At 43.6% G+C, this 72,089-nt stretch overlaps 1 protein-coding gene across 1 annotated transcript; it reads left to right on the plus strand.

Moving 5' to 3' along the window:
• The first annotated feature begins 2,157 nt into the window (after positions 1-2,157).
• On the plus strand, positions 2,158-36,823 carry LOC126291919 (uncharacterized). The gene is made up of 8 exons (XM_049985653.1): positions 2,158-2,266; positions 7,995-8,162; positions 11,433-11,711; positions 16,276-16,453; positions 23,261-23,420; positions 30,013-30,177; positions 31,524-31,663; positions 36,427-36,823. The coding sequence occupies exons 1-8, from the start codon at positions 2,212-2,214 to the stop codon at positions 36,638-36,640; spliced, it is 1,359 nt and encodes a 452-aa protein (XP_049841610.1). The 5' UTR covers positions 2,158-2,211; the 3' UTR covers positions 36,641-36,823.
• The last annotated feature ends 35,266 nt before the right edge of the window (positions 36,824-72,089 follow it).

Below are 72,089 nucleotides of genomic sequence, written 5' to 3' on the forward strand. Positions count from 1 at the left end.
TACGCATTAACACAATTTATTCACTTTGACGGAAAATGAATCCGCAATCTTCGGTAGGCATGCACGTCTGGTCCACCAGCTAAAATTTAGCGAGCATGGAGAACGTGGCCTGGGACTGAGGACAGATAGCGCTAGGTACGAATGTGAGTCGACCAGGGAGCGTGTGATACACACTGTTTCTGGGTAGCGCATTGGTTAACACAACTGCCTAGCAAGCAGGAGTTACTACGTTTGAGTGTGGCACACATTTTAATTCGTCGCCGCTAATCCCACATAAAAGTCCTGGTGCAGCTGGTATCATTAGTGTGTCCAAGGAATAGAAAAGCAACTGGAATCACTCAAGTGAGGAAAGTCCACTGGACCTGACGGGACACCAATTCGATTCTACACAGAGTACGCGAAAGAACTTGCCCCCCCCCCCCCCCTTCTTACAGCCGTGTACCGCAACTCTCTAGAGGAACGGTAGGTTCCCAAAGATTGGAAAAGAGCACAGGTAGTCACAGTCTTCAAGAAGGGTCGTCGAGCAGATGCGCAAAATTATAGACATATATCGTTGACGTCGATCGGTTGTAGAATTTTAGAACATTTTCTGCTCGAGTATCATGTCGTTTTTGGAAACCCCGAATCTACTCTGTAGGAGTCAACATGGATTCCGGAAACAGCGAACGTGTGAGACCCAACGCGCTTTATTTGCTCATGAGACCCAGAAAATATTAGATACAGACTCTCAGGTAGATGATATTTTCCTTGACTTCCGGAAGTCGTTCGATACAGTTCCGCACTGTTACCTGATAAACAAAGTAAGAGCCTACGGAATATCAGACCAGCTGTGTGGCTAGATTGAAGAGTTTTTAGAAAACAGGACACAGCATGTTGTTATGAATGGAGAGAAATCTACAGACTATAAAGTAACCTCTGGCGTGCCACAGGAGAACGTTATGGGACCATTGTTTTTTACAATATATATAAATAACCTAGTAGATAGTGTCGCAAGTTTCATGCGGCTTTTCGCGGATGTTGCTGTAGTATACAGAGAAGTTGCAGCATTAGAAAATTGTAACGAAATGCAGGAAGATCTGCAGCGGATAGGCACTTGGTGCAGGGAATGGCAACTGACCCTTAACATAGACAAATGTAATGTATTGCGAATACATAGAAAGAAGGATCCTTTATTGTATGATTATATGATATCGGAACAAACACTGGTAGCAGTTACTTCTGTAAAATATCTGGGAGTATGCGTGCGGAACGATTTGAAGTGGAATGATCATATAAAATTAATTGTTGGTAAAGCGGGTACCAAACTGAGATTCATTGGGAGAGTCCTTAGAAAATGTAGTCCATGAACAAAGGAGGTGGCTTATAAAACACTCGTTCGAGCTATACTTGAGTATTGCTCATCAGTGTGGGATCCGTACTGGGTCGGGTTGACAGAGGAGAAAGAGAAGATACTAAGAAGAGCGGCGCGTTTCGTCACAGGGTTATTTGGTAAACATGATAGCGTTACGGAGATGTTTAGCAAACTCAAGTGGCAGACTCTGCAAGAGAGGAGCTCTGCATCGCGGTGTAGCTTGCAGAAAAGTGTGGAGGGGCCAAGGAAGAGATGGGCACCGTAAAAGGCGACACCTGACGCCAGAAGTGCAGAACTAGGTAAAGAAATTTTTTGATGTGGCAACTAAAAATTTATGACTGACCCTTGCATAGGAGTGTTTTTAGCGGTATGGGATTTCGTTTTGCGAGATATCGTTGTTATCACCTATTATCACTTAGGAAAATACTCTTTCTGTTGTTTTTCTTTTAATTGAGGGCACCAGGGGGCCTAGCGTCGTAACTGTGCCACTGATCCGAACAAACAGAGTAACAGTTATTTGTCTTGTACACGAGATATTGACGACTGGAGGAGGGCATAATCGTACTATTTCTGGGCGCTCACAAGCGTGCCAGACAAACACAAAATGCACCTCCGTGTTCAGGGTCGCCAGTGCTGATTGGTTCCGCGGCTTCCTCGCAAACACAGCGCGTCTGCGAACAAGGGTTAGAGCTGTGTTGACGCTCGGAGGTGTGTCGGGCGATGCAAAAACAAGTGTGCCGCCGTGGAGCGCAGCTGCCACTGTGCAAACAGCAGCTGCAGGTTTTGTGAAGGGGCGTGGGTGGGGAGCGGACTATATGTAGGCGCCGCACCTCCGCCAGGACTGCCGCTGAAACACCAAGATGGCTCTCTGGAGGACTCTCGCTTGCTTACTGGTCGCCGTCGCAGCCTCTGACGGTCAGTGCTTCGCTTGCGAACTGCTCGCTAGCTGCCTCCTGATAGCTCTCTGTTGATTTTGATTTCAAAACACGGACATTTCGATCGTTTAGTAACTAGCAGAGCGGTCAAGAAATTTGTTACGCTCTCCTCCCCCTCCCCTCCCCCCCCCCCCTCCCCCGGCCACCCAAATGAATGACTAGAATTCTGTTGCATAATTTTTATTTTGCTTTTGTCGCCTTATCAGCAACGAGAATACATCAAAATTTTGCGACACTTTATACTCTCGTATAAACTCGGCAACAGAGAAAATACGTAACATGTCAGAGGGTTTCAACGAGCCGCAGCCATCTCCAGTGCATCTTCTACACTGCCGATATGCTTCAATCACGCGAACCTATTCGTTCAAAATGTTCAAATATGTGTGGATTCTTATGGGACTTAACTGCTAAGGTCATCAGTCCCTAAGCTTACACACTACTTAACCTATACTACCCTAAGAACAAACACACACACCCATGCCCGAGGGAGGCCTCCAACCTCCGCCGTCACCAGCCGCACAGTCCATGACTGCAGCGCCTGAGACCGCTTGGCAAATCCCTCGCGGCGAACCTATTCGTGTTCTACAGCACACCAATAATACAGGTAACCATTGACCTCAGTCCCACGCTCCAGAAACCTCACGTCTTTACCAATACACCTCCATGCGTTATCAGTGACCCCAAGAATGTATGAACTCCGTAAACGCACGCAGTTATTCTAAGACCGTTCACACCGATTCTTCTAAGTAAATTCTCATTGTCTTATCAAATAACCTACGTCACATAAATACGTTCACTGCCAAAGTAGCTGTCTCAACATTAAAATAGAAAATTAATGTCTAAATACGATTTTAGTGTTGAGAGAGGTGTAAACGCAAATGAAATCAACATGTTAAGCTACTTGATAAGATCTATATATGACACATACACACACACACACACACACACACAAAATACGGAACCGGTAATCGTAATTGTTTCAGGATAAATAATCAGTTACAACAGCCATCCAATTTTTCAACCCTTAGTCCGAATTTTGCACTCAGTTGACATTTTTTCCATTTGTCATACCACATAATTCTTCCTCATTAGTGTCATCAGAGGATATTGTCATTGACGTTATTTTGTCCTGAATATTAATCCAACTTCTGAGTCCTCCTTTAAACCTTGTGCACACTTTTTTCTTCTTCAAAATAATCTGGAGAATTTATAGAACACTTGATTTATAAATGCTGCTTTGTTGCGATTTGTGACGCAGTAAGGAAGACACACTTGCGATTCACATTCTTACTTAACAGCTGTTGTTTGCTATTGTTTGATCAAGCCACCACCGTAGCTATTAGGTTGACGTCGCTCATGCGCAATTAATAAAATCAGTCTCAGAGGTGTAGCCCACATCATGCAGTGTTCTTTTAGGTTGATTTCAGGCGCCTTGCACATCCTATGAAACTGTCTTCAGTTGTTTCCAAAAAAATGGCTCAAATGGCTCTGAGCAGTATGGGACTTAACATCTGAGGTCATCAGTCCCCTATAACTTGGAACTACTTAAACCTAACTAACTTAAGGACATCACACACATCCATGCCCGAGGCAAGATTCGAAACTGCGACCGTAGCCGTGACGCGTTTCCAGAATGAAGCAAATAGAACTGCTCGGCCACAACGGCCGGTACCTAAGTTTTGCTTCCATTGTTAAGAATAACTTCAGAACTGGCTTTCTGGTGCCTTTAGCTATACTTCACCTAAACTGAACTTTCTATAACACTTTCAGTTCCCTTTGTGTATGCTATTCTCGTCAGAAATTTTGAAGCATGAGGTGACAAACTGATTACAGTATCCTATAATTTTCCTGCTCTGCTGTATTCGCGGCTACCTCGATGTTTCAGGCTCAAAGATCCTACACACAGATTTGAATATTCTTCGGTTTTTGCTACTTTCTCCAATGACTTTAGAAGTCGTGTAAAAATGCTGTGGGAACCCTTATGTTCTCCTAATTGGCTCACATTTTTCTTGTGGCAAGCTAGCGGACAGTTTCTGCCCTAGAAAATATTTCACTACTCTATTTTTACCTATCCACTCTGCTTTTCGCGTCTAACCGTGGAATTCGTTTTGAAATCAGAATGTTGACACATTTACTTCTAAATTTACATAAAGTGTAAAACACCTCATTGCAAAAAGCTGCTGCTGTGTCTACATTAGTTGTCGCAAACGGTTTCAGTCACATGATTATCTTCAGTTGAGCTGTAGATACTTTTTCCAAAGTTGTTTCACAGAGGAAGACTGCACTTCAGTTCCTTCTATAATTCCTCACACAAACGAAAAAATGGCTGACATCGATATAAGTGTCCAACGAATAGAAAAGCAACTGGAATCACTCAACAGAGGAAAGTCCACTGAACCTGACGGGACACCAATTCGATTCTACACAGAGTACGCGAAAGAACTTGCCCCCCTTCTAACAGCCGTGTACCGCAACTCTCTAAAGGAACGGAAGGTTCCAAATGATTGGAAAAGAGCACATGTAGTCCCAGTCTTCAAAAAGGGTCGTCGAGCAGATGCGCAAAACTATAGACCTATATCTCTGACGTCGATCTGTTGTAGAATTTTAGAACATGTTTTTTGCTCGAGTATCATCTCGTTTTTGGAAACCCAGAATCTACTCTGTAGGAATCAACATGGATTCCAGAAACAGCAATCGTGTGAGACCCAACTCGCTTTATTTGTTCATGAAACCCAGAAAATATTAGATACAGACTCCCAGGTAGATGATATTTTCCTTGACTTCCGGAAGGCGTTCGATACAGTTCCGCACTGTTGCCTGATAAACAAAGTAAGAGCCTACGGAATATCAGACCAGCTGTGTGGCTGGTTTGAAGATTAGTAGATAGTGTCGCAAATTTCATGCGGCTTTTCGCGGATGTTGCTGTAGTATACAGAGAAGTTGCAGCATTACAAAATTGCAGCGAAATGCAGGAAGATCTGCAGCGGATAGGCACTTGGTGCATGGAGTGACAACCGACCCTTAACATAGACAAATGTAATGTATTGCGAATACATAGAAAGAAGGATCCTTTATTGTATGATTATATGGTATCGGAACAAACTCTGGTAGCAGTTACTTCTGTAAAATATCTGAGAGTATGCGTGCCGGACTATTTGAAGTGGAATTATCATATAAAATTAATTGTTGGTAAGCCGGGTATCAGGTTGAGATTAATTGGGAGAGTCCTTAGATAATGTAGTCCATCAACAAAGGAGGTGGCTTACAAAACACTCGTTCGACCTATACTTGAGTATTGCTCATCAGTGTGGGATCCGTACCAGATCGGGTTCACGGAGGAGATAGATAAGATCCAAAGAAAAGCAGCGCGTTTCGGCACAGGGTTTAGTTGATAACTGTGATAGCGTCACGGAGATGTTCAGCAAACTCAAGTGGCAGACTCTGCAAGAGAGGCGCTCTGCATCGCGGTGTAGCTTGCTGGCCAGGTTTAGAGAGGCATGGATGAGGTATCAAATATATTGCTTCCCCCTACTTATACCTCCCGAGGAGATCAGGAATGTAAAATTATAGAGATTCGAGCGCGCACGGAGGCTTTCAGGCATTCGTTCTTCCCGCGAACCATATGCGACTGGAACAGAAAAGTTAGGTAATGACAGTGGCACGTAAAGTGCCCTCCGCCACACACCGGATGGCGGCTTGCGGAGTATAAATGTAGATGTAGATGACCTACCTCACCCACCGCCCCCCCACACACACCCACACATTCAATCACACACGCACGCACACATAAAAACGCACAAGACAAGGAAATCTAGACAAGCAGGTTGGCATTATTGTTAACAAACACGCAGTTTTAAGTTTTACTTTAGAATCGAAGCTAACATGGCGAATCCCTTAGTCAGAAAATGTTTAATTCCTACTACTGCAATGTCACTTCTTGAAACCATCTGTGTCTTAAACAATACTGATAAAGAGTGAGGACATTAGTATTTGGCGGAATACAGTGACGTTTCTTTCAAATACGAAGCTTTGGAAGACTGAGCAAGCAAAATATTTATCTGTAAGTTTTTTAGATTTTTCTGTGTGCTCAACCTTTCCTTCCCACCATCATTTTTTTATCCTTTGCACTTGCTTCATCCCTTTTCTTTCCCAAACATTTTTGTACTCTCACCCATCCGTTGACGTATTTCTTGTGTTGGCCACAATATCTTCGCAGCTGCCTTTCTTAGACCTTTATTTGTCTCTCCAACTCCCGCAGTTAGCCTTTTTCTGAAAGACCATTACCGCTCTACGGATCTGCCTACTGTGTGACTCATTATCTTCTTAAGTAGGGGAACGTGTTTCTACATTCCTAAAGGCGGCAGTGTATCACTGGTTTGTTCCTCAAAATTTTCCTCAAGGTCGCTTAACTTCAGGGTCGTCGTCACAAGTTGTAATCGGCAACTGAAGATCAGGAAATGGTGCAATAGTAATCTGAGACAAAAAAAGTACAGAACGTTTTCGTAAATAAAAAGCTGACATTTGAACATTTACTGAATACTGATTGAAAGTAAATCCATTTGATGCTATTGATAAGACGTACTTAGACCACATAAAGATCGAAACGAAACTGAGAAGTGTGTGCAAACAAGTGATCCCACACTATAAAACATGAAGTCGATCACATGTGCCGGAAAGGTTATGGCCAGCTTTCTTTCTGGAACTTTAAAGAACTGCGGAGCAGGAGATTGGAAAGGCTATAGAAGTTTTCTGGATGTGTTTTTTTAAAAATGTACTCATACATGAGAGAAAACATATGTTGAAAAACGGAACAACGCAGTACCTTCAAAGGTTTCTTGAAAACCGCATAAATGAGAAATCTGAAGTAGGAACTAATGGTGGACGTACGTCATTTACCGAAGTCGTCAATAACTGTCTCCCGTTAAAAGTTGGGAGTGGTAATTGTTTTAAGGCTACTAAACAGTTCACAGCTGCTGTAGAGAGGTATAATAATAGGAATTAAAACTGCGACATAATGAAGGCGTGCAACTAACGTGAAATTGTCGCGAAGTGCTTTACATGCTTGGATACAAAAATCATTACAGTTTTAGCGCTACCGCTCAAAGCAGATAAGAGTTGAGCCATCTATACTGTATGCATAAGAAATCATTACGTGGCGTATATGAGAAGCAGATATCGCAATTCAAAGTAGGTTGTGAGAAGGTGTTGTTAAATCTAGTGTAAGAATAAGAAACGGCCAACAACGCTTTTCGGAAATCGGTAGCGGCAGGATGACGGTTGGCCAAGAGTGTACTTTAACGTACTGTGATATCGTTGCTCAAGTTCGTTGGGATCACATGACTGTCTTTCGAATTTACAAACGATGGGTTCGGAAGGACCATGCTTCGTGCCGTGCGCGATCTAAGGGCCCCATACGACTAGCGCCCGAGAGGAGAGACATATTTTTCGCTGGCGACGCATTCCTCCTCCTGTTCTGTTCACGCGTAACATGATTTCATGTATCACTCAGAGATCTTCATAAGAAATTAACAATGTTGACGAGATCTTTTGGCAAATCGAGTCGTAGAGGCTGACGACACCTATTCCTATAGCCCATCCATGCTCTTTGTGGACTTGATTGCATACCCCACTCATAGATGACATTCTGTCCAGTAGTAAAATTTAAGAGGAGAGTTTTTGTACGGCCGCCGTTGCCCCGACTGTTACAGGCGCGACGTACGACTATGCAGACGCCATCAAGAAGTCGATCCTGTTCTACCAGGCTCAGCGCTCTGGCAGGTTGTCCGGCATGGACCCCCTGGTGTCCTGGAGGAAGGACTCCTGCCTCACCGACCAGGGCTGGAACGGGGAAGACCTCACCCAGGGGTACTTTGACGGTGGGTCCTTTGCTCTGCACAACATCTTTCATCATGTTTTGTAGAATATAGGCTATTTTTATATTCAGCTTTGTCTGTTAATACTTTAATTGCAATGTACTTCGAAGTCTTTTGTCGGCTTCGTCTTTAGGGTTTAATGCACGGTTATTGAAATGAAAAACGCCCGCAAGTATTTCTTGTTGCCATACCATGGCTTTCAGTATTGTAGTGAATGTACAGAATAAGCTCTTCTATTGCACATGTGCGATAGTGCGTATGTGTGTGTGACTCAGTAAATGTTTAGTAATCCGGGTTGTGTTAGTATGGTAAAGCACCTTGTGTGTGTGTGTGTGTGTGTGTGTGTGTGTGTGTGTGTGCTTGTGCGAGTGCGTGTGCGTGTGCGTGTGCCTGTGCGTGTGCGTGTGTGTGTGTGTGTATGTGTGTGTGTGTGTGTGTGTGTGTGTGTGTGTGTGTGTAAGCATGGTAAAGCACCTTGGGACCAAGCTATGTAGCGATAGAACTATACAAAAATAACACACGCAGTATAAACTCCTGTATCAGAAAGAGATCATCGTAATAAACTACTGATCTCGAGTACTAACAGTCCATTTTTCAGAATCTTCTCTAGCTTTTATAGTACACTTGCTTACTTGTAATTTATGTAGGGAAATTGTTAAATGCCGGTTGGTGATATAAAGAACAGAATTTCCGAAAAAGCGGAATTTGTTAACATTTAATGTAAATTTTAGTGTTAGGAAGTTTTTTCGATGTATTTCTGTTAGTTTTGTAAGGAGGATGAATGTGGACGATACGCAATGCAGACAAGAAGAGAGTAGAAGATTTTGAAACATTTTTTTCTGAAACTTTTTGCTATAGAACAATACTAAGGATTAGATAGGTAGACGGAATAACGTACGACGAGGTACTGAATCGTCTGGAGAAGAAAAAAAATGATGGTACAACTTGACTAAAAGGAAGGATTGTTTTATGGTACACGCCCTAAGGCATCAAGAAATGATTAGTTTGATAATGGAGGGAAGTGTGCGGAGTTAAAATAGTAGAGGGAGACGAAGAGGTGAATTCAGTAAGCAGACTGAAATGAATGTAGCTTTCAGTAGATATTCGGAGATTGTTATGAATCATTCAGAAACCAAGACCACAACCGGTTTCAACAGTCTTTGGAGTCATCTTCAGGTCATAAACACCTTTTTGCTGTAAATCATGTTCATTTTAGATGGACCTCACGTACAAGGTGTCGGCGTAAAGTGAACATGTTTTGCCACAGAAAGATGTTTAAGATCTGAAGATGAGTATAAAGACTGTTGAAACCAGTTGCCTAAATTAAAAAAAAAATTGTTCAAATGGCTCTGAGCACTATGAGACTTAACATCTGAGCTCATTAGTCCCCTAGAACTTAGAACTACTTAAACCTAAGTAACCTAAGACCATCACACACATCCATGCCCGAGGCAGGTCACGCGGTTCCAGACTGAAACGCCTAGAACCGCTCGGCTACCATCGGCCGGCGTCTAAATTAAAGCAGTATTTTATGTGGTCTTGGCTTTTGAATGATTTTTGACAATTAAAACATCGCCTTTCAATGTTCTCAAAATGAGTAAATTCAAACATACTCTGTGATGAAGATGCTTGCGCGGGATATACTGGCTTAGGAAGCAGCAAAGCTTTTTATAGTTCCACAACTAGATACGACAGTAATGTCAGAGTCAGGTAGACTTTGATATGGCTTACATTTCATCTCCATATTTCGAAAATATTTTAGGTAACATTTCATGCTGAGAATGTATGTGGCAACGCTAAGTAGATGCATAACATACTTCAAAATTTTAGACGTGTAGTATAAACCATTTTAAAATGTGCAAAATATTGGCATAACTGCGGAATCTAAATGGCAGATCAGTAGAAGTTTTAGGAGTAATTATGATCTTCCAGCACCCTGGAATAGCTTTGGGTGACCAACTTCTCTTAACCATTACAACGAAACACCAGTCCAGAGCTGCAAAATTTGCTTTTTTTTCTTCTCGACGACTAGTTTCGCTGTATGCGCTGCACATGTTTGCTGCACATTTTTGACATGGTCTTCAGATAGTCACCATTTTTGACTATGTTAGGATGATCTGAAAATGGATTTCCGGCCGAAACTAGACATCAAGTGAACAAAAAAAGTGAAATTTGTAACTTTGGACTGATATTTCGTTGTGCGGTTTCAGAGTATTGTCTAGGTATACATTAAAATGTCTTTATGAAAGCAATGGAGCACAACCTGAAGGATGATTCTACATATAACCGTAAAATTAAAGAGGAAGTTGCAGATACGAAACTATACGAGATGTGTCTGATTAAATGATCTTACTGCTACAGTTAGTATTAATGAAGAACATTATACATATTCACTACACTGATGCACAAGAATTAGATCAGAATAGATATACTATGTAGGTGGGCTGACTTAGCAGGCTCCTTTACATTCGTTACTCTAAGTCAAACGTGAGCCTGAACTCTGGCAAAAGACATTGCCAAGTTGACGAGAGGTTTTTTCGGATTCATATATCAGCAGCTGACTCCTGAAATTTACTACAAAAATGAAATGAACTGCCTTGTGGGTACGGTCTCCAGTCGGATGGACTAGTCGACTGGTGCAATTGACGCCTCTTCGGCGAACTGTTTTTCAATAAGGAAGAAATGGTGACGAAAACAACATAACTCACAATCCCCAAGCAAAGAAGATCACCGACCCAACCGGGCACCGAACCTGGGCCGCCTGTATGGCACTCTCGCGTGCTGATCACACAACTATGGAGGCAAACATTTATGACAGACCAAATGACTATATTTATTTTGTAACGAGCTGTTGTCCCTGACGTAAAAATGTCTATCAAACAATCCCAATCAGCCTCTGAAGTGATGCCACTGTGACAGAATGTGATTAAATCCAGTTAACGTAGGTATTCCTATTGTCTACGTTGTATCCCTTTGTAAGATTCTGTAAAACCACATGCGTCCGTGCCATCTACTGCTCTGACTATGTCTCTCATACAAATAATAAAAGTCAACAGAAGTGTCTAATGCACTAAACACGTCAGAAATGACCTTTACCCAACGGTTTACTTTCAGGGCTTAAATCGTGCTTGTGCTAGAATAATGTTACTACGGCTCAAAAATATTTCCATTTAGGTACAACATAGGCTCTAAAGCTTAGCTGTATAACAGTAGAGAGTGAAACTGAAATGTGCTGCAGAAGTAGAGTGAGCTCTAAGAAGAGTTCCATTGCAGCTGGCGATTACGTGAAGTTCACCTTCCCGCTGTCTTTCGCGCTGACCATGCTGTCGTGGGGCGCCATCGAGTACGAGCAGGGCTACAATCAGGCTGGTGCAATGGACGGCGTGCGCGACACCATCAAGTGGGGCACCGACTGGCTGCTCAAGGCCCACACCGGCCCCAACGAGATCTACCTGCAGGTGGGCAACGGAACAGCCGACCACGCCTACTGGGGCCGCCCGGAGGACATCAACTTCCCCAGGCCGGCCTACCGCCTGGACACGGAGAGACCTGGTGAGTACCAAATCTCCTGGCCGAGTGGGGCCTCCTGGAGCACATCAGATCCCCTGGTCGGCCTAACAGCTAGACATGGAGAGACCTGGTGAGTAACAAATCAGCTGCCCAAGTGAGGAATCCTAGAGGACATAACTTCCCCTGGTCGGCCTAACAGGTCGACATGGGGAGACCTGGTGAGTACCAAATGTCCTGGCCGAGTGGGGCCTCCTAGAGGGCATAACTTCCCTGGTCGGCCTAACAGGTGGACATGGGTAGACCTGGTGAGTACCAAATCTACTGGCAAAGTGAGGAATCCTGGAGGACATAACTTCCCCTGGTTGGCCTAACAGCTGGACATGGAGAGACCTGGTGAGTAATAATCACCTGCCCGAGTGGGAACTCCAGGGGCACATCAACTTCCCCAGGCCAGTCTACTACCTGGATACGGAGGGACCCAGTGAGTTGCGTGTCATTCAAGTCCAGGACACGATTCTATTGTAAAATGTAAAAATTAGCGGCCATAATTACCGAACTCTGGAAATCTCGAACCTGTTCAGATATATAGGGCCATTTTTCCATGATCGGGCGAATTTCTTTTTTGAAACCCAAAGTTTTGTGCCCATTTGGGTAGTATATCCTCATGGGGCCTTGTTGTTTTTCCAAGGTCTGTTGGACATACTGTCTCGCTACTGACTAAAGCGAAGTTCTATTTCTGCAATTACCTAGTGTAGAGACGTGATGTCACATGTTTTGAAAATTACTATACAATTGGTCATTGTCGGTTGCTGTCGACCGCTATTGCTATCATACTATGGTGGAAGTCTGATATACAGTTCCAGTATCCAGATACGATTTAGAGTCACACCTTATTGCAATCGATTTATTGGAAAACAGAGACATCCCTATGGCCTCTGTGTTAGTCTTTTCCTGGTATCAGTTTGTGGCTGCCAGCACCTGAGTCTTATCAGGTTGAATCCTGTGGTTTCCTGCCTGATCTGTCTATTTCTCCCCTTCTACAGCGGAACCTGTGTTCGTCTTGTCGTTTTACCACTATTCTTTTAGCAATAACCATGAACACGACTCCAGAACTACACGGTTGTCTGTAAATTCCTAATGCTTACATGATCTTTCCATTCATCTGCAAGCATCCTTGACCGACTTTAAATATACCTGTATCATCCTGGTGCGTTTGTAAACTACAGCGATATGCCATATATATACAGGGATACAGGGTGAAGGGAAATTCGCGCACTCTGACTTGGCAACGCGATTCCTAACATACAGACAATACAAAAACATCAGTCACAAAATTTTGTCCTGCGCATATTTCTGAGAGTAAATGGACGTCAAAGACTGTCATTCTGTCAGCACTGCAATAACATGTACGATAACTACCTCTGTATGAGAGAAGTGCTGTGCAGTTGATGTGTTAGCATGCTGGAGACGAGGCAAATTTGTTTTTATTTGCTGAATGTAGCCTGCGTGGTACGGTACCTGGCGTCTTAATCGCCATACAGCGATTACAGTGTCTTCTACAAACGATTTGCATTAACATACTATGAAGACGGAAATGTAGCTAAAACCATTTTCATTGGTCAGTTTTTAAAGAAGCCTTTTGCACTTCATGGACGCGAATTGTTTCGCACTACGGTATCTGCTAGATTCCAAACCTGTTTCTTGTGTCCGCTGCCCCAGCAGTCCCATCTATTACTACGAACTGTTACTCTTGCCACGTTCAGGTGCACTACATTTAGTTATGATTGTACTATGTAAATGAGGGATACATGTGGCTTAGGTAATGGTGTTACTACAGTATTATTTCACAGAATGAGATTGGCAAATGAAAACAAATGCACTTAGACCCTGTATGTTAACCCGAAACGCTATCCACTACACCACCTGCACACCATTAGTCCTGTGTGCTGACAGAGATAGTTGCCGTATCTATGATTACAGTGTTGCCAGACTGTCAGTCTTTAACGTCTATTTACTGCCGGAGATATGCGCAGAACGAAATATTGAGAGACGCATTTTTGTATTGCTAGTGTGTGAGGAATCGCACTGCGAAGTCTGTGTGCGCGAATTTTTCTTGACCCTATAAAGACCAAACACAGAGGCATATATGTACATAGAGGGGTCCAAAAAAATGTATCCACTGTTCATAACTGGCAAACTAATTCACGAAGTTGTCTCATCTTTGGTAGTGTAATAGTTTGTAAATCCGGCAATAGCAACACAAGCGTTGTATTGCGTTGTTTTATTTTGTCAGATGACAGTCGCCAGATAGTCAATGTTTTGTTCTTAGTTGTACCTAGTTACTCGACTAAACATAGCAGGCCAGATAGTCAGTGTTTTGTTCTTAGTCGTACCTAGTTACTCGAGTAAACATGGCTGGCGAAAGACTTACATTCGATGAAAGGAAGTCAGTTTTGAAGTGGTATTTTAAGTAAGAAAACATTAATGAGGTTCAACGGCAATGGCGAAATGAGTATCAAACATTGCCACCGACACGTTTAACGATTCGTCGCATTCAACAATTCACTCGCTCACCACAGAAGTCTGTGAGACAGTGTTCCCGTGAAACTGGAGTGAGTCGCCCAAGTGTTCGGCGAATTTTGAAGACAGCAATGAACGAGGAGGACCCAGATCGTAGACTGGAGTACTGCGAGTGGTTTGCTAACATGGTGCGCAACGATGAAGAGTTTGCGGAGATGATTGTGTGGTCTGATGGGGCACAGTTCAAACTCAATGTTACAGAAAATCACCACAATTGCATCTACTGGGCCGCCGAAAATCCGAAAGTCCATTCTTCTTTGACGGCACAGTTACCGGTGAGGTGTACCTTCAGAAGTTTTAAACATCCAATTTACCTGCCGTCCGAGACTTGTATGGAGACACAAGAGTTTACTTTCAGCCAGATGGTGCGCCAGCCCACTACCAAAATCGTCATGGCATATGTCGACGAAAATCTACTAGGAAGATGGATAGGCCGTAGAGGTGCTGTGGAGTATCCAGCATGTTCCTCAGACCTAACTCGTTTGGAACTTTACCTGTGGGGAACACTAAAGGACGTCGTTTATCGACAAAAGCTACGCACATTGGATGAACTTCGAGAATCCGTCGTACGTTCAAGTCCAAATATCCAACTGAACACGTTGCAGTCAGTAGTTCGTTCTCCAGTTCGGCGGCATCGTTTTTGTGTGTATATTAATGGTGACCGTTTCGAACACCAATAATGGAATCTTTAAGATGGACTTTAAGTTATACTTTCACCAAAAATGAGACAAATCCGTCAATTAGTTTGCAAGTTATGGACTTATAAACAATGGATACATTTTTTAGACCCCTGTGTATATATAGTCAAGAAAAAGAAATATATTTATGACCCCTACACACCCATCAGGTTATGGGCTACCCGACTGCCCTATTTCGTGGCAGCCTTCAGGCACGTCCCGAGCGACTGCACTCGGCGATTACAGTGCCGGCTTGTTGTGATTTTCTAACCTTAGCTTCATAGAGTTTGTCCTGAAAGTTCCTCCTTGCTTTTGCACAGAAACAAAGAGGGTTTTCGTCGGCTGTTCTAGTAGTAACAAAGCCAAAAAAGCAGAGAAATCTGTGGAAAAAATTCCGACTAATGCAAGGAAAGAAGTATACCCAAGTTCAGCTAATTAAGCAACTAAGAGCCGGTGATTTTCGTAATTGTGTAAGAATGGATGAATAGTGCGTTTCGGAGCTGTTGAAATGAAATCTTCCTTAACGAAAAAGGAGTCATGAGAGAGGCTGTTACCTACATTGATTTCTCCCTCCTGGCAGACGTTAAGATATCAGATTCAGTGCTGTTGTAATTACAATGATTTGCGAAACATGCAATGTGATTTGTAGTACCTACAGAAATACATCATCGCAATCCAAAGTTAATTTACGTAGGATAAAGACATGTAAGTTTAAAAAACTCATTTAAATTCCAAGGAAGTCTGAACATGGCGGTTGCGCACATTACATAACAAATGCATCAGGTGCATAAGGCATGAACTATTTGGCCACTATTAGAACAGTAAAAAAGATTCACACTTTGCTTTTCTCATGTGAAATCTGGGAAGGTGCTATGGCGTGGTAAGAAACTGAAGAGCCGAATGTGATTTTAGTTCTGAACTTCTTATGAAGTTTGTGACATAAGCTGCTGACAGCGAGTTTTTCTTGAAACTAACAAATTTGTGGAAAATTGGCGCCCTTTTATGAAATTGTTGGATTACTTTAAATTCTAAGAAATTTAAAGCTTTTGTTGATTGTAGTCTTACGTGGAAACTAGTCTGGACAACATGTAGGTTTTCCATGTACTGCTTGTGCGTTATCTTAGCAAAATAAAAACAAAATCCGAACCTAAGTTGTTACTGAGTCAGTCTTAAATACTGTGGTATTTAATTTCGGTGAGAATGTTTATTGAAGGGGTGCCATCACACTGATTGGCTTAAAGAAGATAATTTTTTTTAAATTTTGCCGTTACTGGTCTCATGGTAGCCAACAGAGCGCTTGTACTTAAGAGGAGGAAGATGGCGCACACTTGGGATCGCTCTGTCCACAGGGTCGGACTGCGCTGGGGAGGCCGCCGCGGCGCTGGCGTCTGCGTCAATAGTGTTCAGCTCGGTGGACGCCAGCTACTCGGCTACTCTGCTCAACGCGGCCAAGGAGCTCATCGCGTTCGCCGACAACTACCGAGGACGCAGCGTCGACTCCGTGCCCGACACGGCTGAGTTCTACGCGTGAGTAGCCACTCAGAAATACTGGCAAGCGCCCTACTTTCTAAGACCACAAGGAAAGCTGTTGTGGTAAATAGCACTCGCCGCCACGCTACTTGCGGTGGCTTGCGGAGTATGCACGTACATGTTGAAACACATAACACCAGCGACATCGAAATAAGTGTCCAAGGAACAGAAAAGCAACTGGAATCACTAGACAGAGGAAAGTCCACTGGACCTGACGGGATACCAATTCGATTCTACACAGAGTACGCGAAAGAATTTGGCCCCCTTCTAACAGACGTGTACCGCAAGTCTAGTTGAATGGAGGGTTCCAGATGATTGGCAAAGAGCACAGGTAGTTCCAGTTTTCAAGAAGGGTCGTCGAGCAGATGCGCAAAACGATATATCTGACATCGATTTGTTGTAGAATTTTAGAACATATTTTTTGCTCATGTCATTTCTGGAAACTCAGAAACTACTCTGTAAGAATCAACATGGATTCCGGAAACAGCGATCGTGTGAGACCCAATTCGCTTTGTTTGTTCATGAGACCCAGAAAATATTAGATACAGGCTCCCAGGAAGATGATATTTTCCTTGACTTCCGGAAGGCGTTCGATACAGTTCCGCACTGTCGCCTGATAAAGTAAGACCCTACGGAATATCAGACCAGCTGTGTGGCAGGATTGAAGAGTTATTTTGCAAACAGAACACAGCATGTTGTTCTCAATGGAGAGACGTCTACAGGCGTTAAAGTAGCCTCTGGCGTGTCACAATGGAGTGTTATGGGACCATTGCTTTTCACAATATATATAAATGACCTGGCAGATAGTGTCGGAAGTTCCATGCGGCTTTTCGCGGATGATGCTGTAGTATACAGAGAAGTTGCAGCATTAGAAAATTGCAGCGAAATGCGGGAAGATCTGCAGCGGATAGGCACTTGGTGCAGGGAGTGGCAGCTGAATGCGAATACATCCTTTATTCTATGATTATATGGTACGTAACAAACACTGGTAGCAGTTACTTCTGTAAAATATCTGGGAGTATACGAACGGAACGATTTACAGTGGAATGATGATATAAAATTTATTGTTGGTAAGGCGGGTGCCAGGTTGAGAGTCATTGGGAGAGTCCTAAGAAAATGTAGTTCATCAACAAAGGAGGTGGCTTACAAGACACTCGTTCGATACATACTTGTGTATTGCTCATCAGTGTGGGATCAGTACCAGGCCGGGTTGACAGAAGAGATAGAGAAGATCCAAAGAAGAGCGGTGCGTTTCGGCACAGGTTATTTGGTAAGCGTTACGGAGATGTTTTTGCAAACTCAAGTGGCAGACTCTGCAAGAGAGGCGCTCTGCATCGCGGTGTAGCTTTCTGTTCAGGTTTCGAGATGGTGCGTTTCTGGATGAGGTATCAAATATATTGCTTCCCGCTACTTATAGCTCCCGAGGAGATCACGAATGTAAAATTAGAGAGATTCGAGCGGGCACGGAGGCTATCAGACAGTCGTTCTTCCCGTGAACCATTCGCGATTGGAACAGGAAAGGGAGGTAATGACAGTGGCACGTAAAGTGCCCTCCGCCACACACCGTTGGGTGTATAAATGTAGATGTAGATGCAGCATACCACTGTGAGACAACTTGAAGCAATATAGCTTGGGCGCACAAGGAGAGCAGGCTGTGCTCATAATTTAGGCCAGCGTGAAGCGTCTAGAGGTAGCTCGAACAACTTCCCTGTTTGCAGCGCTCAGTGGCAGTCACATAGCAGCACTTACCGCACGGGAAACACGACGCCTGCCTCTCGTCGAGTCCGCGGAAGAAGATCCCTGACAGCGTTGCAGTGTGGTAGGCGCGGCTGCTGCGTGCACCTACCGTAGTTTAACTCGTCACGTTACGCGATACTCGGCACATTGATACGGCAACTTCCCAGTGTTGTCACAGCTCTATACGCGGCTATTGTTTCCGCCTGCAGCCTTTTGTGTTTCACAGCCGAAAGCTAGCATAAGCCGCGACTGCCGTTAGGAATCTTCTTCTGCTGACTTCAGTGCAGCCAGACATAACTCTTTTTAAAAAAGAAAAAAAGAAATCACTTGTTCCCCACTAGAATGATGTGACTTTTGTAAATATTTATAAAATAATTTTATATACCGCAATCGGTTAGACATGCACTGTCCACTCACGTTAATGTGACCACTAGGCAAAAGCCTGAATAAACACCTGTCGCAGCATCAGATGTGCAGGAAGCGAGCCAGTGAGGTTGACATTCTGGAATGTACGAGTCGTGTTTTGTAAGTAAGTACCGTTTTGAAATTAAAGAAAGACGTGCTAAGATATGTCAATAATTTTATTTTTACATGAAATCCTGTACCTTAATCTACGCACTGACGCCATTACAGTCTGATTCTTCCTTGTTTTCGTTGTGTACTGACTGTTTAAGATGCCTCCGATAATCACGAGTCCCGCCGACTGTGAAGTACGGGCTGTTATAAGATTTCTTAGTGCTAAAGGCCTAAAAGCGAAAGGTATTCATCGTGAGATCTGTGCAGTTTACGGAGAAAACATTATGAGTGATGAAATGGTAAGAAAGTGGGTGAGAGCATTTAAAGATGGCGGCACAAATGTGCATGATGAACAACGGAGTGGGCGTCCTTCGGTCGTTAATGAGAGTTTGGTGCAGGAAATGGACAATAAGGTGAGAGAAAACAGACGCTTTACGATTGCCTCCTTGCGGGATGACTTTCCTAATGTTTCTCGTAGTGTTTTGTGTGGCATTGTGCCCGAGCACTTGAATTATCGAAAATTGTGCGCACGTTGGGTACAGAAAATGTTGACACATATGCACCAAACCAAACGTTTAGACAGTGCATTGACTTTCCTTGAGCGGTACCACAACGACCGTGGTTTCTTAAGCCAAACTGTTACGGGCGATGAAACATGGGTGGCCTACGACACACCAGAATGCACGGAAGTTGAGCAAGGGCATCGTTTTGCTGCAAGACAATCCTCGTCCGCATGTGGGGAATCAGACCATAGATCTCATTACATCTTTTCCATAGAAAACTGTAGATCATCCTCCGTACAGCACCGATGTTGCGCCCAATGACTACCATCTGTTCCTGCACTTGGAGAAACACCTGGGCGATCAGCGTCTTCAAGACGATGACGAAATCAAAACAGTGATGATGCAGTGGTTAACAAGTCAGACGGCAGACTTCTATGAGGAGGGTTTTCAAAAACTGGTACAACATTATGACAAGTGCCTCAATATTGACGGAAATTATGTAGAAAAATAGATTAAGGTACAGGCTTTCATGAAAAAATAAAATTATTGAGATTTCTTAGCATTTATTTTTTTAATTTCAAAACGGTACTTACTTAAAAAACACGCCTCGTATCAATAGGGATGTGGAGCCATTACAACTCCAGTGCCATGTACATCTACAGTAGTCTTCTTGGTTGAGAATCCATGACACGAACAGCCCAGCCGATGTCATCGCACTGCATCTGTATTGGGTTTAAATCTTGAGAGTTTGATGACCAGTGGAGTGTGGAAATCTATCCCGATTGTCTTCAAACCACGTACGCGCTACGTGAGCTGTGCCGCATTGTCCTGCTGGTAGATGGCATCGCGCTGAGGTAAAACAAACTGCAGGTAAGGGTGCGCATCGGACCCAACAACAGAAGCTTACTTGTATTCCAGAATGGCGAAGTCACCAAGGAAATATCACCAAAATTTCCCCCGGACATAGTCATGATGCTTCCTTCTCACACTTGGACACTTTGTATTCAGACGTTTCAAGCTGTACATGCCAACGGAAACCCGTCGGCGGGATCTGCTGAGATGGGTCAAATGGCTCTGCGCACTATGGGACTTAACATCTGATGTTATCAGTCCCCTAGAACTTAGAACTAATTAAATCTAACGTAAGGACATCACACACAATAATACCCGAGGCAGGATTCGAACCTGCGACGTAGCGGTAGCGCGGTTCCAGACTGTAGCGCCTAGAACCGCTCGGCCACCTCGGCCGGCAAAGATTTTTCATTGACAATCTGATATTGTTACTATATAAATAAAAATATTTCTTGTGAATAACGCGTTAAATATCCTGAAGTTGATGATAAAAACAGTTTTATTTCACATCGTTAAATCAAATTAAAGGCTTTCACATTTACATTAATAACACAGAGATACATATTTGAGTTATATCAATAAAATATTTGTTGTGAAATTATTCCACCTAAAAATGACGGTGAATGGATATCTATCAGTCGTTGAGGAGACAATATGTTACGTGTATTTCTGTAAGATTAAGGTGTTGGGACCGTATTTGTAAGATATAATAAGGTCTAAAGAATTTCTGTCAAATTTAGTTGTTGGGATAACTCCAGCTAGGTGGACCAGCTATATATATATATATATATATATATATAAAAGTATTTTAGGATATTACCCAACCCCCCACCCCCTGGATAAAGAATCTGCTGACTCCCATGGTACCTTGCAGTGTTCGTATTCTCCCAATACACCCTGTATAGGCAGCAGGGAATGCGTACTCATGTCTGTATATTTAGTGTAGTTAGTCGTGACGGAAACTTAAACTGATAACGACCGTCGCAAAAGTCAACATGTTATCTTGTCGGAAAAATATTAACTAAGTACTTAGAACAAATGTTGTGGTCGCTTTTGAGCGATATAGATTGTATAGAAATATCGACAGATGAGTATGTGCTCCTCCACCACTGACATGAGCGATGGCAGTGAAATGGTGCGCAGGCGTCAGTCTATTGTATGGAGTCAGCACGGTAGCGACAAGTGGAAATGATGACGTGGCGGAATTAAAAAAAGGAGCTGTAGTATTCTATGACAACACCGAGATGAATTTGTGTGACAGGTCGCTGTATCAACACAGGCTGTCCAACGCGTCCAGAACAATGTTGTACCAGTAGCAGCAGCTTAACACGGGGTATGAATAGTGGTCGTAGCTGACAGGCACTGGAGGTGAGTGTCATGCGTTGTCAGTAACAGCCCGACGGCAGTCACTGCAACACGACGGTGTCGAACCGTTTCCCGAGCGAACAATACGGAGAGAACTGGACACAGTTTGGAGTGCGTTATATCGCAAATGGGCATTCATCACAGGGTAATACAAAGCTGCGCGTTTTCGATGGGTCAAAAAACAAGGAGAGTGGTCAGTAAGCGACTGCAGGCGTGTAGCCTAGTACTACGGGTAGGGCGTTTGTCTCTTAAGTTCAGACAGCCCAATGGGGCGTTTAACTTGCAATGTGTGGGGAGTGCAGCCCACGCTCAAGGAGGTACTGAGACTCTTCAGCGGTGTTTTTCGTGCCTGATCTTGGGTACGATATTTCAAATTACTCTGAATATGCACTACATAAGGTGGGGCATTCAATAATTCTTGCAACACTTTTTTCATCATAAAGCAGGCTGGTTTCGTTCAGAAATCCAATACACCATAGTATTCTCCATTCTTTTAACTACAGTACCGCAGTTTTCAATATAATCTCCGATGAGCGAGACAACCTTAATGAGAAAGCCTGTATGCCCGTGTTGATTACTGAATTACGTCGAAGCGAACGTCTTGCTGCATCTGTAACCTCCCCATAATCCATGTACTGGTTCCACACAGATGGACCTTGTTAGCTCTTTATCGTCTTCTGTTGGATGGCGATAAACCCAGCGGGCACACACTTTTGCTTGCCTCAACAGGTGGACTTGTGTGTCAGGAGCACCAAGAGTGATGTGCAGTTGAGCAGCGACGTGTTTGGTGGTGATCAGCCAAACGCCTCGAATGAGACTGTCCACACGTTCCAACACTGCAGGAGTCACAACCTGCACGGAGGAATTCGGACAGGTTTCCGCAACCTTGTTGCGATGATGGCAGGCGCCTCACCCAGTGACTCTCCGTGCTTTTGTTCACCGCCAAATCGCCGTAGACATTCTGGAAGCTCCTATTAATATACATGTTGTTCCGGTTCACTTGGTTCAAATGGCTATGAGCACTATGGGACTTGACTGCTGAGGTCATCAGTCCCCTAGAACTAAGAACTACTTAAACCTTACTAACCTAAGGACGTCACACACATCCATGCCCGAGGCAGGATTCGAACTTGAGGCAGTAGCGGTCTTGAGGTTCCAGACTGTAGCTCCTAGAACCACTCGGTCAATTCGGCATGCTGTTGTTTCGGTTTTCTGCAAAACATGTGCTCACTGACATTTCTGTGTTTGGAACGCACATACGTTACAGACAACATTTTGTAGGCTACGTACAGCGCTACCTTTATGATAGTACAGAGGCTTAATTGGGAAAATTCCACTATGTTCGACAATGAAAGCTGACCGAGAAAACAATATGTGCTGTATGACTTATTGAGCTCCTCTCGTACCTATTTTAACTTTCTCGGTCACCAAATGACTCCTTACTTTATACATCGTCATGATGAGCCAGCTGTGGACTTTCTCGTCTTCCAAGATGGCATCGTCCCTGATCACACTACAGCTCTGGTGCGTTCCCCATCTGGCGAACACTCACACCCAACCGCACTTAGAGGGGGCAGCTAAACCAACGCATACAAACCCAGTGGAAGTATTTGAATTTTCCAGAAGACATGTCAGACATCGATTTGGCAGCTCCACGGAGTCTGATCAGCACTGAGTGACTTCAGCCGGATATGGCGCACGGGAAGAAACTTGTGAGTTCTCTTTCTAGCTAAAGGACATTATCAACGGTAGGGCAGTTGTTGGATGGGGAGTGATTTCTCCGGATGTGAGTAGTAATTTTTTGTGGACGCCCTTTCTTCTGCTTCGGCAGGTCTAGCAGCTACGACGACGAGCTGGTGTGGGGCTACACGTGGCTCTACAAGGCCACCAACGACCAGACGTACCTGCAGCGGGTGTACGCCCTCATCCAGGAGTTCAACCTGCAGTTCGTCAGCTCTCTCAGCTGGGACCAGAAGACCATCGGCACCTTCGTAAGTGAACTGACTCGCTTGTATATTATTTACGCGCGCTGCAACGCAGGAGAACTAACAACAACAAAATTGTAGTGGAATCTGCCATAAAGTGACCATATAGAGAGCTTTCATGACGTACGTAATTCTTATTTAATTGACTTGATCCGAAAACATTTTCAGTAGTATTACAGGTTTCGCCTATGCAGTAACCGTCTTCAGACTCGACAGTAAACGTACAAGAAAGTACATTACCAACAACTATATTAAGAGATGAGAATCAAATGCTGCACCAGAACAACTTATAATATGTAAAATAAGCACGAATCAAAACCGCGACGCATGCTTCAACCAGTTAAATGTAGCATGCAAAGCAATGTCAGGCGTCGCTGATGCTTGCATAACGTACAAATATGTGTACAAACGTCCCGGGAATAGACAACATTCCATTAGAACTACTGACGGCCTTGGGAGAGCCACTCCAGACAAAACTCTACAATCTAGTGAACAAGATGTATGAGACAGGCGAAATACCGTCAGACCTCAAGAAGAATCTAATAATCCCAATCCCAAATAAAGCATTCGTTGGCAGATGTGAAAATTACCGAACTATCAGTTGAATAAGTCACAGCTGCAAAATACTAACATGAATTCTTTACAGACGAATGGAAAAACTGATAGAGGCCTACCTCGGGGAAGATCAGTTTGGATTCCGTACAAATATTGGAACACGTGAGGAAATACTGATATTACGCCTTATCTTAGAAGAAAGATTAAGGAAAGGCAAACATACGTTTCTAGCATTTGTAGACTTAGAGAAAGCTTTTGACAATGTTGAATTCTAGTATTATGTACTCTCTTTCAAATTCTCAAGGTGGCAGGGATAAAATACAGGGAGCGATAGGCTATTTACAATTTGTACAGAAACCAGATGGCAGTTATAAGAGTCGAGGGGCATTAAAGCGATGCAGTGGTTAGGAAGGGAGTGAGACTGGGTTCCAGCCTCTCCCGATGTTTTTTAATCTCTATTTTAGCAAGCAGTAAAGGAAACAAAAGAAAAATTCTGAGTAGGTATTAAAATCCATGGAGAAGAAATAAAAACTTTGAGGTTCGTCGATGACATTGTAATTCTGTCAGAGACAGCAAAGGACTTGGAAGAGCTGTTTAACGGAAAGAACAGTGTCTTGAAAGGAGGATATAAGATGAACGTCAACAAAAGTAAAAGGAGGATAATGGAATGTAGTGGAATTAAGTCGGGTGATGCTGAGGGAATTAGATTAGGAAATACGACACTCAAATTAGTGAAGGAGTTTTTCTATTTGGGGAACAAAATAACTGATGATGGTGAAAGTAGAAAGGATATAAAATGTAGACTGGCAAAGGCAAAGGAAAGCGTTCCTGAAGAAGAGAAATTTGTTAATATCGAGTATAGATTTATCAGGAAGTCGTTTCTGAAAGTGTTTGTATGGAAGTGAAACATGGACGATAAATAGTTTTCACACGAAGAGAAAAGAATCTTTCGAAATGTGGTGCTATAGGAGAATGCTGAAAGTTAGATGGGTAGATCACATAACAAGTGAGGAGTTATGAAACAGTGTTTGGGAGAAGAGGAGTCTGTGGCACAACTTGACCAGACGACGAGACCGGTTGGTAGGACATGTTCTGAGGCATCAAGGGATCACAAATTTAGCATTGGAGGGCAGCGTGGAGGGTAAAAATCGTAGAGGGAGACCAAGAGATGAATTCACTAAGCAGATTCAGAATGATGTAGGCTGCACTAGGTACTGGGAGATGAAGAAACTTGCACAGGATAGAGTAGCATGGAGAGCTGCATCAAACCAGTCTCATGACTGAAGACCACAACAACAACAACATATGTACAAAATAGTGAAAAGGAAATCCCTTCGAAGCTCCTCGTTAAAATATTCTCAGTTGTATATAAGAAAGCAAGATTTCTAGTATATAAAGTCATATAAAAAATGTATTCGTCTTCTGACTAGTCGGAATTTCACAGAATGTTCAAAAACTAAACATAAAGTACAGAGATCATTATAAAATTGAATACATTGTGAGGGCTTTAAAATCGGATGATAAAGAAAGATGACGGGATACGTTTCGACTACAAGCATATAGTCCTGCTTCTCATAATCTAGTTATAAAAACTTGAGGCTTTGGTAAATCACATCACGAGTTCCCTGTAGGGTGTCTCCAAAATAGTGCCTTTTTGTGAGTGGGTGGGGCAGATCCATAATTAAGATCCATTCTCAGAATAGACGCTATTGTTTGCTTGGTTATCTGCAATTTGCAAACCGTGGCTGTAAACCAGGGTAGATTCTACCTTTCCTACTTGGACTTTCCTTCCATTCTTTTTGCCAGGATTGAATTGCTTGTTTTATTTTCGGGAAGTAGTATGTGTATACTACGTTTCTGTCCACGTGTCTTCCTCTGCTGATTGCATCCCTCGCCAGTCGCTCTACTTTTGCCACTTTATTTTATAACAGAATTAGATTTAATCCATATCAGTTCCCTAATTTCACCAGTTTTATTTGCTTGAAGATTGTGACATATTAGGTCAGAATCTATTTACGAGGACTTTTGTTCCAGGTTTTGTAACGGATATCAGAAGGCTTGGTGCGGAGATTATGCATGCTTTGGCAGTTTTGAAATTTCTAGCGTAGAATATATCTGTATGATATCTGGGTGTTTGGTGGTAGTCAGTAAAGACGCAATGGTGGATGATGACGAATTAAATATCCAGGCACTGTGGGGGTCGGCAAACATATGAATCTGAAATAAATAAGTCTGGTTCTGAGACTGTCAAATGTCACGAAGCGAAATAAATGGTGGGATGGTTCTTGAAGTACAGTAAGAAAACCCACATATTATTTAAATCTGATCCCTTGTAATGTTAGGAAAGGCAACGGTGGATTATTTTTATAACGTACGCCTGGCTATCCACTACAAGGCAGGTTTCATAAGATGCCCTACCCACCTTACCCACCTCGCAGGAACGTCTGGTTCTAACAGAACTACAGTTCATGACATGTGTTTTCACTTCCCTAGATTCACTGACTTGGTTTTGCATACCTCGCGTCTTCAAGTCTCGCAGATCTCGTACAGACTGGCTTCCTCTCCATATAGGCGCAGAATACGAAGTGTAAACAACAAACTGTGCTAAACTGAAGTGGCAGTGTGTGATAAAATCCAGTACTACGAAATTAAGCTATAAAAATGCTGGATCCCACTTGATTTTCATTCCTTGAAGTTTAACGGCCATAAAGAAGTTTCAAGTAAACGCCTGACTACGTCCATTCATTAAATCAAATACCGCAGAAGCTAACTACGTTCAGAGTACCGGAACAAGACAATATAATGTTTCACGGTATTACAATATGTTAAAAACTTCACGCGTCCGGTCACCAAGGCACTGAACAACACAACAAATGATTTTCGCTCGTTATACTATACCCTCCAAATCTTCTAGTGGGTTGTTAGACAAATCGCTTTCCGAGGCATTGTTAACTGCGAAGAATATTTATCGTCATCGGACTCCACCGTCCCGGGGCGTGTTGCCCCGCTCATACTCGGTAGAAGACTCGTAGTTAGTCACAGTAAAAGTTTGGCGCCTGCTTATTGAGTGCGTGGCTAGGGCATATTGAGCGATGCCTTTGAATTTTTTCCATTTGTTCCCCACATCTTCGTCCTCATCCCCGAATATTTGATGCTGACTGTTGAGATATTCTGAAATTTGTATCCTATCACCCTTGCTGACCAAATGTATTTTCCTGCCTTCCTTAACATTCCTTGTAGGACCCCTCGTCATAGACGCTGTCACTCTCTTATGGTCCGTGATACTTTCCTCTGCGTAGACTGATTTGATAAGTTCAGGTCTGTTTGTTGCCAGGAGGACTAAGACGTTACCATCACGAGTTGTTCCTGTAACTATCTGGTCAATGTAATTTTTGTACAAGACATCCACAACAATGACTCACGAATCCCTGTCTCTGGCATCAGTTTTGATGGCATAAGACTCCCAATCTTTATCTGGCAAGTTGAAGTCATCCCCATTACAACGGCATGATCAGGAAAATTACTAATGATATTCTCTAATTTCTGTCCTAAGCGCTCTACATCCTGACCCAGGTGGTCTATAAAAGCATCCGATCACCATTTTCGACCGTTCTTTCATACTTAATTTCACCCAGATAAATTCAGATTTGGAATCCGTGATAACCTCGCTAGATTTTACCGAATTTTTATTGGAATGAAAATCCCGTCACCACTGGTGACTAACCTATCCTTAAGATAGGTATTCCAGTCTGAACTTATGATTTCGTTGTCATTGATTTCAACCAGTTTTCTGTTCCCAATGCTGTCTATGTATTATAACCTTCATTAAGCGATACTAATTCTGAGACCTTTCCTTAGACGCTCCTGCAGCGTTAATCTTTCCTAACTCTGATCTGCGAGGACCACGATTCTCTGACGTCGCAGTGGCTGATGTAACAGGCAAATCGTCTTTGTTCCCAAGGGAGGGCTTCTCTAACCTAAAAAAGCCCCATGTGCACACCACAGGTACTCCGCTACCCCAGTAGCCGCTTCTTGCGTGTAGTTCACGCCTGACCTATTAAGGGGAACCCTTCAAGTCTGCACCCGATTGCGGAAATTGAGAAATTCGCATCCGATACCGTCGCAGAGTCGTCTGAGCCTCTGATTTAGACCTTCCACTCATCCCTGGGTACGATGCTACAAATAGATCGGGCAGTCATCAAGAATGTAGGAGTGGGCCTTCGCCTTTTAAAGGTCGCATCGATGAAGTTTTCGTTGAATGGTTGGACGCTGACACTGGATGGCCCAGCATTGACATCTGCAACAATTTGCAGAAGGGCTGCATCTCTGTCAGATTGAACTATTCTCTCGTCGATGGTCTCGTTCTCGCAGGGTCTTTCTCCGGTCGCAGGGGTGTCGGAGGTTTGATATTTTGTCGAATTCCTGACATTCACGGTACACTTGTGGAAAGCTCGTACGGGAAAATCCCAACTTTATCGCTACATTAGAGGTGCTGTGTCCCATAGCTCATGTGCCAACTGTAACACCACTTTCAAACTCACATAAATTTTAATAACCTACTGTTGTAGCAGCAGTAGGAATCAACATGGATTCCCGAAACAGCGATCGTGTGAGACCCACCTCGATTTATTTGTTCATGAAAATATTAGATAGACGCTCCCAGGTAGATGCTATTTTCCTTGACTTCCGGAAGGCGTTCGATACAGTTCCGTACTGACGTCTGATGAACACAGGAAGAGCCTACGGAATATCAGACCAGCTGTGTAGCTGGATTGAAGAGTTATTTGCAAACAGAACACAGCATGTTGTTCTCAATGAAGAGACGTCTACAGACGTTAACGTAACCTCTGGCGTGCTACAGGGGAGTGTTATGGGACCATTTCTTTTCACCATATATATAAATGACCTAGTAGATAGTGGCGGGAGTTCCATGCGGCTTTTCGCGACTGATGCTATAGTACACAGAGAAGTTGCAGCATTAGAAAATTGCAGAGAAATGCAGGAAGATCTGCAGCGGATAGGCACTTGGTGCAGGTAGTGGAAACTGACCCTTAACATAGACAAATGTAATCGATTGCGAATACATAGAAAGAAGGATCCTTTATTGTATGATAGCGGAACAACCACTGGTAGCAGTTACTTCTGTAAAATATCTGGGTGTATGCGTACGGAACGGTTTGAAGTGGAATGATCATATAAAATTAATTGTTGGTAAGACGGGTGCCAGGTTGAGATTCATTGGGAGAGTCCTTTGAAAATGTAGTCCTTCTACAAAGGAGGTGACTTACAAAACGCTCGTTCGACCTATACTTGAGTACTGCTCATCAGGGTGGGATCTGTACCAGATCGGGTTTTCAGAGGAGACAGAGAAGATCCAAAGAAGAGCGGCGCATTTCGTTACAGGGTTATTTGGTGAGGGTGATAGAGTTACGGAGATGTTTAGCAAACTCAAGTGGCAGACTCTGCGAGAGAGGCGCTCTGCATCGCGGTGTTGCTTGCTGTCCAGGTTTGGAGAGGGTGCGTTTCTGGATGAGGTATCGAATATATTGCTTCCCCGTACTTATACCTCCCGAGGAGATCACGAATGTTAAATCAGAGAGATTCGAGCGCGCGTGGAGGCTTTCCGGCAGTCGTTTTTCCCGCGAACCATACGCGACTGGAAGAGGAAAGGGAGGTAAAGACAGTGGCACGTAAAGTGCCCTCCGCCACACACTGTTGGGTGGCTTGCGGAGTATAAATGTAGATATAGTAACCTATCTAACAACTGCAGAAGACGCTCGTTGTCTTACATAGGCGTTGCCGACCGCAACTCCGTATTCTGCCTGATTACATACTTCTGTATTTGAATATGCATGCCTGTGTCAGTTTCTTTGGCGCCTCAGTGTAGTTCACCAATACAGCAGCATCCTGTACGCGGTATCTGTGCGGGCAGATCTTGAGTAGCGTCAGCGCAATGCACTGGTTAAGCTGTAAAGCGGATGAATGTATTTAGTTCTCCCACAGTGTAGGAGTAAGTTGCTGTCATAGAGTGCTGACTTTGCAGGCGCTGCTGGCCGACATGACGGGGAACCAGGAGTACAAGACGCAGCTGGAGTACCACTGCTGGCACATGGCCAAGGAGCAGCAGCGCACGCCCAAGGGTCTGCTCATCATCGGCGACTGGGGCAACATGAGGCTCGTCGCCAACGTGCTCTTCACCTGCCTGCAGGTGAGCTCCATCTGCCCAGGAGAACGCGTTTGTTGCTCAGAACCTACAATAGGAATGGTGGGGAAATTAGTAATGTTCCAGCGATACAAGATCGTTAGAAGAATTCCTTCGTATCCTCTTTACAGTAACCACTCACACTGTCGTGAGCTTTAACAAAAAAGATTAGTAACAATATTGGACCCAAGATAGATCCTTGTGGTACACCTTGTCTAGGTACTTGAAGTTGATGTTCATTGTGCTCTATTAGTATTTACGTTACTCATGTATTTATTTAATTAACACATGTATCCACCATTGCAAAATGAGACCCATTTACAGGTACTATATCAGAACACCATTTTCTCCTGATATATCGTTTCTTGAGTTACTTATATATTTGGCCATGTTGTAGGAAATACTCAGTTTTTACGTACCGATTCCCTTGTTTATCTAACGATAATTCATCAGGATTGAACCAACTCTTCATATTTTCAATCATAAGCCACCTTTCCGGTAATAGCACAGTAGATTATGTGTTGGCACAGTGTTTTACTCTCTCTATTTTCTTATCATCATCAATGCCACAAACATAATACTACTCTGCACACACACACACACACACACACACACACACACACACACACACACGCACGACCTGTGAATATGCACGTGGTATAGTCACCTACTAGTCAGTGTTGTCTAAGTTCAGACTAGCTGCTTCGCCTCATTCATTCTCTCTCTACCAATACCATCACTAGCACAAATATGACACTACGCACACTTACGTTCATAATGTAACCACGCACACGATACAGTCACGCTCACACGGTGTAGACTAAGTGCCAGTACTCCGTTTCTCCGTATCCCTACTCAGATCACCATTGTTATCAACGTCACAAATAGGACGCTACATTAACCTTGACAAACAAACATTGTGGTCAGCCAAAGGACACAGATGGTGTTGGGACTCCTGACACTCAGTCTAAACAAGTGGTGGAAACAAGTAAATTCAGAGACCAGAAGTCACAGAAGTAAACAAATTAGATGAAGAGGCCTGATGCTTGCATTATCTATAAAATTTTGCTCGTATTACATTGTGTGTATCTGTGGTGGAGATTAGAAACGTGAGTCGACACAAGGTAGGTCACTGTAGTAAACTATGTATGACTGCTTAAACTGATCATTCTTTGCGGTCTATTGGTCCATATTTTAGTCAAGTATTTGAATAACCATTACAGCTAGCTTGCAGTTATTGGCTGTAATACATACTATGTAAATCCCTCTTTGTCCGTAAAGATATATTTGAGCACTGGAAATCCAACAATACCGTGGCCCTAATCGCAGTGTGATTTCTATCTCCTCCTCAGGCTGCCAAGCTGAACATCAACGCAGACGTGAACAAGCAGATGGTCCAGGAGCAGATGGGCTACATCCTGGGAGACACCGGGTACAGCTACTTGGTCGGGTTCGGCAGCAACTACCCGCACAGCCCCCACCACCGTTCCTCGTGAGTACTGAACCTCCACTTCTTACTTACTCCAGATTATATTACTTTCAGCGGAACATTCGAGCTTCATAGTATACCAATAATTTCAGGGAGAAAAGTAATAAATCCCTGCTGCCGATGATGTCATAATTACAGGAAAGCATCGTTGTTGCACCGTCACAGTAAACTGTAGTAAGACTTGAGCGAAGTTTTCACTTTTTGAAATGGACCGAAAGTCTCATTATAAATGTATGAATGCACACCACGAAGTTCAATAACTTAATAGTGTCTCATCACAAGAGTACTGGGGTATTTTTTGACCATGTCATATTGTACAGGGCTGGCAAAACATGAGTGTTTCCTGAAAGGTAATGGTTTCGAATGTTTAAGACAAAATTCTTGAAGATGTCTATTGACACACAGTCGACGTGGGTTTAGAAAACATCGTTCCTGTGAAACACAACTAGCTCTTTATTCACATGAAGTGTTTAGTGATACTGACAAGGGATTTCAGGTGGATTACGTATTTCTGGATTTCCAGAAGGTTTTTGACACTGTACCACACAAGCGGCTTGTAGTGAAATTGTATGCTTATGGAATGTTGTCTCAGTTATGTGATTGTATTTGTGATTTCCTGTCAGAGAGCTCATAGTTCGTAGTAATTGACGGAAAGTCATCGAGTAAAACAGAAGCGATCTCTGGCATTCCCCAAGGTAGAGTTACAGGTCCTTTGCTGTTCCTTATCTATACAAACGATTTGGGAGACAACCTGAGTAGCAGTCTTAGGTTTTTGCAAATGACACTGTCGTTTATTGACTAATAAACTCATCAGAAGATCAAAACAAATTGCAAAATATTTAGAAAAGATATCTGAATGGTGCGAAAATTCGCAGTTGACCCTAAATAACGAAAAGTGTGACGTCATCCACTTGAGTGCTAAAAGGAATCGGTTGAACATCGGTTACACGATAAATCAGTATAATCTAAAAGCCGTAAATTCAACTAAATTCCTAGGGATTATTATTACGAACTACTTAAATTGGAAGGAACACATAGAAAAGGTTGTGGGAAAGGCTAACCAAAGAATGCGTTTCATTGGCACTACAGTTAGAAAATGTAACAGATATACTAAGGAGACTGCCTACACTACGCTTGTCCGTCCTCTTTTAGAATACTGCTGTGGTGTGTGGGATCCTTACCAGATAGAGCTGACGGAGTTCATCAAAAAAATTCAAGGAAGGCGTTTTTCGTTGCGACGGAACCTTCTTACGAAATTCCAATCACCAACTTTCTCCTCAGAAAGCGAAAATATTTTGTTGACACCTACCTACACAGGGAGAAACGCTCACCACGATAAAATAAGGAAAACCAGAGCTCGTACAGAAAGATATAGGCGTTGGTTCTTTCCGCGTCCTATACGAGATTGGAACAATAGAGATTTGTGAAGGTGGTTCGATGAACCCTCTACCAGGCACTTACATGTTATTTGCAGGGTATGCATGTGGATGTTGATGAAGATTTGTAAGTAAAATAAACTTTGGTATATTACTCTACATGACTAGATATTAATTTCTCAGCATAGTCACCAGCGACGAATGTATTTCAGACCAATTTGTTGACACCATCACTGTAGAATGTTTGACTTGGTTGAGGGAGCCACAACTTCACGTCTTTTTGCACTGTTTCATCACTGTTTAAGTGAAGTGAACTTAAAGTTCTGGAATATGATGAAAATGGGAACAGGCCAGGCCGGTAGTGTCTGGAGGATGATCGACGACAGTGAACCCAAGGTGTGGCATTGTTGCAGATGTCGCAGCGCTGATGTGTTGCCTGGCATTGTCATACTGAACGAGTGGGTCCTCCATGTGTGAACGAACGCTTCGAATTCGAAAGAGTATTACAGCAGCGACACAGTTACGTTACACACCTCCATGTTACACGCTCCAGTTCGGAGCTCTGTAGCGGCAGAGGGCTGGAGATACGATAGATATGAAGACAGAAGATATAAAAAGTTTATAACGTCTGTTTTCTTAAAAAAAAAGTCTAAGATTTTTCCTATACGTAATAAGGAGGCACTACTTTTGAGCTTGTCCTCGTAAAAGTGGCCCCGAAAATATTTGATGCACCAAGACAGGCAACGCAACCTACATGTTCCACACAAAGAATAGATGATATAAACTGAAGTGCGTATGTTAAAAATGTTCAAATGTGTGTGAAATCTTATTGGACTTAACTGCTAAGGTCATCAGTCCCTAAGTTTACACACTACTTAACCAAACTTATCCTAAGGACAAACACACACACACGCACACACATGCCCAAGGGAGGACTCGAACCTACGCCGGGACCAGCCGCACAGTCCATGACTGCAGCGCCCTTGACCGCTTTGCTAAACCCGAGCGGAGCGTATGTTAAAGTGCTTGAAGTATATCTCGGACTAGTATTTATTTTGTCACCATTTATAATAATTTTATATATAGTACTAACAATGGATATGAAATGGTCATGTACAATCAGCGTTAGATTAGTTGGAAGATTTCTGTGAAAGTGCAACAAATTCTAGAGCACTGCTTCAGTGTTTGGATTCCTTATCAATAGGGCGTGACAGCAGAGACACTGGTGGTACAGCAAAAAGTAGGTATAAACTTTATGAAAATGTAACGGAAGTACTTGAAGAACTTAAATAAAGGTCCTTCGAAGAGAGACCAGTAGTTAAACACGGAGCAGCGGCTGGGAAATTTATAGTACCAGTATTCTCAGTGGACTGTGCCAGCATTTTCATACCATCACCTTATATCCCTCGTAGGGGCCGCGAGGATGAGATACGAGAAATTAGAAAATGTACAGAAGCATCTATCCTTATTTTCGTGGCTCGATATGAGAATGGAAGAGGAAAGAAAATCGATAGAACAGATACCCTACGCTATGCAGTGAACGGTCGCTTGCAAAGTAGATGTACAGAGGGAGCAGAGAATCAGAAACACAGATGTTGGTGAGGGCTTCAGCATTTATTTTCAAATGAAACGCCCCATCAGTTGAAAGCAAACAGTTTAGTGGTCAGTCAGGCCGGAAAAAATATTCTGTCAACAACGACGGCAGAGAATCGTTCAACACGACAGAAGTGCAACCCTTCCGCAAAATGGGGCAGATTTCGACGCTGGGCCATCAACAAGTGTCTGCATATGAACCATTCAACGAAACATCATCGATATGGGCTTTCAGAGCCGAGGGCCCACTCGTGTAGCCTTGATGACTGCACAACATACAGCATTACACCTCACCTTGACCCGTCAACACCGACATTGGACTGTTGATGACTGGAAACATGTCGCCTGGTCGGGCGAGTCTCGTTTCGTATCGAGCGTACGGACGTGTACGGGTATGGAGACAACCCCATGAATCCATGCATCCTGTATTTCAGCAGGGGACTGTTCAACCTTTTGGAGTCCCTGCAAGTGTGTGGGCGTGTGCAATTGCAATGACCCCTTGATACGTCTAGATACGACTCTGGCAGGTGACTCTTACGTAAGCATCTTTTCAATCACCTGCATACACTCATGTCCACTGTGCAGCCCGACGGACTTGGACAATTCCACACCGGACGGAGTGGCCGTGCGGTTCTACATTCTGGAGCCGAGCGACCGCTACAGTCACAGGTTCGAATCCTGCCTCGGGCATGGATGTGTGTGCTGTCCTTAGGTTAGTTAGGTTTAATTAGTTCTACGTTCTAGGCGACTGATGACCTCAGAAGTTACGTCGCATAGTGCTCAGAGCCATTTGAACCACTTGACAATTCCAGCAGGACAATTGATACCTCACAAGTCCATGCTTGTAATTGGTACAGAGCTGGTCTACGAACACTCTTCTGAGTTTAATCTGTGCTGTTGGCCACCAAATTCCCCAGATATGAACGTTATTGAGTATATCTGGGATGCCTTGCAACGTGCTGTTCAGAAGAGGTCTCCACCCCTTCGTACTCTTTCCTATTTATGGACACCCTTGCAGAATTCATGTTGTCGGTTTTCTCCAGCACTACTTCAGATGTTAGTCGAGTCCATGCCACGTCTTGTTGCGGCACTTCAGTGTGCTCTCGGGGGCCCTACCTAATATTAGGCAGGCATACCAATGTTGCTCACTGTACATTAAGAAAAGAAAGTGGTAGCACAACCTGCTGAATTAATAGGCGACTAGACTGTTAGAATTAGGTATAAGGTGAAGAGAAAATACTACAATTACATCAATACCATAACTGAAACAATATAAAGAGGGTCTGAGGTAAGTGGCAAAAGCGCCCTAGTACAAACCAGTGATTACACGGCTGGGGAACAACGCACTGTTAGTCGAGAAAAAGGTATACGTAGGAAGGAATAAGGCACATCACTCAGGACGAGCAAGAGGCATAGGGTCTGATGATGGAAAACGGTACTAGAACCGAGTGGGATTACCTCAGCTGTAGCATAGAAATGTTGCCAGAGTTTGCTATCACACTTCTGAGAACTGCGATTGTCGCATCTAGCGAGCAACAAAGCCATACATTGATACGCGGACTTTCTGATATTACGACTGCCTGATGTCTGTAGCACTCACCTAAACTCTCTCCACGTGGATGGCTGGTGAAGCTTTAACCATCCAACCCTCATGTGGCTATAATAGTTGACCACTGCTGCAGGGTATGCCAACACAAATTGCCATCAGCATCACAAGTTGCCATCACCATCTGTCAAGTTCCACACGTAGTGCTAATCTGTGAACTGCAGGTCTCAGTGACAATACTTTGCTTGCAGGTCGTGCCCTGATGCGCCGGCGACGTGCGACTGGAACTTCTACAACTCGGCGGAACCAAACGCGCACGTGCTGTACGGCGCGCTGATGGGCGGACCGGATGCGAACGACGCCTTCACAGATACGCGTACCGACTGGGCACACACCGAGCCCACGCTGGACTACAACGCCGGCTTCCAGGGCGTGCTCGCCGCCATGATCCAGCTCGGCCTCTAGGGCTGCCAACTCTCTGCGCACCAGGGATGCCAACCTGTGGGCGCGCCACCGGCCTGTGCCCACAATGTGGCTGCTGCTCCACTGTTACCAACATATCTTCCAATTTCCATTTTTCATGTTGTAACAAACAATTATACCACCTTTTCCTGTAAATAAAGTGCTTTAGATTTTAAGAGAAAGAAACCTACTGCTGTAGTCACTGCTCCCGAAGATCAACTGCACTGTGCAGCACGGCTGCCAACCTGACAAACGAGTGCAAGACTACTCATTAATCGTTCTGCATCTCTGTTGTGGCTGTTGTGCACCACTGCTGCCAGCATATATTCTCTCAGTATTATATATCGTTTTCGTGACGAACAAATTGAACTGTGATTTATTTTCAAAGAATATTCTTAACAATTTATTTTATTTACTAGCGATTCATTAAGAACGTTAACACATTTAATCACACTATGTAAGCATGGAAGTAGTAACCAGGGAGTAATCATAACCAAATTCCTTTTAACAAATGGGAATTTTATTCACTGTAATAGTACCTCAAAGCATTTTTTAAAAGAAACAGATTTAAAATTATAATCAGAAAGCACCCTCTAAATATCAAAGTTACAATTTACTCAGAGGCAGAAAGAAGCAAGTTTTGACTGTATGAGCATTCAGGCAGAGAACCTACCCGCTCCCTTTTGACATGGCCCTAGTTATGACCACTCACAACAGCCTCTGAAAGACTACACTGGTGCAAATCTGCAACACACCAGATAACTTTAAACTAAGAGTTTTAACAATTTACACAAGCACACAAACTATGCACCCTGTAGGAGGGATGGAATTGGCACAAAACACTAACAATTGAAATATTAACCTTGCCACCAAAGGTGCAACAGGATTTTAACTTCTAAGAAAAGTCTTACAGTGAAAGTGTGGCAACTTTATATACTAAAATGATCATTTGAATAAAAGCCCATGAAATGCAATCTTATATAAAATTCTACAAGGTTGGCCAAACAATGGCTCTGAGCGCTAAGGGACTTAACTTCTGAGGTCATCAGTCCCCTAGAGCTTAGAACTACTTAAACCTAACTAACCTAAGGACATCACACACATCCATGCCAGAGGCAGGATTCGAATCTACGACCTTAGCGGACGTGTGATTCCAGACTGTAGCACCTAGAACCGCTCGGCCACCCCGGCCGGCCGGCCAAATAATAGTTAAGATGCTCTACAGTACACACATACCGCCTCTCAAGATCATAGGCAATAATATCAAAGTTTCCAAAGATCAAAATATTTTTCAGGTATTAGGCCGTTACACTCCAAGCAATAAATGCGTTAACACACCAAATTCGACAAACATGACCTAACGTACGGTAGATTGATAGGGAGATTACCGAACAACCTGAACCGCAGGTTGCTCTAACCCGCCCATACTTCACAAGGGAAAAACGGACCACCCAATTTGTAAACAACCACCTTCCCGTGGGTGGGCAAACGGAGAAGAATGGTGAGACGACCCAAAAGCAAAACGGCTGGTGACCTCACCAAGAAAACAAATAGAATTTAACAAGAGTAAATCAAACAACATCTCACCAATCACTTAACTTCTAATAAACAGCGATTTCTCGAGAAGATCTAGTGCAGCACCCCCAAATCGCTCTCCCGAACCGTCCGCTACCAGCCGCTTCAACGGACGCAGGAAGGCGCGCCGATCTCCCGACTCATGGCATCGCAGCTCGCACCGGCCAGACTCGTGTCGTGGGTTGACTCCTGTTGCTCCGCCAGAAACGGAAGGCGTCTGCTTCACACTACGCGCTATGGCGCGCTCTTCAAAACAGCAACTTTTACCACGGCTCACAAATCAATTACCTTTGGTTATTGAAAACGGTTGACAAAAGACTTTGGCTACAAGCGAAATAGTTTCGTTTTTAAGACAAAAATGTCCATTACTGTTTGCAGGGCAGAAAGCAATAATTCCACTATGCGCCGGTGCTGACAGCCTTTCAATCCACACCAGCCTTTTAGGAAATCGTGCTGCGTCTACATTGTTTCTGCTATGTTACCAACTTACAATTTCCCAGTTTTGTACTTCGATTTTGCGAGAAACCTTTAGCTGTTAAAAAAAGGTGATTCAAAAGATCTGACTATGAAAAAATATCGTATCTAACACAAAAATATCTGCAACTGTAGTCACTGTTACAATCAAGACTATGTCATTCAGTAAGTTATTTTCATTTTGAAGAATATTTCATATCTATATAACATTGACAATACGACCAAAGATAGGGCTCCTGCGTGAACAAAAGAATATTTCACGTCATCAGCGGACCTCTGAGTGAGCTTACTCATTGAACGGGACAAAATTATGAAACCTTACGGCTTCTACTATGTAAGAGATTTTTAGGGATGAGAGCAAATAAACTGGTTACAATTGAACTAGGATGACACAGACTGGACATAGTAGCTGAGGGAAACGCAGTGACAACCTAGATTATCTACGACCATAGATAGTTGATTTTCTAGCATTTTTGACTCTGAGAAAGGTCTCTTTCAGGACCAATTTTACATTGTGAACATTCAATATTTTAAATCTATACCTGATACCAGTACGTAGCCAGCTGTAGTGCCCAACAATCAGAGTGCGTATGTGTTTGCTTTGTGAGCTCCTCTATGGGTGTAGTCAATTGTAAAGTTAGTGTGTAAGTACTAGAGATCAAAAATGGTTCAAACGGCTCTCAGCAGTATGGGACTTAACTTCTGAGGTCATCAGTCATCTAGAACTTAGAACTAATTAAACGTAACTAATCTAAGGACAACACACACATCGATGCCCGAGGCAGGATTCGAACCTGCGACCGTAGTGGTCGCGCGGTTCCAGACTGCAGCGCCTAGAACCGCTCGGCCACACCGGCCGGCAAGTACTAGAATTAACGTGATTTGTAATTTGTTCTCCTAACATTTCACTATCCCTTTTTTTCTTGGGAAATGTTTCATCATTGACGTCTTGCTAATATCTCAAACCGATAACTATACCACTTGTGTGATGGTAACGCTGAAGTACACTCTAGGACAAAGAAAGCGACGCACAACGAAGGAATCATCAGAATTGGATGGAAATCTGTAAATCTGATGTGCATGTACACAGAAACAACGATTACAATTTCAGAAAAATTGGATCATTTATTAAAGAGAAAGAGCTTCACAAATTGAGCAATGGTTCACCTCTGGCTCTTATGCAAGCAGTTATACGGCTTGGCATTAATTGATGGAATTGTTGGATGTTCCCCTGAGCATTATCAAGCCGTATTTTGCCCAATTGTTGCTTTAGATCGCCAGCATTTCGAGCTGGTTGGAGACCCCGCTCCATAAGGCTCCAACAGTTCGCGGTTGGGGAGAGATGAGGCGACTTTGATGGTCAAGGTAGGGTTTTGCAAGCACGAAAACAGGCAGGAGAAACTCTCGCCATGTGTGGGCGGGCATTAGCTTGCTAAGGCGGAACAAAGCTTTACTGGCTTGCTGAATTAGTGAAGCTCTCTCTCTTGAACAAATCACCAAATTTTTTTCTGAAATTTTAATCATTTGTTCGTCCATACATGTACGTCAAGTCTACTGATTTCCGTCTTATTCTCATAAGTCTTTCGTGGTGCGTCGTATCTGTGTCTTACAGTGTATACATTTTAAAAAAATTGTATGGGCTTGTCTCATCGCGCCAGTGTTTTCGAAAGCACCACAAATTGGTAAAAATTGGTTCGATGTCTACTACGAGAACATGCTGTCTATTGCATACACTGTTCTGTATTCTTGCATTTATGTCCTTGTCGTTTAACAGAACGAACCTGGAACACGCAGTGCCTCAAATGAAACATTCATGCTTCCTCCAACCATTGCACCAGTTTCCGAAATGAGTCCTCGATTTGCGGTCGAGTGTGCTCTGTTTTCAAGCTTCCTGGCAGATTAAATCTGGATTTGAACCTGGAGCGCTGTCATGGGCGCGCATCTCGTGGTCATGCGGGAGCGTTCTCGCTTCCCACTCCTGGGTTCCCGGGTTCGATTCCCGGCGGGGTGAGGGATTTTCTCTGCCTCGTGATGGTTGGGTGTTGTGTGATGTCCTTACGTTAGTTAGGTTTAAGTAGTTCTAAGTTCTAGGGGACTGATGACCTAAGATGTTATGTCCCATAGTGCTCAGAGCCATTTGAACCCTGTCATGATTGTCAAAATTTTATTAATGTAAGAAGTGGCTAGGCTGCGAAGAAAGAAGACAAGTTTGAATACTCTTACAATGGCGTCGTGCCAGGCATCAGGCATCCATATGAAGTAAGACTAGTTGACATTATGCTGAGGAAAGGGCAGTGCTGTAATGGCCATCAAGGACAGCGTCCACTGCCACGAAGATAACTAGCACATGTAGGAAAAGAATGAGTATATTATAGAGCATTGTAGAAGGTCATTAGACAGATGTGCAGAAGAGTCAGGGAAAGGCAACGCTGGCGAGGGAAGCTCACGCAAAATTCCCCGAAAAATCAGTATCAGATCTGTTAGCACCATGTTTGGAGCAGTGAACGGTGGACAGTAGGCTGACCGAACCTATACCACACCGGAATTGTCGAGGGAAGTCACTGTAGTGTAACTCTGTTGTGTTGATGCAGTAACAATTATGAGAAGTCTGCACAAATTCGAAGGAAGACAATTGAGTTTCCGATAAGTATCCACAACCGAATTTTCTTCCCTTAGAGAAGAGTAATCTTGTAGAGATTATCCTTAGTAAAAAGAACGATTGTACCGTGATCTAAAATACTTCGTGGGTGACGTTCGAGCGAGTCTAGTGGAATGGGACATTCGTTAGGGTCTCATGAGCGCTGTTTTGGCTGTTTTGTAGATATCTGCAGCGCCTTGTGAAGCGTGGCTGGTTCCTTACCGGCAATACTGTCCCCCGTCTATGCAATGTGTCACAAACTGATTTTAATGGAAGCGTAATAATCAGTATTTCTTTCATGTCAAAACATAAAGAGACACTTGTGTCTCATTGTGATTACAGAACAGTATTTGACTATAAACTGTCGGAACGATTTGCAAGCGGAATTCTCGTCTCTAAGAGTGAGAGGAGAACTCGAGTACTGGTAGTTACTGGTAGGGAATAGCAGTGAAGTGGTAGCATTTATACATTGATCGGGGAAAATTTAAGGGCATCATAAACAGAAGCGCCAAAGAACCTGTGATATGCTGTATTTCAAATGCAGAGATACGTAAACGGCCAGAATATGGCGCTGTCAAAAACATCCGGATACCCCCAAAAACATACGTTATTCATATTAGATGCATTGTGCTGCCACCTGCTGCCAGGTACTCCATATCAGCGACCTCGTCATTAGACATCGTGAGAGAGCAGAATGGGGCACTCCGCGGAACTCATGGACTTCGAACGTGGTCAGGTGAATGGGTGTCACTTGAGACTTCCTCACTCCTAAACATCCCTAGGTCCACTGTTTACGATTTGATAGTGAAGTGGAAAAGTCAAGGGGCATGTACAGCAAAATAGTGTACAGGCCGACAGTTGAAGAGGGTCGTAATGCGTAACAGGCACACACCCATCCAGACCATCACCCAGGAATTCCAAACTGCATCAGGGTCCACAGCAAGTACTATCACAGTAGGACGGGAGGTCAAAAAACTTGGATTTCATGGTCGAGCGGCTGCTCATAAGCCACACATCACACCGATAAATGCCAAACGACGCCTCGCTTGGAAAAACGTTGTCTGGAGTGACTAATCACAGTACACAATGTGGTGATCCGATGGCAGGGTGTGGGTATGGCGAATGTCCGGTGAACGTCATCTGCCGGCGTGTGTAGTGGCAACAGTAAAATTCGGAGGCGGTGGTGTTATGTTGTGGTCGTGTTTTCCATGGAGGGGGCTTGCATCCATTGTTGTTTATCGTGGCGCTACCAAAACACAGCTCTACATTGATGTTTTAAACTCCTTCTTGCTTCCTACTGTTGAAGAGCAGTTCGGGGACGGCGATTGCATCTTTCAACACGATCCAGCAACTGTTCAAAATGCACGGCCTGTGGCGGAGTGGTTGCACCACAATAACATCCCTGTAAGGGACTGGACTGCACAGAGTCCTTACCTGAATCCTATAGAAGGCCTTTGGGATGTTTTGGAACACCCACTTCGTGTCAGGCCTCACTGACGGTCATCGATACCTCAGGTCAGCACTCGGTGAAGAATGGGCTGCCGTTTCACAAGAAACATTCCAACACCTGATTGAATGTATGCCTGCGACAGAGGATGGTGTCATCAAGGCTAAGGGTGGGCTAACACCATACTGAATTCCAGCATTACCGATGGAGGACGCCACAAAATTGTAACTCTTTTCAGTCAGGAGTCCGGATACTTTTTATCACAGAGTGTAGTTAATGAAGGCACACGTTGTATGTCGACGCGCGTTGTCCTGTTGAAAAATAGCTCCACGATACTTTTGAATGAGATGTAGCTAATTACACCGTATACCAGCCGCAACCTGAAGTCATACCCAATGTGGCCCAGCATCAGGAAGGAAGGAGTAATATCGCTGTACTTTTTCAATGCATTCGAAGAATGTGACCTTTCGTCAGGTCACCGCCATACTTGCCGATGTCGGTTATGCTGGGAGAACACAGCCGTGAGTCATCGCTGGAGACGCCTTCAGTGAAAAACCCATACTTGTCGATCATGGCACCAGGCCAAATGCAGCCGTTTGTTTTGCGGCATTAAGAAAGAAGTTCAAATGTGTGTGAAATCTTATGGGACTTAACAGGTAAGGTCATCAGTCCCTAAGCTTACACACTACTTAACCTAAATTATTCTAAGGACAAACACACACACCCATGCCCGAGGGACAACTCGAACCTCCGCCGAGACCAGCCGCACAGTCCACGACTGCAGCGCCTGAGACCGCTCGGCTAATCCTGCGCGGCGTTTGTGACATTAAAGGCAGACTACGCACATGGCAGTAATTCCCTAGTCCAGATGCTGGTATTCTCTAACCGGTGGGTTTGGGATGACACAAATTGTTGCAGGAAGTCATTTACTTGTTCTAGAATGGCAGGCACAGACGAGAAGGCGTTACGGCCTGCGTGGTGCAGAATTCGGTGATCCCATATTGTGATGGTCAGTCAGCGGTTTCTTAACGACGAGTTCCCTGCCCTCTCATTGCCATGCCATAAAACATTCGGCCACTGTCAACTCGCAATGCCCCATCATATTAAACGATTCGAACCCCTGTCAAACGTAGAAACGCTGTGAGGCTCGTTTCAAACCCTTTGAGGTGCTGATAATGCTATCACATACGAGTACTCGGCATTTCCGTGTCCTTCACCGCGATCACGCAACATCTGACATTGTTCATGTCCATTATATACCTTAGCGGGCATGGTAACAACACTAAACATGAAAAACCAGTACTAAAGCACTCTGAAGGCCTTTCTACTCTCACAGAGAACGTCCCCTTATCATTTACATACCCATCGATGCAGTGAACGTGTGCAACATTACATTGACTTCCGGCCATCTATACATCTTGATTGTTTGTGTCAGGCAGCGTATTGTTGTTGTTATGCACACTCTCGTGTGCACTGGCAGTAGTTCATGTTTGTTGCTCTCCGTTACTGGGTATTCATTTCCGTGAACAGGGCGAAGCCATTCAGAAGGAAGCCTCTAGTCTTCGTCTCTATTGAAATTGCAATTATTGTCTGTTATTTTCACTGCTTCATGGACTAGCTACAAATATTAATATTTATAGGACACGTATATTCTTAAAATACATAAGCCGGTAATATTCTTCTCCTTGTCCTCCTACTGAGTATCTGACAGTCATATTACGAGTAATAATTGAACGAACAGCTGTGCATCTATCTCTGATTTATTCCAGAGACAATCGTTTCAGCATTCCCTTATGCCATCATGAGGCCCTCCGAGGAAACATAGTGGCTGAGCCTACATTGCCGGACTACACATCGTGCTAAAGGAAACCAGTACCCACACCTGCAAACATAACACGGCCTGATGGAGGCATAATAGAATGCTGAAACTTGTTCCCTCTGGAATAAACCAGAGATCAAAATACAGCTGTTTCTTATTTATTGTAGGTTGTTTGTGTATCAGCTGTTTTCTAATAGCCCCTCCTAGCAAGGATTGGTGAAGTGGTATGACGTATCTTACACTCTGTCCTAAATATTTGTGGCGTTTGTGATCTTTAACGAGTTCTTCTATTAGCCTTACAGCTTAGATGATATATAAAACTTTGTATTGTGCCTTACGGCTGGTCCTGTCATGGGGGAAGCCCCGTCAGACAGGTCCACCGCATGAGCGCCTAGGGAAGTGACTCCTGTGGTGGTTTCCCGTTGCCTTCCACTGATGATGACGATGAAATGAGAATGAGGACAACACAACACCCTGAGGTCGGACAATATCCGACCCAGGCGGGAATCGAACCCGGCCGCTTGGCGTGACAGACCGCCGCGCTGACCACTCAGCTGTCTTTTTTTTCTTTTCTTTTTCTGGTCATCAGTCCCCCCCCTTTTTTTTTAAGGAGGGCGGGGAGGGCAGAGCGATCAGGGGTCGTAGCCCGAGGTCTGGTCACAGTGTCCCCCTCGCCAGTCAAGCAATCAGGGATGGTAAAGGGAAATCTTTTGTGGGAATTTTTATATATTTATTTATTGTTTATAATATATTCTTAATTTGGTTTTACTTTTTACCACAACAAAAATAAATGTACCTAGCTCCGCATCGTGCTCTGAGTAAAGAAAACAATATCTCGGAACGTTCCTACACCGAGGTAATGTATTTGTGGAAAAGAAAGTCGAGGGTCCGCAGACGAAGGTTGAAGATCTGGACCAGAATTTGTTGTAATAAGCGGTGGTAGTTAAGAGCCGCTGTGCGCTGTATGTCGTCGTGAAACTCTATTCCGAACATTTGACATTGCCACGAAGCTGTAGGGGTTCGACACACGCTGGGATCAACCAGTCTCCTATGGCCATAGCGTCCGATTAGGTGACGTTGAGACAGCTGCCGCAAGCCACACCGTACGTGGTAATCCATTCTAGTGCTCTGATGACACCGTCGCGATTGCGGAACACGAGAACCAGGTCGTCTGCATATGCTGTACAGCGAAATGTGACGTCACGTGGGGTAAGACCTGTGAGGCGTCGACAGAGCCCACAGAGGAGCGCTTCGAGTGACAGAGCATATAGTAACATCGACAAGGGGAAGCCTTGACGCATGAGAGCGGAAAATCGGAAGGGACTGCAAGAGACGTCCGTTAACGATCACTTGGGAAGTCGCCCCTTGGAGGAGACGCATCACAACGTCTGTCGGGGCGGGGTGGACAGCTGATATATACCACGCCTTTATTTCCTATGTTCTCCCATAATAAGGAGATCTGGCAGGCCCGTCGAATGTCAAAAAAAAAAAGGAAAGAAAAGATAGCCGTAACACTACTCTTCCGAAAGATTCTACGTACGTATGTAGTCGGTTAATCTCTAACCATAATTGTTAACTATACAGATTTTTTTTGAAACATTATGAGGTCAAGATCGAAGAATGTTAGCGTTGTAGTTGATAGTGGCGTAGAAGCTGAAATCTAGATAGCACAAAAGAAAAATACGGTAATATACTCAACTGGCGGGTTATTCTTTCAAAAATCAGCACCAGCGAACACTATTTACAGACTGTGCAGTACGTTCCTACGGATTATATATGGAAAGGCTATTCTGCCCATCTAGTTTGACGAAGTAGCTGTAGCACGACAAGTTGATTTAATAGCAAATAATATATCGGTTCCAGTGCCTGTTAAATGTAAGAGTCAATCACTTTAGAAAGGCAATTTCGTCTTGAATAATCCAGTATTGAAAAGAAAGTCTGTTCTCAAGTAATGAAATAAGGGGAATATTTATGGGATGGCCACAAACCTGAACAGAACAATCGCCTTTTGTCAAAGAACGAATAAACACAAATATTGTTTGAAAGCTGAAGGCCTTTAAGAAGAAAGCATACATTGCCACGAAATATTAATAACTAGTATAAACACAATGCCCTACGCTAGTCAAAGCCCTGATGGGACAGTTCGAAGTTTTGTACGCTTACTACGAGTTAAAAGTCGCGAAGAACAGTTCAGTTTCAAATTTCCGTTAAGATTATCTACAACCGCAGATAGCTGATTTTCTAACATTTTTCACTCTGGGAAAGCTCTCTTTCAGAACAAAGTCGTGGAAGTTAAGCTATAATGAAACAGTCAAGTCAGCAGTAGAAACAAAAAATCTTACAATTCCACTGGATGATCACTGACACGAGACACAGCGTCAGTCTTGCGGTGGCTTCTAAGTGAGTTTCCGATTGACGGATTGCGACTGCATTCGGCGCCTGGCCCAGGGAGACCACTCAAAGGCAACTACTCGTCTTGGTTCCAGAGCCAGCCTAAATACAGCCTGGGCGCCAGGGTAAGGTAGGCACTCAATGTCACGTGACCCCCGGAGGAAAATAGGTTCCTGGAATCAGCGATGAACAGTGTTCCGTCTGGTGGCCGGGCGAATCGTGGTCGACTTGTGCCTGTGAGCGGGAAGGCTGACCCCTACCTTCACGTGACCGCTTCCCTGAGGCTCTATGTTGGTTGCGGGTTGATTAGGCGCAAGGCCTACCCATACCAAAGGCTAATATTATAGCAAGTATTATTGATACGGAATGCATACGAAGACAGTGTTCTGAGCGGCTTGCTTCTGCTCTAGCTGGTAGTGTGATGAGGCTTCCTATGAACTCAATACCTGTGAGTTCCATTAGGTCTAAGATCAACAGGTAGACCTTACACTCTATCTCCGAAGAGCCGCTCATTTTACAGTAAGTGAGGTTAAGAAAATTTTGGAATTTATTTAACTGTGTCCTGCTGTGTGCCAAGGGCCCTGAAGCAGTTGTAATACGGATTCCTGTCAGCCACCGAAGTTAAGCTCTGCCAGGCTGGTCTAGAACTTGGGTGGGTGACCACCCCGTCTCTCGAGAGCTGTCATCAAGCAGGGTGCACTCAGCCATTGTGAGTCTAACGGAGGAGCTACACTATGCGATCAAAAGTATCCGAACACCTGGTTGAAAATGACTTCTAGGTGCCCTCCATTGGAAATGCTGCAATTCAATATGCTGTTAGCACACCCTTAGCCTTCATGACAGCTTTCACTCTCGCAGTCACACGTTCATTCAGGTTCTGGAATAATTCTTGGGGAATGGCTCCCCATTTATCAGGGAGTGTTGCACTGAGCAGAGGTATCGATGTCGGTCGTTGATACCATGCACAAAGTTGGCCTTCCAAAACATCCCAAAGGTGTTCCATAGGATTCCGGTCAGGACTCTGTGTAGGTGTGCATTAAAAGGATGATATTGTGAACAGGTGCTCAATCGTGTTGAAAGGTGCAATCGCCATCCCCGAATTGCTCTTCAAGAGTGGGAAGCAAAAAGGTGCTTAAAACATTAATATATGCCTGTGCTGCGATAACAACAAGGAGTGCCAGCCCCCTCCATGAAAAACACGACCACACCTTAACACCACCGCCTCCGAATTTTACTGCTGGCAGTACACACGCTGTCAGGTGACGTCCACCGGGCATTACCCATACCCACATTCTGCCATCGGATCGTCACATTGCGTACCGTGATTCGTCACTACACACAACGTTTCTCCGTTGTTCAATCATCCAATGTTTACGCTCATTACACCCAGCGATGCGTCGTTTGGCATTTACCGGGGTGATGTGTGGTTTGGGAGCAGCCGCAAAAGCATGAAATACCAGATTTCTCACCTCCCGCTTGACTGTCATAGTACTTGCAGTACAAGCTGACGCAGTTTGGAATTCTTGTGTGATGGTCTGGATAGATGTCTGCCTATTACACATTATGACCGTCTTCAACTGTCGGCGGTCTCTGTCAGTCAACAGACGAGGTCTGCCTGTGCGCTTTTGCGCTGTACGTGTCCTTTCACGTTTCCAGTTCACTATCACATCGGAAACAGTGGACGTAGTGAAACGTCCTCTTAGAAAAATTTTACAAGACTGTACTTAAACTGACACACAATATTTTTATCGCAACGCAATCTGACTTTCAAAAATCCCTACAAACATGGCCCTGACTAACGTTAACCTATGCCTTTCACAAATCACTTACCTCACCAAAAATCTTCGTTACTCGAACTACTCCAATACAGCGAGCGCCACTACTGCCAGCTAAATAAAAGATTCAAACTACTGAAGGCACTAACTACTGATGGGCATAGTTATCAAATGAAAGATTTTGATAGAGAACAAACAATGTATTTACCTGAATAGTGTTCAAAAGTCATAATGTATATAGCAGCTCATGGCATCACGTCTTACAAATTTCAAAACTCCGCCATCTCTCACCCCACATCCATCACTGCTGGCGGCTCACCTCCAACTGCGCAACGCTTCGCGCTGTTAGCATCTAGCTGCCGCTGCCCAACACTACAATGGCAGACAACAATGCAGACCAGCCACAGACTGCACACGGCACAGCCAGTGATTTTCATACAGAGCGCTACGTGGCGGTGGCGTTACCAATAAAAAAACCTAAACAGCCTACTTACATAGCCCCCATGCTCCCCACAAAAAAATTTACAAATTGTTTTGGGCAGTGGCCAATACAGATTTGAAAGTTTTTTTCATAATTACAATAACAAAGAAATGAAATGCACACACTTATCGATACAATGTTGGTCAAAAGCTAAAATTTTCTCACAGTCCATAAAGACAGTCATGATCATTTATCACAGCAAAATTGCAGTGGTTTTTTTTCTCAAAGTCTGTGTAGTAAAGAAGAATGCACACGGAAGTAGTGGATTTCCATGCCATCTTGAAGTAGTGTTGTCCTTCCAACGGAAAGACAGTGCTGACTCTTGACATGCACACAGGTAATGGGCCACAACAGAGCGAACCCACAGCAGAGTCAGTTGAAGTGTTGAAGAATATTGGTAGGTAGGTCATCACAGAGCAGACCCATTATAGTCCTGGTAGAGAGGATGATATTGGTGGGCCATCAAAGATGCAGACCCACTATAGTCCTTGTAGAGACAGCCAGCAGTCATCTGTTGCAACCGTGCAGGTGCATAACCACCATCGAAGAGTCTTGCAGAGAATATAGCAAGTCCATAAACCACTACTTGTCCACTCACAAAGAATTTGTTTGAAATGTCCTTAGAACCAGCAATGCTGTTGTTATCCAGTCCCTTGCTGAATTATTAACACACGTGCAAACACTATCAGTCCCTACTTCTCACATATTATCCATATACTACGACCAACAGGAACGTGTGCTATGAAATGTAACTTACAAGTTACTTGATTTGATGAACTGGTGTCAATTACAATTTTATAACATTAGAATACAATAACAAAGGTACAAAATACATCATTAAAGAACATAACAATACAGATAACATTTGTAGTAAAACGGGCTTTACAAAAGAGTAGAAATAAACATATACATCAGTGTTACAGGAATTATGACATAAGTGAATACATAAAATAATGAGAATAGTTTTCGAAACACTAATTTCACACATGAGCATTAAAACAGAACAGAATAAATAATGTCTAAACATCTTTACAAAGAAAATAACATGTTATTAATGCAAATTATATTTGAGGATAACAGTATTCCTCATCATAGTGAATGTAGCTTAGTATTAGAAGAGAAAAACTTCTTTGAAACAGTACGCAAAGACAGGAAGAAAGATGTCATGAGCTGATATATACATTATGACTTTTGAACACTATTGAGGTAAATACATTGTTTGTTCTCTATCAAATTCTTTCATTTGCTAACTATGCCCATCAGTAGTTAGTGCCTTCAGTAGTTTGAATCTTTTATTTAGCTGGCCGTAGTGGCGCTCGCTGTATTGCAGTAGTTCGAGTAACGAAGATTTTTGGTGAGGTAAGTGATTTGTGAAAGGCATAGGTTAATGTAAGTCAGGGCCATTTTTTTGTAGGGATTTTTGAAAGTCAGATTGCGTTGCGCTAAAAATATTGTGTGTCAGTTTAAGTACAGTCTTGTAAAATTTTTCTAAGAGGAAGTTTCAGTAGGAGTGTGGAAATGTCGCGTACAGACGTATGACGCAAGTGACACCCAATGACCTGACGACGTACTAAGTCCGTGAGTTTCGCGGAGTGCTTCATTATGCTCTTTCACGATGTCTAATGACTACAGAGGTACCTGGCCGTAGGTGGCAGCACAATGCACCTAGTATGAAAAACGTATGTCTTTGTGGGTGTCCGGATACTTTTGATCACATGTTGTACTTGACGGAGAAGTAGCAGCTCCGGCCTCGTAAACTGACTTTCGGCTGGGAGAGCGGTGTGCTGACCACATGCTCTTCCATGTCCTCTTGCAGTGATGCCTATGCGCTCTGGATGACACTGCAGCTCGTAGGTACCATTGGACACTCATGGCCTCTGTGGGTGGAATTTTAGTTTTTTTGCCTGCTATAGATCATACAACAAACGTATCACCGACATGGTGCGGCCAGGAATATAGTTTCGGTTCCGAATTATTTACCGCTCCTCGTTCAAAATGCTCCATAAATATGTCAGCTGCTACAGACTACGAAGATGAGCCCACAGCAATCCCGTTACGTTATTGATTAAATTAGCCCTTAAGTTTAAAAGAACTCGACTGCAAACGTAATTATATTACGTCACACATGCCTGGAGCAACTTTTTCTCCTGCGACTATCTTCACAGTATCTGTTAGTATATAAAAGTTTGAGGTCGAAACTCACCAGTACGGCAGCTGTGGATACTTTGACTGTGGGTAGTATTTCGAAAAAAATGATTTAGATGCTTTACAAATGCGTTTTGCTGATGAGAGATTGAAATATTACAAAACTAGTTTGGTGGACTTAGCTTGTTTAGCATTTCTGCGCAAATTCGTTTAGAGTAATCAGTGTTAATAAAATTCCTCCGGGTTTGTGACCGCACTGTTAGTATGTAAAACTATCGACGTTTTTGTCACTGTGGCAAGTGAACTTATGGGTGTTTCTGGATCATGTCAAGTGATAATTTGCTTTTCTAAGGTCAATGAATGTTAAAGTGTAGTTAGTGCTTACTCTTACGTTCCTGTTAGTTACATGAAATTTATTCTGAAAAACTCAGCAAATACATTTTGTCACGTAACCCCTTTAGCATGCAAATTCTGCAATTGTTTTCCTGCGTCTGAATCACACACACACACACACACACACATACAAGCACACAAACACGAGCTACCGCTTCTGCTTGCTCACACGAATGTTGCCGCCCCTGGGGTTTTTGTTGTTATTGTTGTTCCTGGTCTGAGAACCCTGCTGGGAAGTGAACCGGTGTACTCAGGGCTCATGCATAAAGCAGGAGCGCGGTTCCTCGTGGGCCAACAAGGACGCGGGCAAGCTGCCGGGATTATCTCTTACTTGCTGCTCTGCTACTCCCAGGACACAAGCACACACACACAGCCACGAAACACAGCGTCGTCGCCCTCAGCGACACACACGTACATACACACACACATCCGCCCACGCACTCCCTCTAGTGACAGCAATCTCGCGAGGGCAGCATCGGAGCCTTATCTCGCGCTCTGGCGAGACCAATCCGGTGTACTGCCCAGGGACGTCTTCGTCCTATAGGCGAGAGAATTAGCTGCGTGCATCCCCCTTCACCTTCTGTACGCTCGAATGCTCCCGCGCTAAGCTCGGAAGTGGTTTCAGGGAACGCCGACGTGAAATTTTGAAAGGTACGTGCGACAGTGTTGAGGTTTTAACTATTACCACGAAGAAGTCAAGCTGGCGGTAGTCTTAGTGCTCCTGTTCATTCTCGCCTGCGGTGTTCACGAAGTCGACACAGCCGGCCGAGGTGGCCGAGCGGTTCTAGGCGCTTCAGTCTGGAACCGCGCGACTGCTACGCTCGCAGGTTCGAACCCTGCCTCGGGCATGGATGTGTGTGATGTTCTTAGGTTAGTTAGGTTTAAGTAGTTCTAAGTTCTAGGGCACTGATGACCTCAGAATTTAAGTCCCATAGTGCTCAGAGTCATTTGAACCACTTTGAAGTCGACACATATTCTCGAAGACTTTAGAACGGTGGTGGCGCCAATCTCAGTACAGTGAAAGAAAAGCGCTGTTAACAGCTTTAATGACAGCATCAACTGCTGCAAAACTAGCAAATCGCATGCTAATGTGGTCGCTACGTACATGAATGTCCAACTCAATAGGGGGCCATGAAACCTGTTAATTACGAATTTTGATAATTCTTAGATATTTTGTAGAGAGATTTTTCTGGAATACTTGGCTAGGGCTTTTTTATGCGACAGTTTCCGAGAGAATCGAAGTTTTATTCATGTCTATTGTGCCTGTACCGCTAATCATACAGTATTTCGACGAAGCAAGCGTAGCGCAGTGGGTTAAAGTCAGTGACGCTACGGAGTCTATCCTACCTCTGTACTTTTTCTTTTATTTTTCCAATTATATCTTACAGAACGTCATTAGATACTATATTTCATGCAAAAGTACCCAAAAATAATCATTTTCGCACTGGGGATTTCATTACTAAACAATCATTACAGAACATTTTCTTCTAATTACATAATCAGTAACACTTGTTTCGCTAGCCGTGCCAGAACAGAATTCCGGACGGTATTTAATGTAGAAGCAACAGAGACACAAGCTTGTTTAATAAAAGCTATTGCCTCGCAGTCCTATGGGTTTCTCAGGTCAGCGATACCGGAAAACAAAGTTCGCGAAATTGGAAAATATTGTTGTTTCTCCGATCAGTTTCGATGCGAATCACGCTTATTTGAATATTCCTGTGAAATCATGTGGACGGAACTGACGCGGAAATAAATAATGTGTTTTCATGGGATCTTCCCGCGAAGCTATTTTTCTATTAGCCTTCAGCAATTCTGAACTGTTTGCGTTAAAATTCAACTTACTTGTAAAACTAAACATTTCAGGAATGGCGAGCTGAAGATCATTTGGATGGGAGAATTTTTACGGTGCAGGTGAATGCTTGTGTTTTACGTTCAAATATTTTTTCGTTAAGTGTCTCATTGGTCTGTCCTCTCCAAGCATATAAACTGAAAAGGAATTTTCATTGGCTCACGACAGATTTTAAAACTCTTCGAATAGCACTTTGACGGACTTCCTGTTTTGTAGCAGCTCACAGTTACAACTTTTTAAAAATACGAGCCAACTCTTCAACTCCGTTTTGAACAAGCCGACCAAATTTCCCGAGTGGTTCTGGCATACAAAAGAAAGCGAAAGGGAATTTTTTCCTGATCCAGTTACAGTCTTTTGTGTTGTCAAAGAATAACTAATCTTCAGTTGTTTCTGCATAGGGATGGTTTACGCTTCTTGTTCCACAAAGGATCTATTATACGTCGATTCGTACTGGCAGCCAATTATTAACTCGACAATGGCTGTCAAAATATGGATGAGTACTATCGGCTGTATCTGGAATCCTCCCTCAGCTGCATATATTTATTTTATTTATTTATGCATTTATTTTATCTGAGAAGATTAGGGCCTTCAGGCCCTCTCTTACACCTAACCAGGCATACTCAGATTGAACGAGTTACAGTTTCTACATAACATTCAGGACATATAACGTATTATGCAGTATTGATCTTAAAGAAAAATACAGGGATTATAAAAGTAGTACAATGATAATTATAACAATAAAAAAATAATTATAACAATCAAGAATAATAATGATAATAACAGTAATAATAATAATAATAATAATAATAACAATAGTGCTATGTATATGAAAGTAAACATACTTTTCTTTTGTGAATGTCAGTTCCATTGTTAGTTGGGAATTTTCTCGTAATATTCTTGCAGCTTGTGAGTTATTCTCATCGAGCAGAGACATAAGACGATAGAATGGGGTGAAAGAGATATATAAGAGGTAGATAGGTTAGAGGAAGAGAAATAGAATGGTAAAATTCGAAGCTGTGATGGAGAGGAGAAAGAAAGAGATGGGAGGGGCACAACAATGGTGGCTATACCGCCCCTAATATGTAAGTTTTGAGTTCCCTCTTGAATGTTGAGTAGTTCTGAATAAGACGCAGATCACAGGGGAGTGCGTTCCAAAGTCGTATGGCTGAGATGGAGAATGACACGGAGAAAGATTTTGTGTTATGTAAAGGTACAGCCAAGATGCTAGACGTATCCGATCTGGTATTGCGATTGTGGAATGATGATAGGTGTTTAATGTGAGAAGATAAGTATTGGGGGCACCAGTGGCTAAGAAATCGATGAAGTAAGCACATCGTGTGGAGATCGCGTGCCTTATGTGGGCGTATCCAACCTAGCTGGGAGTATGAAGGACTGATATGATCATACAACCGAATGTTGCACACGTATCTAACGCAAGCATTCATCACTAGCTCGAGGCATCTAGAATTTTCACTATTTGTGCCGTGTTGAACTACATCGCAGTAGTAAAGTAGGGAAAAAAAGAAGTACACAAGTAGAGTTGGAATGCGTACCGCCAACGAGACAGTCGTGAATTTTGCTCACTGCGCTACACGCGCTTCGTTGAAACTGGATTAACATTCCAGGTACAGGAGATAAGCATAAAACTTCAACGACGATTTCAGGGGGAACTAGGGGCCACCACACGAAAAGCAGCTATCGAGATGCTTAGGACAACATACTCGTCATCAAAAGCCATCATTAGCAGTTCTGATGGGTCCTTTGTCAGATAGAAATCTACGATAGGAGCAAAGTACTAAGCAACATGGGAGCCGTTTTGAAAGTTTACTCTGGCAGTGAACTAGGCTTACTTCAGTAGGTGAAGACAATAGGCCTATCAACAGCAGATAAACTACGGTGTATGATGCAAATGTTACCTATCCTAGGGTCATTGGTCAACAACATCTGACGAGCCTTTACATAGTTGTTACTGAGGAGCGCACGCTAACTCTACCATTCGCGAGGACTGGCCTTCATCTTATGGGCATGAGACGTAAGTGCTGAACACATTTAATTAATCAAATCGAGAAAGAGGGAAGATAGCGGAATCGGTATCCAATCCAAAATATAGTACTTAAACATAATCCAGAAAGTACCACGTCATCGATAAACCCAGCCGACATTATCAGTTTATATAGGTTCATCAGGCAATATTACCGTGAGTTTAGTTTGTAAACAGCAAAGTGGAAAAACCAAAATCAATATCATGACATCAACAGCCCACTGCAAGTTAATCGAAGAAAGATATCATCGATTGAAATGGAACATCATTTGGAAGAAGATTAACAAGGTCCCCGTCACTCCAGCCACGAAACCTAAATGGTACATAATTGTCAATGAAGAAGCTTGCATTAGCGATTTCTGCAGCGGAGGACGGTAATACATGAAAGGAACGGAGAAGATGGCGGAGACGAAGCAGGAGAAGAAGAACATAACGATCAACGGCTGATAGTTGGAGGAAGGAATGGCTAATTAAAGCGAAAAAAGAAGAAAAAGTGAAACCTTTTGATATGCTGAGTAACAACAACATTCTCGTGTCCTACTTGATGTTCAAATGATTCTATCAATATACCACAGCCTGCCAACTTCTTTAGCTACAGCTGAGACTGTGTGATTGTTCAAATGGCTCTGAGCACTATGGGACTTAACATCTGAGGTCATCAGTCCCCTAGGACGTAGAACTACTTAAACCTAACCTAAGGACATCACACATATCCATGCCAGAGGCAGGATTCGAACCTGTGACCGTAGCAGTCTCACGATTCCGGCCGGAAGTGCCTAGAGCCGCTCGGCCACCGCGGCCGTCACTACTTGATGTGAATGTATCTTTACAGTGTTGATATACTATATAGGTACTATTAACACATTATGTTACGGAAAAAAAATGAGACACATTTTTCACAAAGATGGCTGACTTTCGGGTGGTCTTTTTGAACAAATTGTAATATTCCAGCCGAATCAGTACGCAGCAAACAATGTGACTGCATTTTAGGTGTTTTTGCACTACGATATTACAACTGGGACGAAATAATTAGAAACAAATGGTGTTTTGGTTATCTTTCCCTCGTGCATGCTGGTCGTCGTCTAGGATTTGGACTGTTGTGTGACGACTAAAATACATTTCCTCGTCTTTTTCGTCGTGTATTAACATCAGATCAGTTGTTGACGACACAGCTTCTTCAGACACGTGAGATAAATAGCTGATGTTTGACGACGAATAGCACAGTATATTCCACGTAGAAATGTAATTACAAATTAACTGGCATAGTGTTTCTGCAGGTCAAACAGTAACCAGAACTAGTCGAATTTGGCCGCAAAACCCATATTTATAACCTCGCATTTTCCGCGAGAATTATCGCAAACCAGCAACTCTCCAATTTTAATAAATTCATAATGAGCTCATTAAATTTTACAAAATACTCATTACAGAAACATAGGAAATAGAACAGAAGAACAAATTATGGATTATTCAACTATTATTATGTTTTACGGTGAATATTCTATAATGCGACAGGTTTTATTAGTAATAACTTTTGAAACTAGATTTGGAAAGGCAGTATTAAATATTATATCCGGCAAGGGTACGAATACTAAATGAAGCCTCGATAGAAAAATCTGGAAACGGGTCAGGCAGGGCTGTTGTCTCTCGCTGATAATAATTAACATTCATTTGGAAGAAATAGTGGGAAACTGTTTGAATGGAAATGGTGGCCTCACGATGGGTGGATGGAAAATAGTATGCATAATATCGCGGATGTGATGGTGATTATTGCATTCAGATGCTGAATGACTTGACTGTAGCGTGTGTAGCATATGGTATAAAATAAACAAAAAGAAAATGAGGGGCATAAAGAAAAGAAGATCGAAGTAGGCTATAAATTCTGGCTTTAGACCTTAGAACATGCGGGAACATTGAAGTATTTGGAAAGGAGTATTAGGAAAGACATTCATTGTAAACAAAGCGTCGTCCGCAGCTCGTGGTCGTGCGGTAGCGTTCTCGCTTCCCGCGCCCGGGTTCCCGGGTTCGATTCCCGGCGGGATCAGGTATTTTCTCTGCCTCGTGATGACTAGGTGTTGTGTGATGTCCTTAGGTTAGTTAGGTTTAAGTAGTTCTAAGTTCTAGGGGACTGATGACCATAGATGTTAAGTCCCATAGTGCACAGAGCCATTTGAACCTTTTTTTTGAACAAAGCGTCGAAGTCAGAATGGTGCAGGCGAAAGGAGCATTTCAAAAGCGGGGACGACTCTTAGCTAGTGGTTTGAACACAGAATTAAGAAAGCGAATAGTGAACCGCCCGATATGCAGGGTGGTCTTGTATTGAATGGACGCTGAGGATAAGAGACGAATTGAAGCTTCTGAAGATATGGCGCAGAATCGAGAAGATCAGCTGAACTGATAGTCAGGAACGAGGAGGTACTGAGAGTAGTTGGAAAAGATCGGAGGATGTTGCTGACAGTGAAGAATAGGAAGCTTAGGATGTAATTTGAGACGACACTGGCCTTCACTGGACGCTGTTAAAAGTTTTCTTCCGGGGCAGGGAGGAAGGGGCATTTTGACGTCAGTCGATCGCATGGAGAATACCGAAGGATGATGAGGAAAGCAGAGGGCAGAGATTCGTATAGGGCTACGAGGTCTAAACCTTCCTGCAATTCAGAGCAACGGTGAAGTACACTCCTGGAAATTGAAATAATAACACTGTGAATTCATTGTCCCAGGAAGGGGAAACTTTATTGACACATTCCTGGGGTCAGATACATCACATTATCACACTGACAGAACCACAGGCACATAGACACAGGCAACAGAGCATGCACAATGTCGGCACTAGTACAGTGTATATCCACCTTTCGTAGCAATGCAGGCTGCTATTCTCCCATGGAGACGATCGTAGAGATGCTGGATGTAGTCCTGTGGAAAGGCTTGCCATGCCATTTCCACCTGGCGCCTCAGTTGGACCAGCGTTCGTGCTGGACGTGCACACCGCGTGAGACGACGCTTCATCCAGTCCCAAACATGCTCAATGGGGGACAGATCCGGAGATCTTCCTGGCCAGGGTAGTTGACTTACACCTTCTAGAGCATGTTGGGTGGCACGGGATACATGCGGACGTGCATTGTCCTGTTGGAACAGCAAGTTCCCTTGCCGGTCTAGGAATGGTAGAACGGTGGGTTCGATGACGGTTTGGATGTACCGTGCATTATTCAGTGTCCCCTCGACGATCACCAGAGGTGTACGCCAGTGTAGGAGATCGCTCCCCACACCATGATGCCGGGTGTTGGCCCTGTGTGCCTCGGTCGCTCGGTCGTATGCATTCCTGATTGTGGCGCTCACCTGCACGGCGCCAAACACGCATACGACCATCATTGGCACCAAGGCAGAAGCGACTCTCATCGCTGAAGACGACACGTCTCCATTCGTCCCTCCATTCACGCCTGTCGCGACACCACTGGTGGCGGGCTGCACGATGTTTGGGCGTGAGCGGAAGACGGCCTAACGGTGTGCGGGGCCGTAGCCCACCTTCATGAAGACGGTTGCGAATGGTCCTTGCCGATACCCCAGGAGCAACAGTGTCCCTAATTTGCTGGGAAGTGGCGGTGCGGTCCCCTACGGCACTGCGTAGGATCCTACGGTCTTGGCGTGCATCCGTGCGTCGCTGCGGTCCGCTCCCAGGTCGACGGGCACGTGCACCTTCCGCCGACCACTGGCGACAACATCGATGTACTGTGGAGACCTCACGCCCCACGTGTTGCACAATTCGGCGGTACGTCCACCCGGCCTCCCGCATGCCCACTATACGCCCTCGCTCAGTCCGTCAACTGCACATACGGTTCACGTCCACGCTGTCGCGGCATGCTACCAGTGTTAAAGACTGCAATGGAGCTCCGTATGCCACGGCAAACTGACTGACACTGACGGCGGCGGTGCACAAATGCTGCGCAGCTAGCGCCATTCGACGGCCAACACCGCGGTTCCTGGTCTGTCTGCTGTGCCGTGCGTGTGATCATTGCTTGTACAGCCCTCTCGCAGTGTCCGGAGCAAGTATGGTGGGTCTGACACACCGGTGTCAATGTGTTCTTTTTTCCATTTCCAGGAGTGTCCTAAGTAACCAGGAAAACACTGAAAGGTGGAAGGAAAATACAGAGGGATTGTATACAGAATAATAACGTAAAGACAAGATAATCGCAAGGAAAGGAGATGAGATGGCAGATATGATACTGTGGGAAGACTTAGGCAGGGTACTGAAAAATTTAACTCGAAACAACTCGCCAGGAGAAGCCGATACAAACTCAGAATTATTGAGAGCCTTCGGGGGAAAAAAAACATAAAAGAACTGCTTCGCTGCCCCTATATTTTACAGACAGGTGGAAAGGCCACTAAAAGCTAACACCGCGAAAGGTCAGCGCGAGCTCTAGAGTGCTGTAGGAACGCGTGAGTCAATACTGACTGTAATATGTGTCTGAAACAAACACTGCAGAAGGGAAACCTAAGTATACAGTATTCGTATATGTAGATTTTAATACATGCTTTGAAATTTAGAACGGAGCAGGAAAGAAATTCAGTGAGGGTAAAGTTACCTAATACTCGTACTGGAACCAGACAGCGCTTTCAAATGTCGGAGGGCATAAAAAGAAAGACGGCGAGACATGGTTGTAGCATATCTCCCATGTTATTCAACCTGTCGTTGAGCAAGTTGTAAAGGAAACCAAAGAGAACGCTGGAAATTGGATTGACGTACATGTAGATGAAATAAAAACTTGGAGTCAACCAGTGACACTAATATTGTCACAGACGGCAAAAGGACTTGAAAGGACATGGGTAGCACCTTTGAACAGTTTACAAGACAAAAATCGATGGAAGTGAAGTAAAGTAATTGAGCCGAATTAAATCTGCCGATGATGAGGGATTTTGATTGTGTATATATTTTAAAAAAATTATCTTCTCAGTACTCGGAGAAAAATTTTAACTAATTGGCTAATATATATGTATTAGAATATTGAATATTATTGTGCACTGCTCTTCATAAGACTGTGTAAACACTCTAAAAATGCATGTTAAGTCATTTGAATGAAAATACAAACAGAACATAGATGTTTTCACTTACTTAAAACTTTTTATGATCTGTGCGACAGGTATCCCCAATGAAAAAGTATGAGGCATAAGTTGTTGTTGTTGTTGTCTTCAGTCCTGAGACTGGTTTGATGCAGCTCTCCATGCTACTCTATCCTGTGCAAGCTTCTTCATCTCCCAGTACCTACTGCAACCTACATCCTTCTGAATCTGCTTAGTGTACTCATCTCTCGGTCTCCCTCTACGATTTTTACCCTCCACGCTGCCCTCCAATGCTAAATTTGTGATCCCTTGATGCCTCAAAACGTGTCCTACCAACCGATCCCTTCTTCTAGTCAAGTTGTGCCACAAACTTCTCTTCTCCCCAATCCTATTCAATACCTCCTCATTAGTTACGTGATCTATCCACCCTATCTTCAGTATTCTTATGTAGCACCACATTTTGAAAGCTTCTATTCTCTTCTTGTCCAAACTAGTTATCGTCCATGTTTCACTTCCATACACGGCTACACTCCAAACAAATAATTTCAGAAACGGGTTCCTGATACATAAATCTATATTCGATGTTAACAAATTTCTCTTCTTCAGAAACGCTTTCCTTGACATTGCCAGTCTACATTTTATATCCTCTCTACTTCGACCATCGTCAGTTATTTTACTTCCTAAATAGCAAAACTCCTTTACTACTTTAAGTGTCTCATTTCCTAATCTAATTCCCTCAGCATCACCCGATTTAATTTGACTACATTCCATTATCCTCGTTTTGCTTTTGTTGATGTTCATCTTATATCCTTCTTTCAAGACACTGTCCATTCCGTTCAACTGCTCTTCCAAGTCCTTTGCCGTGTCTGACAGAATTACAATGTCATCGGCGAACCTCAAAGTTTTTACTTCTTCTCCATGAATTTTAATACCTACTGCAAATTTTTCTTTTGATTCCTTTACTGCTTGCTCACTATACAGATTGAATAACAACGGGGAGAGGCTACAACCCTGTCTAACTCCTTTGCCAACCACTGCTTCCCTTTCATGCCCCTCGACTCTTATGACTGCCATCTGGTTTCTGTACAAATTGTGAATAGCCTTTCGCTCCCTGTATTTTGTCCCTGCCATCTTTAGAATTTGAAAGAGAGTATTCCAGTCAACATTGTCAAAAGCTTTCTCTAAGTCTACAAATGCTAGAAACGTAGGTTTGCCTTTTCTTAATCTTTCTTCTAAGATAAGTCGTAAGGTCAGTATTGCCTCATGTGTTGCAACATTTCTACGGAATCCAAACTGATCGTCCCCGAGGTCCGCATCTACCAGTTTTTCCATTCGTCTGTGAAGAATTCGTGTTAGTATTTGGCAGCTGTGACTTATTAAACCGATAGTTCGGTAATTTTCACATCTGTCAGCACCTGCTTTCTTTGGGATTGGAATTATTATATTCTTCTTGAAGTCTGAGGGTATTTCGCCTGTCTCATACATCTTGCTCACCAGCTGGTAGAGTTTTGTCATGACTGGCTCTCCCAAGGCCTTCAGTAGTTCCAATGGAATGTTGTCTACTCCGGGGGCCTAGTTTCGACTCAGGTCTTTCAGTGCTCTGTCAAACTCTTCACGCAGTTTCGTATCTCCCATTTCGTCTTCATCTACATCCTCTTCCATTTCCATAATATTGTCCTCAAGTACATCGCCCTTGTATAAACCTTCTATATACTCCTTCCACCTTTCTGCCTTCCCTTCTTTGCTTAGAACTGGGTTGCAATCTGAGCTCTTGATAGTCATACACGTGGTTCTCTTCTCTCCAAAGGTCTCTTTAATTTTCCTGTAGGCAGTATCTATCTTACCCCTAGTGAGATAAGCTTCTGCATCCTTACATTTGTCCTCTAGGCATCCCTGCTTAGCCATTTTACACTTCCTGTCGATCTCATTTTTGAGACGTTTGTATTCCTTTTTGCCTGCTTCATTTACCGGATTTTATTGAGGCATGTATGTCAATCTGTAGGGGAGAGACGTTGCACCTTATAAATGGACGACCTTGATAGTCAAGATGATCGCACGAGAATTAAAACGCGCTGAAAGAACTTACTGGTAAAACAACTACTCAAATATTTGGAAATATTTGACTATTTAACATAGAGTAAGAACTAATCATGACGCTGAAAAAGGAGCAGAACAGTGTTTCATGTATCGTCGACATCGCAATCGTTAGAGACGAAGCACAAGCTCGGGTTAAGAAAGGATTAAGAAGGAAAGCGACCGACTCCTTTCGAAGGAACCATCCCGTCATTTGCCTGAAGCGATTTAGTGAAATCACGGAGAACCTGAATCACGATGGCCGGACGCGGGTTTGAACCTTCGTTCTCCCGTGACGCTGAAAACGTTTACAAGTGATATTTGTAGACTTACCTCATTTATTCCCTCCCTCCCCCTATAACTGAACCACTACTATTGTAATTTAGTATAGTTTTAGTTAAATAACAGAAAAACCTGTCTCTATGTTGTCACGTAGACTATATACTAACAGAACATAAGTCCTGTTACGGAAAAAGCCACGTATAACCCTCTTATTAAAGTTTAGTTTAGTTTCTAAACAACGTTCACTGTCGGAGGATAGTCTCGTTAATAGGAAAAGCTAATCAATAGAGTTACCCTTTTTGTAGGATTTGATCATGTGTTGTATCTAATGGATAAGTAAATCAGACTATTCAATTCCATTCCTAAGATTTTACGCAGCGATTAAATAGAAACGCAGTATGAATAATGTTATACTGAAGCTAAAACAACTTAGAAGTTCATTTAGTGGTTCAAAACATGTAATAATGGTCAGTAGCCGTTTCAGCCAATTAAACAGTGAAGTGTTGGAAAAGCAGAAGCATGCATTTTGCCTACGTTCTTCCTACTGTGTAATTTGATTCTTCAAATTAAATATTACTCCACGTAAACAATGTAGATGGGCACATTGGAATTTCTTTTTGACTACTACATCCTTACATATTACGTCTTTTTAAAAATGGCTCTGAGTACTATAGGACTTAACATCTGTGGTCATCAGTCCCCTAGAACTTAGAACTACTGAAACCTAACCAACCTAAGGACATCACACAACACCCAGTCATCACGAGGCAGAGAAATACGTCTTTTAAAAAAGAAAAAAAAGAACATTAGATAACTTCAAGGAAGCTAAAAAAAATTTGGCTCGAGAGTGGGGGGGGGGGGGGGGGGGGAGTGTTTAAGAAAAGCATTTTATATAATAAACAAACTTAAATAATAAAATAGTTAGATATTGAAGCACACACTCTTTATACTCATCATTTCACTTCAAGAAAACCTCTTTACTACAGGAATTTATTTATAAAAGCTGTTATTCTTTGTGACTAATTCTGTATAGTCATGTACCAGATTCTAGTAATTTGGCTACACTCTTATTCAACGTTACATGAGGAAACTTTTACTATAACACTTTGCAATAGTTAAGAAAACCAAAAACAATTTAAATGACGCCTCTTTATATTAACTTGGTGCTTCATAAGTCTGTAAAATAGGATACTCGGATTCATCAAACACCAGGAAAGAGCCCTATATAGGTGTATGATTAGAATGAAATAACAGGGTGAACCGCTTTCTTTAAAATTCGAGAATGATTATTAAAACACAGCTTAAATTAATTATTCACACTGTACAAACGTAAATTTACTATAAAAAAGTCTTATCTGCTGGCTATAGACTTGGGTGTAGCGAACAATTGTGGCGGCTACACTACCCACAGTACGACCTGCAAGTCTATTGCTGTATGAGCTCAATTTTTCTTCTCGGCGTTGGTCAATTCTACGTACAGTAGCCCAACAAGTCACAGCTAAGTCGTAAGCGGTTTGCAGTCTCCATCCGAGGCATTTTGTGCGAATTTGCAGGCGAAGCTTCTAATGCTCCACAAAGATGTTGCCTCAATCACTGCTGTCTACAGACTGTGTGACTTACTTTCCGCGCTTGCTCTAGGTAGTGCACCAATCCGCCCTAGCCACCGTTTCCACTCCCCAGAGCCACTTTCGTTTCAGAAAAAGCACACCTATTTATTATATTGATGCTAAGCTTAACCATTTCTTAAATTGTCAAATTGTATTAGTATGACCAGTTTATACACACAAATATTATCGTTTACTTACATTACTTACATACTGATTTCGATCGCGCAGCTTGAGGCTGTTGCCAATGGGCACCACTGTGGGGATCCGGACTTGGGTATCACGGGGATGTCAACCTCGTCCCGTCTGTCCCCAGATCGGTCTGCCGCTGTGGTTGCCCCGGTTGCTGCCCGCAGTGGGGCTGAGCCCTCGCCTGTGGTTGATTGGGAGGTCGTTCCAAGGCGTGGCAGGCAGCGAAAGGCGTCCCCGGAGGCTGATCAGAAAGCCTCCCCGGTGCGTCTGACAAACCGGTTTCAGGCACTGTCTCTGGCTGAGCCAGATGCAGGTGCCTGGCCTGTTTCAGAGGATGATTCTCAGACTTCAAGGTCCGGGCAATCGCAGAGGGTGGGCTTACTGGTAGTTGGGAGCTCCAATGTTAGGCGCGTAATGGGGCCCCTTAGGGATACGGCGGCTAAGGAGGGGAAGAAATCCAGTGCTCACTCCGCGTGCATTCCGGGAGGAGTCATTCCTGATGCGGAAAGGGTCCTTCCGGATGCCATGATGAGCACAGGGTGCAGCCAGCTGCAGGTGGTGGCACATGTCGACACTAATGACGTGTGTCGCTTTGGATCAGAGGAAATTCTCTCTGGATTCCAGCGGCTATCTGATTTGGTGAAGGCTGCCGGTCTTGCTCACGAGGTGAAGGCAGAGCTCACCATCTGCAGCATCGTCGACAGAACCGACTGCGGACCTTTGGTGCAGAGCCGGGTGGAGCGTCTGAATCAGAAGCTCACACGGTTTTGCGACCGTGTTGGCTGCAGATTCCTTGACTTGCGCCATAGGGTGGTGGGGTTTCGGGTTCCGCTGAATAGGTCAGCTGGGGGCTACACGGGTAGCGGGGGCTGTGTGGCGTGTACTGGGCGGTTTTTTTAGGTTAGAAGGCCTCGGGAAAGAACGGGGTGTTCTGCAATCTCAAAGGATGCATGGCAAATACAGGACATGCTTGGATCAAGGAACAGTCGGGGTGGTGGCACATGTCGACACTAATGACATGTGTCGCTTTGGATCTGAGAAAATGCTCTCTGGATTCCAGCCGCTATCTGGTTTGGTGAAGGCTGCCGGTCTTGCTTACGAGATGAAGGCGGAGCTCACCATCTGCAGCATCGTCGACAGAACCGACTGCGGACCTTTGGTGCAGAGCCGGGTGGAGGGTCTGAATCAGAGGTTCACACTGTTTTGCGACCGTGTTGGCTGCAGATTCCTTGACTTGCCCCATAGGGTGGTGGGGTTTCGGGTTCCGATAAATAGGTCAGCTGGCGGCTACACGGGTAGCGGAGGCTGTGTGGCGTGGACTGGGCGGTTTTGTAGGTTAGAAGGCCTCGGGAAAGAACGGGGTGTTCTGAAATCTCAAAGGATGCATGGCAAATACAGGACATGCTTGGATCAAGGAACAGTCGGAATTGTAGTTGTAAATTGTTGTAGTTGTGCTGGGAAAGTCCCTGAGCTTCAAGCTCTAATAGAAAGCACAGAAGCTGAAATCGTTATAGGTACAGAAAGCTGGCTAAAGTCTGAAATAAGTTCTGCAGAAATTTTTACGAAGTCTCAGATGGTGTTCAGGAAAGATAGATTAGGCAGAATTGGTGGTGGAGTGTTTGTGTCTGTCAGTAGTGGTTCATCTTGTAGTGAAGTCGAAGTAGATACTCCGTGCGAATTGGTATGGGTGGAGGTTATACTTAACAAACTAAGTTAATAATTGGCTCCTTCTACCGACCCCCAGACTCCGATGATATAGTTGATGAACAGTTCAGAGAAAATTTGAGTCTCCTAACAAATAAATACCCCTCTCATACGGTTATAGTTGGTGGGGACTTCAACCTTCCCTCGGTATGCTGGCTAAAATACTTGTTCAGAATCGGTGGTAGGCAGAAAACATCTTCCGAGATTGTCCTAAATGCTTTCTCCGAAAATTATTTTGAGCAGTTAGTCCACGAACCCACGCGAATTGGTTGCGAAAACACACTTGACCTCTTAGGCACAAACAATCCAGAGCTGATAGAGAGCATCATGACTGATACAGGGATTAGTGATCACAAGGTCGTTGTAGCTAGGTTCAATACCGGTTCTTCCAAATCCAACAGAAACAAACGCAAAATAATATTATTTAAAAAAGCGGATAAAGTGTCACTAGAAGCCTTCCTAAGAGACAATCTCCATTCCTCCCGAACTGACTATGCAAATGTAGACGAGATGTGGCTTGGATTCGGAGATATACTAGCAACAGAAATTGAGTGATTCATACCTCATAAATTGGCAAGAGATGGAACTGATCCCCCATAGTACACAAAACAGGTCCGAAAGCTGTTACAGAGGCAACGGAAAAAGCATGCGAAGTTCAGAAGAACACGAAAACCCGAAGATTGGCTAAAATTTACAGACGCGCGAAATTTGGCACGGACTTAAATGCGAGATGTCTTTAATAGGTTCCACAACGAAACGTGGTATCGAAATGTGGTAGAAAATCCGAAGAAATTATGGTCCTATGTAAAGTACACAAGCGGCAAGACGCAGTCAATACCTTCGCTGCGCAGTGCCGATGGTACTGTTACCGACGACTGTGCCGCTAAAGCGGAACTATTGAACGCAATTTTCCGAAATACCTTCACCAAGGAAGACGAATGGAATATTCCAGAATTTGAAACACGAACAGCTGCTAACATGAGTTTCTTAGAAGCAGATATCTTAGGTGTTGCGAAGCAACACAAATCGCTCGATACGTGCAAGTCTCCAGGTCCAGATTGTATACCGATTAGGTTCGTTTCAGATTACGCTGATACAATAGCTCCCTACTTAGCAATCATATACAACCGCTCGCTCACCGATAGATCTGTACCTACAGATTGGAAAATTGAACTACAGATCTATATCATTGACGTCGGATTGCAGTAGGGTTTTGAAGCATATACTGTATTCGTAATCAGCACGTAATCAGCATGGTTTCAGAAAACATCGCTCTTGTGCAACACAGCTAGCTCTTTAATCGCAAGAAGTAATGGTCGCTATCTACAGGGGATCTCAAGTTGATTCCGTATTTCTAGATTTCCGGAAAGCTTTTGACACCGCTCCTCACAAGCGACTTCTAATGAAGCTGCGGGCCTACGGGGTATCGTCTCAGTTGTGCGACTGGATTCGTGATTTTCTGTCAGGAAGGTTGCAGTTCGTAGTAACAGACGGCAAATCATCGAGTAAAACTGAAATATCAGGTGTTCCCTAGGGAAGCGTCCGGGGACCTCTGCTGTTCCCGATTTATGTAAATGACCTGGGTGACAATCAGAGCAGTTCTCTTAGGGTGTTTGCAGATGATGCTGTAATTTACCGTCTAGTAAGGTCATCCGAATACCAGTATCAGTTGCAAAGCGATTTAGAGAAGATTGCTGTATGGTGTGGCAGGTGACAGTTGACGATAAATAACGAAAAGTGTGAGGTGATCCACACGAGTTCCAAAAGAAATCCGTGGGAATTCTATTACTCGATAAGTAGTACAATTCTCAAGGCTGTCAATTCAACTAAGTACCTGGGTATTAAAATTACGAATAACTTCAGTTAGAAAGACCACATAGGTAATATTGTGGGGAAGGGGAGCCAAAGGTTGCGTTTCCTTGGCAGGACACTTAGAAGATGCAACAAGTCCACTAACACTCGTTCGTCCTCTGTTAGAATATTGCTGCGCGGTGTGGGATCCTTACCAGGTGGGATTGACGGAGGATGTCGAAATGGTGCAAAAAAGGACAGCTCGTTTTGTATTATCACGTAATAGGGGAGAGAGTGTGGCAGATATGATACGCGAGTTGGGATTGAAGTCATTAAAGCAAAGAGGTTTTTTGTTGCGGCGAGATCTTTTTACGAAATTTCAGTCACCAACTTTCTCTTCCGAATGCGAGAATATTTTGTTGAGCCCAACCTACATAGGTAGGAATGATCATCAGAATACAATAAGAGAAATCAGAGCACGAGCAGAATGATTTAGGTGTTCGTTTCTCACTGGCGCTTTTCGGGAGTGGAATGGTAGAGAGCATGAATGTGGTACGATGAATCCTCTGCGGAGCACTTAAATGTGAATTGTAATCATGCAGATGTAGATGTACAGAAAATATAGTACCAACACGTGAAAATTTTAAAGCAAAAGCTATAAAATTTTTGCGGACCATAAAGAAATATTGTTATACCCATCCCCCGCCCCAGGAGCCTATGAAAAACTTTCTCGATCGAAACGTGAACCGAAACAAAAACCGCCTGACATCCACCGAGCAACTGCAGAACTGCAGAGCTGATATGCGCCCATTGTGGCGGTATTTGCCGAAACAACGAGTAGGTGAGCCATCTACACTGCTTGAGTGCCTGCCGGGTGTACTTTTCTAGTTTAATGAGTACTGATGTGTATGAAATATCTCTGTAAATCATAGGAATCACAAGTGCAGTAGTAAACCGCACACATGATGCCCACTCTATAATGAACGTATCAGATTTAAGTTTCGCTTATCAGTACTATTAAGCATGTGCCCACTACCTGTCAGAGGATACAAAGGCTCTAGCAGATCTCTTGAACGAAATGTCTGAGTGTTAGAAAGAGTTACGTCAAAACAGCTGAGTGTTCAGAGCAACAGAACCTCATGCATCTAACGTGGATTCAATTTACGTTACTGTCAGCAATTTTTCTTTCGTGGCGGGATTGAACTGGCGTGCAGGAAAGTCGACAACGATAGGGGGGTGGTGTAATCTGGTCCCATGTCCTTCCATACTGAATCCAATGGGTAATGACTAATGATGACATGGCGGTCGGTCGCCTACAGTGTGGTCTCCGGTTCCTGATACGTGGTTTTCTTATTGAAACAGATATGAGAGGATCATTAACAAAGTAAAACCACGATGATGGAATGCATTCGAGTTAAACCAGGTGATGTAGTGGGGATTTTAAGGGCCGATTGAGAAGTTTTCGTTGCTGCAACGTATATGTAACGTATCCGGACTCCGATACGGGTATATAAGCACAGACAAATAGGCAAGGTGTTCGTGTGGCATTCGTCTCTTTCCGACGTGCGTGCGGTAAATGCGGGAACGTCTACTACAGCGACGTTATTAGCGAATGCTGCCGAACACGACGAAAGTCTATTAATCTTTTCTTGGCTACCGATGGACAAACACCGGTAGATATCTGTCGGAGAATGAGGAATGTTTGTGGAACAGCACGTCGATGGGAAACCACCTTTGTGGAACGGTGCACCAAATTCCATGTTGGGCACGATTCGTCATAAGACGGCGACAATATCTGGAGAGCAATACTCATCCATTACCGACGAGTGGGACACTCTTGAGTCCCCGTCCTATTGTCGCGATCTGTGCCCAAGCGTTTATCACGCCTTGTCCGCCCCTATAGCTGAATGGTCAGCCGTAGCCGTCCTACGGGCCCGGGTTCGATTCACGGCTGGGGCAATGACGCCAAACGCTCATTTCCGCATCACGCCTTCGTTCCTTAAAAAGGGCCTCGAAGGGTAGATTATTCCTGTCGGACGAGGATGTGCAGCAGGCAGCTACGAAATTCTTAACGCAGCAGGACACTGTGTTTACTAAACCGGTAGAAAGGAAATGAAATGATTGTGTGGCATTGTTGGCCAGGATATCCCAGTTGGTTTCAGCCGCCAAGTGCAAGTCTTATTCCATTCGGCGCCACAATGGGTGACTTCCGGCCGACCATGAGCACGAAATAATGATGAGGACAACACAACACCCAGTCTCCGAGCGGAGAAAAATCTCCAATACGGCCGGGGATCGAACTGGGGCCCAGTGCGTGGGAGGCAAGCACGTTACCAACCTTCTAAGTCCGTGGACACTGAACAGGGTGTCAGTAGAATGATTTCGTCAGTGATTACTGTGATTTTGTCTATTAGGCATTCCGATTCTGAACTGTAAGACCTTCTAACGGAATGTTTCTCATCGCGCCTTATATATCACTGAATAAGACCAGGTAATCGGTAAATTTTTGTCTTTCGAGTAACAAACTAACTGTCAATGACGGTCACAGAGATTATATTAAATTCACATTGACAACAGCAATGAAACTATTTGTAGGAAAGAGCGTAAAATGTTAACATCATGTAGAAATGGAAGAGTTACAAGTGTTTTTCAAAGATATTTGAAGTGTGGTCTAGTATGGCAGTGTTTTGTACTCGATACGCAATACATTCAGGAGAAGCAAAGGAAATTGTTGAAATGAGGTGCTACGGAATGGTGCTGATGACTACATGGACAGATAAGATACTTAGTGACGAGTTACGGAACAGAATTTGGGAAAATCGGAGCTTTATTGCAGAACTCGAACACACAAAGCAATCAGTTGTTAAGCGGTATCAAAGAAATGTCAGTAAGATAACTCTCATTTATTGTTCAGTCTGTGTCGAATATTTTTTTCGATCACTCAGGATCATCTTCAGATCTAAGTAGTTGCTTCAGAGACCCGTCTTGTCTATCCATAACATGATATCAGAGTACTTCTTACTTAGTTCTGAAGATGATCATAAGTAGTCGAAACATGTATCTAATTAAAAAACATGCACCGCGACTGGCCAACAAATGGTAATTATCTTAAATATCAAATGCCGATTCTCATGAGATATCACCGGGTAAAATTGCGGAGAGAGATCAAGGGTTGAATACAGTGAGGAGGTACAAGTGGTTGGAAGCTGCCGTGCTTACTTAGGGATGAACAGATTTTTAAGTCACAACTTACCCCGCAAAGTGACTGCGGTCTTACAATCTCGACGACTGAAGCAACTACTATATTTAGAGCCTGTGCCTTATGTATATTACTATATGACGATAACTTATTGTTTAACGTTGTTACCAAAAATCTCGAAAATTTCCTCATCGATTTATTGCAAACTTTTACACGATACGCAAATAAACTTTCAGACGGGCAGCGACTACAATTTTTTAAAATTCATCACACATGTAAACATGTAAGAAGCAACGTTTTTAGCAAAGATCGAGAGAAGTTCTTTACCGTTTTAGTGACGATTTTTACACGATAATGTAGTAAACATTCGGACAGACACAGGCTACTTATTTTCTGAACCTGTATGGTATAAAAATTTATTATATAAAAATGTATACTGCTATATAAAGACAAGTCTTTGTTTGACATTGATACCAGAACACTCGAAAACTTGAGCGATTTACTTCAAGTTTTTTCAGGCGGACACAGAC

This window comes from Schistocerca gregaria, chromosome 9, assembly GCF_023897955.1.
Source record: "Schistocerca gregaria isolate iqSchGreg1 chromosome 9, iqSchGreg1.2, whole genome shotgun sequence".
Lineage (NCBI taxonomy): Eukaryota > Metazoa > Arthropoda > Insecta > Orthoptera > Acrididae > Schistocerca > Schistocerca gregaria.

Coding starts and splice junctions, on each gene's coding strand:
- LOC126291919 (XM_049985653.1), top strand. CDS start 2,212: ATGGCTCTCTGGAGGACTCTCGCTTGCTTACTGGTCGCCGTCGCAGCC. Junction 2,267..7,994: donor CGCCGTCGCAGCCTCTGACG/GTCAGTGCTTCG, acceptor CGACTGTTACAG/GCGCGACGTACGACTATGCA. Junction 16,454..23,260: donor GACACGGCTGAGTTCTACGC/GTGAGTAGCCAC, acceptor CTGCTTCGGCAG/GTCTAGCAGCTACGACGACG.